We start from the raw sequence: 72,089 nt of genomic DNA on the forward strand, positions 1-72,089 counted from the left end.
AGTGTAGGGCCACTGATGGAACACTAGCCTTCTATACTAAGCATGTAGAATTGCAGGTAAGGTATCAACAGTTGTAGCAACAATGACAGGCTATGCGTCAGAATAGGATTAATGGAAAGCAGTAACATGCTACACTACTCTAATGCAATAAGTAGAGAGAAGAGTAGGCGATATCTGGTGATCAAAGGGGGGGCTTGCCTGGTTGCTCAGACAAGAAGGAGGGGTCGTCAACACCGTAGTGGAACTGGGTAGCAGGCTAGCAGCGGCGTCGGTCTCGGTGTATAGTGAGAGAAAAGGGGGAAGTAACAATAAATATAATGCAAAAAAATGCATGACAATGCATGACATGACAAGTAGCAGTGCTAGGGGTGCCCTAACGTGGTAAGAGGTGGTACCAGTGAAGTGGGGAAACATCCGGGAAATTATCCCCGGTTATTCGCGTTTTCGGACAGATGAACCGGAGGGGGAAAGTTGCGTGTTTGCTATGCTAAGGATGCATGGCGGACAAACGGGCTGCGTATCCGGATTCGTCTCATCATTCTGAGCAACTTTCATGTACAAAGTTTTTTCATCCGAGCTACGGTTTATTTTATATTAATTTTAAAAGGAATAAATCATTTTTATGATTTATTTAATTATTTTAATGCAACATTATCCAGAATAGTGTTTGCTGACGTCATCATGATGTTAGCAGTTGACCTGGTCAACCTGACATGTGGGTCCCGTTCGTCATTGACTGTTTAGTCTAATTAGGGTTTAACTAATCTAATTACTGTTTAATTAAACTAACTAGTTAATTAGATTAGTTAATTAGGATTAATTAACTTAATTAATTATTTATTTATTTTAATTATTAACTATTTATTTTTAAGTATTTATTTTTTATATCTTTTTTTAACGTTTCAGAGGGGGCGGACCCACATATCATTGGCCCTAGGGGCCATAGTGGGTCAGGCGTCGGGCACACCCGAATGGGCGCTGCATGCGTCTGGTGGGAGCCGCGGCAGAAGGATAGGGGCAGCGCCGGCGCGGCTGAGCCAAAGCTTGAGGCTGGGGCGCGGGGCTGCGGTCGGGTGGCTCGCCGGAGCACAACCACGACGAGCCAGCTGTGGACGGCGAGCAGCGGGGCTGCGCAAGGCCGCGACGGAGCAAGCAGCAGAAGGTCGCAGCAGGCAGGGCCGGCGAGGCTACGCGCGGGTTAGGCACGGCGTCGGCGAGCGCAGTGGTTGGCCGAGATGGCAGGGGGCGCGAGCGGGGTGCCGGTCCAGTCGCGGCGCAGGGAGGAGGAAGCGGCCGTGTGCGGATAGCGGGTCGTTGCCATGGCGAAGCAGCACGGGGCCGATGGCCATCAGGGATGGCAGCAGGACCATGGCGCGAACGACAGGTGCGGTTGGATCTGGTGACGGGAGCAGAGGGGGAGACGGAGGAGGTCCTCACCCCATGTTGCAGGGGAACGGGCGGCGAGGCTCGATGGAGCATTTGGGGAGGAGGACGGGGACGAGCAACGGTGCCGGGGCGACTCCAAGGCGTGGTGGCGCGATGACGGCAAGGTGCGGCTATGATGAGGCGGCCGGGATGGGTGACGGCCAACGAGTGCCAAGTCGGTGGGCCTAGCCCCGGCGCGGCAGGCGCGCGGGCAAGAAGGAGGCCTGGGTGCTCGAGGCGATGGCGTGCTGCGAGGAGACGACCGGTCTCTGGCAAGGGCGTCCGACGCGGGGTGCGAGGGAGGAGGTTGGCGATGCGGGAGGGTCGGAGCATGGCAAGGAGCCGCGAGAAGGTGGCCGTGGCGTGGGGTGGCCTTCTACGCCGGCGAGGTGGGGCGACGGGCAGCGGGATTGGCGATGGGGACGGGGCGCCAGCGTCATGGGGGGGCACGGGGCGTCGGCCCGATCCCGATCCAGAACTGGATCGGGGGGAGGGGGAGGGAGCGAGTGGGGGTGTGGGTGGTTAGGGTTTGCGGGGGGGTGAGGGGATAAGGGGTGCGGGTGGGCCGGCCCATGCGGGCGGTGGTGGCCAACTGGGCCGAGTGGCCCAGTGGGGGCGTTGTTTTATTCCTCTTTTTTTTCTTTTCATGTTTTTCTTTTCTGTTTTATTTTAGTTACACATTAATTTTAATTTAGTAAAATATATCTATAGCCCCTAAAATAATGTTTCAGAACAATCCACTACTATAAAAAGTTTTACCCTGATATAAATTAGTTTAGTATTTTATAAAATACCAAAGTCGTTCAAATAGTTGTTTCGCTACTGTTTAAATCATTTTAGTGCTTTTAATCCTTTTAATAAAATGTGGTTCCTCCACCATTATGACTTTGGATTTATTTGCCCCATTTTGAACATTTTAGTTTTAACATTTGAAAATTTTACCGTTTGACTTGATTTTGAATTTGAATCGGTTTCGAACTAACACGAGATTAGCAACAGTAACCATCGTGACGTGGCATCATTAACAGAGGTTTACTGTAGCTTAACTACATGGGCGTCACATTGTACCAACAAAATTTGATACAGCTTGTTGGAGATGTCCTAATACGCCAAAAGCTACAAAACTGCTTCTTAGCATTTGGACCACAAAGCAATGCTCCGGCACATGATGTATCTCCAAATATTGATGCATTTTTAGCGCAACCCAAAATTTTGGCCCCAAGTGCCGCAAATATATAACAATCGCGTGATTGCCGCAAATCCCCAACCATGCGGCACGCAGATGCAACCGTTGACTGAAGTTTTACCACGTGGCGGCTTTCCCTGCCACGTCGGCGCCGCTGCTGGTTCTGGACACCCTACCACCGCCACCCTATTTTGCACCGTTGTGAACCACCGATGCCACCACCACCTCATCGGATCCAACTGTTCTGTCCGCCTCCTTGAGCCGCATCCCTGCATGTCCACTCGCACAAGCGGGCACCCTGTCGCTGTCCAATCCCGGCAGCCCCATCCCTACAGGTGTCGGATCGAGGACCACCATGCCCGGATCTATCATTTTGGTCATTCAACACCACATTCCCCCGTCACCTCGTCGTGAATCTATCGCAGTTGTCTCCCTATCATGCGCGATCGAAATACCGCCACACCGCCTTTCGCTAAGTAGGCGTATTTCTCGCTCTCGAGAGGGCGATCAACAAGGAGGACGAGGTAGGCCCCTCAAGGATGATTAAGGCTGATTCAACATTTAGTATGATGACATTGACTAGAACATGCTCTTGCATGATACTGATGATGATGAGTAGTGTGTCTGTAGGAGTCTATCGTAGTACTCGCTATTTGTATGCTTAAGTATTGGGAAACGTAGTAGAAAACCAAAAAAAAGTGCGCCTACGCACACCCAAGATCAATATGAAGATGCATAACAGGTTGTGATCACGATCGTTACCATCATCGAGTTGCACGGAAGAAGACCATGTCGGTGTAGATCGTACTTGAAGCCCCTTGAACTGTAGATGAGCGATCCCTTGAACTGCTTTATGAACCATCCCCTAAAGGGAAGACCGAAAGCACGACCTCTCTACAGATTACAAGCGTACATGCTTCACACGATTTGGCAGCGCTTCGCCGTCCAGAGCTAATCGTCGCCGAAGAATTAGAGGGATAAGAAAAGAACCGCACATGGCTTCTCTATTATGAGGATTAGAGAGAACTAGAACTAGAACTAGATCAACTAGAAGAGGCACCCAAAACTTGTGTTGTTCAAAAGGTGGAAATCCTCTAGTATATATAGGTTGGAGGGGAAGAGGAGGACTGCCACCAAGGAGGGAAAGCCTCCTCCCCTAGTAGGATTCGCCCCCCTTCCTTAGGGAAGGGAGATGCCTACTCCACTTGGGCCCTTGTGGCCCAAGTTTCCTTCCACATCTTGGCCTTTTTAGACCCGTTGATATTAAATTAAATATATATTTGTTCTAAGCATTTTTAGAGCATTATATAATTTAACATCCCCGGAAATGTTTTCCACCTATATATATATATTAATCAGTAATACCCGATATTCACCAAAACCCTTTCGGTGACCCTGAAACGCTTTCGGAACCTCTCGGAACTATTCCGGATATTAATGAAACAATTACACAAATATATTCTCATCACTCACATCCTACTAACACTCAGAAGATCATGATTACCTTATGCTTGCGACCCCGTAGGTTCGGGAACCATAGACATGAACGAAACCCCTTCGTTCAATGACCGATAGTGGAACCGCAGACAACCATATCGGTCCCTATGATTACACAAAGGATATTCGAGTGAACCTTTGGTTATCATGTGATGTTCCCTTTGCTTCGCGATACTTTACAAAACCCGGTGTGCATCGGTATCCTCTAGAGTCATCACCATGCTCACTATGTTGTTGCTCCCGTTACCGGTTTTGTTCTTCTTTCTCGTTGACGTGTTCCGGCATCCTCGTGATGTAGTCACTAGTGTCCAGCCATACGATGAAGGATGCAGTCACACCAAGAGGGACCTAAGAATATCTCTCCATCGTCGGAGGAGCAAATCCCACTCTTGAGCTGTTTGGCCACTTGTCAAACTTTCCGGTGAGCCTGAAAGTTGTCGTTATGATCACCTTGTTACAGATGACGTTTGAGCAACCCCAAAGCCCACCGTCCAGTAGGAAGTGACCGAGACACTCTCGTGGTCTGAGGAACTAAAACACATGCTAACACTCCGTGTTATAACAGATGATTTCAGACGATATGATCACATAGTATAACAGACAAGTATTGGGTCGATTCAATATGATCGTTCTTCTAACGTCATACCCTCAATGTTGTATTACGATTATCGTTACAGTTAACGATATCCTAAGATGCAGAAAATGATCACCAAAAACACTTAAGCCGGTCTTAGAGGCGTCACCGGGAACCTATTGTTTTACCGTTTATCATTTCACACGTGCATATGAGTTTTCCACTGAATCGCATATTCCAGCATCATACCAATTATAGCATGAAATATCATTACAAGAAATATGTCAACTTGTGACCCTCACTATTGGCCGCTGAAAGGTCATAGTTTTTCATTTGCGACCTTTTTGTGACCAAAAACAGAAGGTCAAAAGCTGGCTGTCATAAACTGAAATTAGTGACCTTCTTTGTGATATGTAAAAGGTCGTTGGTTCCACGACCAATTTTTTGGTCACTAGTAACCTCCTCAGGCCACGTAGGCATCCAGTGTGGCAAGCTGATGTGGCACAAGAATCAGCCCGGTCCGATTCGGCGTTTTACATGGGCCGAGCCCAACAATTTAGCCTTTTTACTGTATATTTTTCTGTTAATTTTCTCTAGATACATGGGCCTGGCCCAACAATTTGGCCTTTTTATTTTCTAGGGCATGGACTTTCTTGCTCCAAAGTTTTTGATTTTATTTTTTTCAGAAGATAGGCCCACTAGTGAGATGGGACTCGGTTGTCAGGTTCTAATAAGTGGGTCCTAGTTGTCACTGTTATATTCTTCAGATCTCAATTTTCTAGTAAATAAATAACAATATTTAAATCAGAACAGAGTGTCAGAGTAATGGGCCACGGGTAGGCTAAGCCTAGCCCCAGAACCTTTCAAGACATCGGGGCAGGCTGCGCCCCTCAAGACCCCTGGACGAAGAGCCGCCTTCTGGAAGTCGGCGGCAAGGCGACCGACTGCCCACTCGCGGCCGAGTCCCGGGGACGACTTCAGGATAAGCCGAATCCTGACTGGCGACTTCCAGAGAAGCCGGCCTTGAGGAGTCGGCCCACGACTCCAACAAAAACCCCATGTCCTCATTAAGAGAGACGGGACGGGGAGTGGCTACAGTCAAGCCCACTCCCACCCCTTTCCAAAGGCAGGCATGGCCACAGTACGCCGTACCCGCGGAGATCTCTGTGCGGCGTGGCACTGTAGCCATGCTGGCCCTGACATCAGCACCGGTGGACCGAATCTTGCGCCCATGACAGCTTATCTATACGACCTTTGGGCGGCGGGTCCCACCGGCCAGCGGGATCCCAGAAGACGGCCAGTGCGCCACAAGTCGGACCCGTCGGGAGTCGACCCCCGAGAGTCGGCCGGCTCCTCCCCTGGGACCCACGCGCCATTAAGCAGATGTGATGGAGAGTGGCAATAGTAATCTCCCGCCAAGCGGCGGGCTGTTGCCACGACTCCATGACGAAGCTCACGTCATTAGAAGCACGGCTACAGTAATCAGCAGCCGGCAAGACCCGCCCGCGGCGGACGCGGCCTGTCGGCTCCGTACCTAGCCAGTCGGCAAGGCCCACTAGTCGGCGGGCCCCAGCAGTCGGCGGAGAAGACGGAGGCCAGAGGCACTGACGGCTGGGCCCGCGTCCAGCCGGATTACCATTGTACCCCTGGGGGTAGGCCTATATAAACCCCCAGGGCACCCATGCAAAGGGTTGGAACCCATTAGCTCTAGACCAAATCATATAGGAGGGAGAGAGCTACCCTTGCCCTCTCCTACTTCCAAGGAACAGCTCAAGGAGCAATCGTGTAAACACTTTGCCATAGTGATCATGCGGAAACCCCGCAGAGCAGCAGTAGGGGTGTTATCTCCCCGAAGAGCCCTGAAGCTGGGTAAGATTCGCCGGTGTGCATGTCTACGCCTCATCCCGTTTCCAGGCACCGGCAATGTTCTACTCGCCCCCACCATGATAAGCCATCCTTTGGCATATGTCGCACCCAACCCCCGACATTTGGCGCCCACCGTGGGGCCTGGTGCACCATCGTCCGGAGACCTGTTCTGGGCGGGAACCCTTTTCCTCCCTGGCGAGCGCAGCCAGCCAGGCACGCTAGACGGAGTTTGCACCGACGCACTGCACGGCGTCGAGATTGCCTGCGCCGCTAGCCGCCTCGCCGAACTTGTCGGTGAGGTTCGCATCTCCGACGAACCTGCATCCGACGCAGGCACGGGCGGCTCCGAGAGCCTCCTCGCGGGCCTCCTCGATCAACTCCACGTCGCTGGCGGGCCTGCCGTAGACTTGGAGTCTGTAGGTTCCACCGACCCGATGCTGGTCGACTCCGACACCGCGTCGCTCGACACGTTCCCCACTAATGTGGTGGTCTACGACGAGCCTCTCCCTCGTGCGGAGAGCGACGGAAGCACCATCACCGAGGTACTCGTCATCAGTCATGACGAGCTCCCCGACGGAGGAGCGCATGATCCGCTTGGCGCGGCACTACAAGACCTGACTGCGCCCATTCCTGAAGACGCTGATGCGGAGACGTTGGAGGCGCGCCGCCTTCAGCTCGTCGAAGGCGCGAGGAAGCTGGCTAGCATGAGACGCTTGTCAGAAGCCTACCAGCGAGAGATGGATCGCGCTGTTGGTGGCTCGCCAGCCCCAGCTGGGCCCAGCCGCCTTGGCACGGTCCAGCAGCGCGGCGTAGCCATCGCCAACCTGTTCGGGGCAAGTCGCCCTGTGTACGCTACACCTGCGGAGAACATTTTAGCCGCCCAGGCGGCGGCGGATGAGCTGGACAATTTTGAGGGCGAAGAGCGCCGCCTGATGATGGAGCGAGTCCAGCGGCTCCTCGACGCGGCTGCCGCGCAGAATGAGGCCGGCTGCCGCACAGAGGCGCCACAGCAGCAAAACGACGACCTTCGTCGAGACCAAGGCGCGACGTCTCGGACGCCGACTGGCGGCGCCCGAGGAAGAAAGGACAAGGATCCAACTGTCAGCCACAGTCGGACTCACATTACCATAGAGCGCGACCGAGACGGCCGCCCGAGAGCAGTGGAACGACGGGACGACTATCCGCCCCCTCCTCCTCGCAAGGAAAGGCGAGTCTCCCTGCTTCCTGTTGATCATCCGACTCTTGGCGACCGCCTTGGCCTCCGAGAGGGAGTCGGGGAGAAATACGATCGCCACCGGATCGACCGGCTTCACCGATCCCTGGCGCTGGAAGAAGAAGACGAGTTGGGTCCGCCTTGTTTCGGGCCCCGCATTCGAGACGAGCCCTTTCCCAGAGGGTTCACGCTCCCACGAGACACGCCCAAGTACACCGGCTCCGTGAAGCCGGAAGACTGGCTAGTCGACTACTCCACGGCTATCAGCATAGCGAATGGCAACAAGCGTGTCGCTGTAAAATACGTTCCGCTCATGCTCCAGGGCACGGCCCGGACATGGCTGAACAGCCTGAACCCCCGCAGCATCAACATCTGGGTCGACTTCACCGAAGCATTCGTCCGCAACTTCACTAGCACAAGCTGTCGGCACCTTGGGAAGGCCCTTTCATCATCAGCAAAGTGCTGGGCAACGACTCCTACCACCTGATTGACGCTCAGAAGCCCCGAGCACGAAAGAGGGACGACTCCGGCAAAGAGACAGAGTGGCCATGGAATGCAAATCTCCTCCGAATATTTTACAGTTGATGTCGTATGTACCACGCTACCTTTTGTATTAAAGTACCAAGACTTCGGGCCCCCCGAGACGAGCTCGGGGACTGCCCTCTTTTGTCTATATGATAAAAGTTATGCCTACGAGTATGTTACTCTTTGTTATGCCGCTTGGCACCGGGCTCGACAGGTCAGCCCGGGGACTTGCTGCCTTGCACTATGAAATGCTTCATGCAGCCGGACAAGTAGTGTGTGGCGCCTAAGCCATCTCCTGTCAGAAGCCACAGCTTGCAGAGCGACTGTACGGTGGGCAGGAGTAAGGTAGAATGGGCGCTCGCATGAAAAATGGCTAAGGACTCAAAGCATAAAACATAGCTTAAGCCGGCTTCCAGCCTTCCTTTTTTCTTTTCACAAACCGACTATTAAGCAGTCGGCTCACCGCCTTCTAATCAACTTGCTAAAAAGCTCTAAAATGGCTAAGTACTTGCCTTCTCAAAGTAGCCAAGCATTTGATCCAGTCCGCAGAGCGGCTATCCGACTGGCAAGACAGGCAACTAAGGGAAAGCGGCAAAGGAAAAAAGCCAAAAGAGCAATGAGCAAGAAAAGATAGAATTTGAATAAATATTTACATAGCATAGGCCCTTGGCAGAATCTTCGAGCAGAAGTTCAAAATACACCCCGCGGGTGGAATTGTGCAAATTAACAAGTTCTTCAAGACTACTAAAGCAGATAAAATAAAGATAAAGCGGCAGCCTAAGATGCGGCAGACGGATTCGGAGGGTTGGAGGAGGCGGCAGCGTCAGGCATTGGGGCGGCCGGCCGGGCAGTCTCGGCTTGAACGCCTCCGGCGGCAGTCGGCTCGGTCGCACGCGGCTCGTTGTTGAAGGCGCGGTCGAGCTGAGGCTGGTCGTCTGCCCCGACTTCTGGTGCCTCCGTTTCGCCTCCGTCCTCCACCTCGCCTTCCTCCTCGACGCTGGAGCTGATCACCTCCGCCGAGTCCTCGCCGTAGTCTGGGTTCATTCCAAACCACTCCGGCGGTACCTCCTCGCTGTCTTCAGACCGCTCAGGGACGAAGACGCTGGTGTCGGTGTACTCAGCGATCACCGCGGCAAGCTTGACGAGGGCATCTTCCGCGGCTGCCAGCTCCGGTTGGGCCTCTAACCGGAGTATCGCCAGCCGGTCTAGATCCAGCCCCGGATACCACGCCTTGACGAACTCCAAGGCCCGGCGCGCTTGTAGGATCGAAAGTATGTCTAGAAGGGGGGTGATTAGACTACTTGACCAAATAAAAACTTAACCTTTTCCCAATTTTAGTTCTTGGCAGGATTTTAGCTATTTTAGGACAAGTCAAGCAATCATCACAAATTCAAGCAAGCATGCAAAGAGTATAGGCAGCGGAAAGTAAAGCATGCAACTTGCGAGAATGTAAAGGGAAGGGTTTGGAGAATTCAAACGCTATTGGAGACACGGATGTTTTTCCCGTGGTTCGGATAGGTGGTGCTATCCTACATCCACGTTGATGGAGACTTCAACCCACGAAGGGTAACGGTTGCGCGAGTCCACACAGGGCTCCACCCAAGGGCAACGGTTGCGCGAGTCCACACAGGGCTCCACCCACGAAGGGTCCACGAAGAAGCAACCACCCACAAAGGGTCCACGAAGAGAGCAACCTTGTCTATCCCACCATGGCCATCGCCCACGAAGGACTTGCCTCACTAGCGGTAGATCTTCACGAAGTAGGCGACTCTCCTTGCCCTTACAAACTCCTTGGTTCAACTCCACAATCTTGTCGGAGGCTCCCAAGTGACACCTAGCCAATCTAGGAGACACCACTCTCCAAGAAGTAACAAATGGTGTGTAGGTAATGAACTCCTTGCTCTTGTGCTTCAAATGATAGTCTCCCCAACACTCAACTCTCTCTCATAGGATTTGGATTTGGTGGAAAGAAGATTTGAGTGGAAAGCAACTTGGGAAGGCTAGAGATCAAGATTCTTATGGTAGGAATGGAATGTCTTGGTCTCAACACATGAGTAGGTGGTTCTCTCTCAGAACATATGAGTTGGAATGGTGTGTGTGTTCTGATGGCTCTCTCTCGAATGAGAAGGAGGTGGAGGGGTATATATAGCCTCCACACAAAATCCAACCGTTACACACAGTTTTCCAATCTCGGTGGGACCGAATCAATGACTCGGTCGGACCGAAAATGTAAACCTAGTGACCGTTAGAGATTTTCGGTGGGACTGACATGCAACTCGGTAGGACCGATTCGGTTAGGGTTTGGGCATAACGTAATCTCGGTGAGACCGATTACACAAACTCGGTGAGACCGAATTTGGTAATTAGCTAACCAGAGAGTTGGTCAGGCAAACTCGGTGGGACCGATTTGCTCTTTCGGTGAGACCGAGTGGAACTCGGTGAGACCGAAAAGTTACAAAGGGGAAACACTGAGTTTACATTGCAATCTCGGTGGGACCGATTCGCTCTTTCGGTGGGACCGAAAAGTTACGAAAGGGAAACAGAGAGTTTGCAACCCATCTCCGGTGAGACCGAGATCCTTATCGGTAGAACCGAATTGCTAGGGTTTGGCAGTGGCTAATGACAAGTGAAACTCGGTGGCGCCGGATAGGAAGAATCGGTAGGACCGAGTTTGGCTTAGGTTTAGGTCATATGTGGTATGGGAAAGTAGTTGAGGGTTTTGGAGCATATCACTAAGCACATGAAGCAAGAGGCTCATTAAGCAACACCTCATCCCTCCTTGATAGTATTGGCTTTTCCTAAAGACTCAATGTGATCTTGGATCACTAAAATATAAAATGAAGAGTCTTGAGCTTTTGAGCTTGAGCCAATCCTTTGTCCTTAGCATTTTGAGGGTTCCACTTTCACATCCATGCCATGCCAATCATTGAGCTTTCCTGAAATAATCATCTTGGAATAGCATTAGCTCAATGAGCTATATGTTGTTATGAATTACCAAAACCACCTAGGGATAGTTGCACTTTCATCTCCCCCTTTTTGGTAATTGATGACAACATATAGATCAAAGCTTCGACAAATGATAATAAGCATGAAATATATCGTCGCTTTGAGAGGTATGTGATAAGTAAGAGCTCCCCCTAAATTTGTGCATATTTAAAATTTGCTTTGGACTGCAAATGCACAAAGAATTAGAGTTATGGGTTACTCTTCCATGTCACATACATCTTGGTGGAGCGCTCAAAAAATGATAAGAATGAAATACATGCACTCATCACCAAGAATAATGAATGATCACAAATGATAGATAGAATGATAATATTTAAGCAAGCATTAAGCAAACATTAAGTGTAGCTTATGATCAAACACATGATCATCGATGTCTCACAAATAATGACGTAGTATCTCACACAAAGCAAACAAAGTTCGAAAAAACCACCAAATAAAGCAAGAGAGAAAAGCAACACTCTCTCTCTCGAAGCCTATGATCTATACATCTTCTCCCCCTTTGGCAACAAGTTACCAAAAAGTTCCTAGAAAATGCATAGCACTAGATCGACGCTCAGGCTTGATCTTCAGGTGGTGGTGGAGTCCGGAGCACTCCAAGGACGAAGCCTTCGGTAGACGTGGTCGGAGTCGAGGCTGAAGTGGATGCTGGAGCTGGTGGAACTGAGGCTGTGGCTGGTGCAGACGTTGTAGCTCTGGTGTCAGCAACTGGCAGTGCAGACGACCTCGGACCTCGTGGCACCCTCGCAAAAGCATCAGTCGTGGTCCTGCCTCTCCTCTCATTCATGTCCTCCTGGAGCTGCTCCACGGCAGTCTGTATCTCTGTCACCTTGATGTCCAAGTCATAGAACCTCTGTTCCATGATCCTCTCTAAACTCGCCTGGTTCTGAGTCAGGGTGGCTATACTCTGCTCAATCCGCAGGGTGGACGCAATCAAGTAACTGAGCTGCTCTTGTTTGGTTTTCAGGAAGTAATCAGATGCCTCCGCTTGAGTAGGCATCCTGGCAGCTTTCTCCTTCTTCGCCTTCTCCTTCTGAGCTTGTGCATGGCAGATGATGGTTCATTCTCAGTCATAACAACTTCATTTCTCGAAATCTGGACGGATGGGCAGGTGTTCCTTATCCAACAAATATACGCCCGTGCCCATCTTGGAGTTGATGAGCTCCTGAATCTGAGGGGCATATCCACAGCTCCTCTTCTGATCTGCCGCAGTCCTTTTGATCATTTCCACTATAAGGCTCATGACTTTGAATTTTTGAGGCACGTCAAAAACATGAAGCAAATTGATCGCGTGACCTCTGATCATCTTGTGATCTCTAGACTTGGGCAGAAGGGTGTGCCTAAGGATCCAGTTGATCGTAGGCAATCCTGATAGCAGATAATGCACTGAGCCAAACTTGAACGTGTCAAGTGCTTCATTCGGAATCTCCTTGTACATGTTGGACATGGAGTTGTGGTCCATCTTTTTCTTGGCATAAATGTCCAAGTCATCTGCTTGCTCCTCTGGGGCATTGATCAGCTTCGCCCATTCCTCAACAGTAGAGTGGTACCTCGTACCCTCAGACATCCATGTAATCCTCCCATCTGGATAAAAGTGAGCTGTGGAGTAGAACTGCATGATGAGTTCCTCGTTCCACTTTGTGAGCTTCTGCCCAACAAAGTCTCTACTCCAACAGCCCTTGAAGCTGTCCTGACTCCTGGGTAGTACTCTTCATTATCCTTTGATATAGGTCCAGTTCGACCATCCATGTTCACATACAATTGCTTCTTGTCAAGTTAGCACTGTCTTATAGAAAATCCTGTTGCTCTTGGTATGAAACCTGTAGTCCACTGCAGTCCTACCTAGAAGCATATGGATCTGCTTCTCTCCATTTCCTGAGGCTGAGTCTCTCCTGAGCTTTCATATCCTCAGCCACAGGATGAGCATCGTTGTGGTCTGGGATCTTGAGCTTGAGCTTCCGAAGGACACTCTCTTCCTCTTCCTCTGCGATAGTCTCAAGCACTGGGGCCTTGTTCTTCTCAGTGGCTGGGATGCTTCTTGTGTTTCTCTTTGGTGCACTTTTAGGCTTAGATGCAGCCTTAGGTGCTTCCTTGGGCTTGGATGCAGCTCCCCCTGACCTTATGGCATCTCCCATAAGTTTGGCTGCCTTGGGCGCTGGTGCAGCTGCCTCTTCTTCCTCCTCCTCTTCTACCATGATGGAGGCCTTCCCAAGCACTCTACCCACAGTCTTCTTCACTCTCTCTTTCCTCTTCTTGCCCTCATCTGCAACGGGCTCAATGGGAGCAGGCTTCTCAGTTGAGGCTCTAGCCTTTGACATGGGCTGCCTGCCTGCTGGCCTTTTGATTTTCAGGCCTGGCTTTGAGCGTTGAGCTGGCTCAACTCTCTTGGAAGTAGCCTCTTCCTCTGCCACATAGTCCTCATCTTCAGAATCTGAGGTTTTCTTCTTCCTTTGTCTCGTGGCAGCTTTAGGCAGGTTGCTGGGTGTGCTCCTGCTGCCATCATCTGAGGAACTTGAGGGGCTAGTGCCCTCACTCAACTGCACTTGCTCCTCTGACAAGTTTTGGCTGTCACTCTGGTCTGACATGATGCAAACTGACTGCTGACCCTGTGAATAGATTATAGAGGAGATAGAGTGGATGAGCATCACAAAATGCAGAGATTTTTGCAAAAAGAATGATCCAAAAACTTAGTTTTAGTTTCCCAATGAAATCATCTTGGATCTACCGATTTTCAAACTCGATGATACCGAAGCAGTTTTGGAACCTAAACTAGTGAACTCGGTAGGACCGAGTCACAGTTCGGTAGCACCGAGACTGCTAGGGTTTCACTGAGTTCAAAAATCGGTCACACCGATAAGTAATTCTCGGTCAGACCGAGTTCTACTTGTGCAATGGCATAAGGCCAAATCGGTGGGACCGAGTTTTTCAACTCGGTGGGTCCGAGGATGTTTCGCGGAACCTAAACCTAGAATTTTCGATCAAACCTAATCTATGAGCGTTTTGGACTGGGATAGAAGTTTCAATCGTGGCAAGAATTCAAATATCATCACAATTGTGCTAGGAATCAGATTGAGGAATAGCACAAAGATCAAGTCATAACCCTATTCGGCGGGGACTTGCTACGGGGCAAACGCGGGGCAGAAATTCCCGTTGACGGCGATGGAACCAGCGACTGGGCTGCTGGCGGCGAGACGATCCGGAGACCTCGAGGGCAGAGCAGGCTATCGCGCGGGTGAAGGGGTTCGGAGAAATTTCCAAATTTTGCCCGTGACTATATATAGCCCGACCCTGTCGGTGTGACCGAGTGGAACAACTCGGTGGCACCGAGATTCATAACTGCGTGCAGTTACTGAAACTCGGTGTGACCGAAAGGTTCAAATCGGTTGCACCGAGATCGAAAACCTAGATCAACTTAATGATCTCGGTAGGACCGAAAGTGGAGTATCGGTCAGACCGAGAATCATAAAGAGGTTTTGGAAGTTTAAGTCTATGACGAATCGGGGACTCCGAGCGCTCCTCACACAGAGTGGTTCGAATCTGACTTGATCAAATTTTGTGATGCAGCATGAATAGAGTTTGAGACGAGAAAAGCATAGATAGCTAGAGGAGGTTCTTAGGCATTCTTGTCCATCCACTTGCAAAAGAAATAAAGCCAAACAATCAAAACAACAAGTGGATGTCCTCGAATGAGTAAAATATGCAACCAGCATGCTCACACAATAAGATGGCAAATGAAATATGTGGCAAGGCAATGCACAACCAATCTAGCATCTATCAAGCATTTGCGATGACTAGGTCATCTATTATATGAGTATATTGACTTAGGAGTTCAAGTGAACACTGATCGTAGGTCATACTCATCGTTTTAAGCTCAGTGGGGTTACCCACTTTTACATAAAGCATTGTTTTGTTCACATCTTTAGAGTTGCTTTAGCTCAAGTCTTAGAGTAGAGCTCCCCCTAGATGTGATATCCCCCCTAAGAGGGATGAACTAACCTTGGGTTTTGTCGATGATGACTTCATGTAGATGTTGAAGATGTGGATGATAAATGTTGATGTAGATCACTTGGAGCTATCCATTTGAGTGAATTGAAGTTTCAATACCTACATGGGTTAGTCCACAAGGAACAAACAAGGATATCCATAGACATAGGAGTGATGCACACACAAGATGATGCCATGAAAACTCTTAGGTTACCTTGTCCCTTGTCTTACCAACACGAGGGTTTGTGACTCCTTGAACTAGTGCAATGTGGAAGTTGATTGCACTTGTTCTTGCCAAATGATAAGAGTGAAAGTATGTTGGCGGAGTCACCAATAACTCTCTAGTTCTTCTTCTTTTGGGTCCACATCATCTTGATGGGAATCCTTGGAGTTGTAGTCATACTTGATGAAGTGGAACTGAAGAGAGTCTTGGGAATCCACTTGAATAAAGTCTTAGGAGCTTCTTCAAATGCGTCAATTTCCTCTTGAAGCTGGTCCTTGCCTTTTTGCTTGTAGTCTTGTGGTGGAAGATCATCTTGAGCTTGTGTCCCCTTGAAAGAAGTATCATACTTCTCTTGTTGAGGAACAAACTTTGTCTTGGGGTATTGATCTTCTTCCCACTCAACTCCATTGGCATTGAACTTTCGTTCAAAACCAACACCTTGATTCTTCCGGTGCATTCCTTGCTTGCGCACAATTTCCTCGAATTGCTTACTCCCGGCAAGGCTTTTGTACACTCCTTTCTCTATAATTCCCTTCAATAAGCTATTTTCTTGCTCAAGTGTAACTTGGCTAAGAGAATCATTAGTGGAATCAAGAGAACTACTAGAAGCAACAATATTGGATTTAGCATGATCATTGTTACTACTAGAGGAAGAATCTTTCTTGTTAGACTTGACTTGAGGCATGTAAGTGGATAAGAGTAAACGCTTGGCAATAAGAAGAACTTTTTTTGCGGAGATCATTCATTGATTCTTTAAGAACTCATGCTCTTGCTCAAGATTGAGGCTTTTCAAGCGTTTCTCATGAGCCTTAAAAGTCTCGAATGATCTTCGAAGATAGTGTCATGAGCTTAACTTAAGAGTTTTTAGTTCTTTAGGTAGAAGCCTCAATCTTCTCCTTATCATTGTCATTCGTTTTATCTTGAGCATGATTAATTGATCTTTCATCATAGTATTCATTCACTAGAGTTGTTCAACAAGAAAATCATCACCTAACAAGTCATCTTCATCACTATTGAAATCAACATACTCGGGGTGTGTTACCTTAGGACTTTGGCCATGAAAGCATCTTCCAATTCCTTCATTTGGTGGGTCAAATATGTCGTAGGAGTTGGATGACACAAGTGCTAGACCGGCAACACCTTCATCTTGAGTATCTTCGGAGTCGGAGTGATAACTTCTTTCGGAGTGGCTGTCAGAGTCGGAGTCGGATACCCATTCACCAACATGAGCTTGATGTCTTCGCCTTGTATAGCTCCTTAATGATTTTTCCTTCCTTTCCGAATCCTTTCTTCTCCGTGAGTATCTTCGTTCATAACGATCATCTCTACTCCTTCTCTCTCTTGGTGGTGATTCTTTGCTTCTTCTTTTTGGAGAATCTTCTCTTCTCTTGTAGGGAGCCGTACACTCATTGGAATAGTGTCCGGGTCTTCCACAATTGTAGCAGTTTCGCTCTCGACTAGAAGATCTTTTGTCATTGTAGGACCTTGACTTGGAAGCTTCTATCTTTGCTTCTACTCTTGTAGAACTTGTTGAAGTTCTTCACCATTAAGCTCAATTCTTCATTGAAGTCTTGTTTCTCACTTGATGATGTAGGGGCTTCACATGAGGCTTTATAGGCACCACTTGATTTGTTGTGAAGTTCCTCTTTATCCTTAAGTGACATCTCATGAGCAACAATTCTTCCAATCACCTCCGTTGGCTTGAGATCTTTGTAATTGGGCATCATTTGGATCAATGTGCACACGGTATCATATTTTCCATCCAAGGCTCTTAGGATCTTCTTGATGATGAATCTTATCGGTCATCTCTTCACTTCCTAAGCCGGCAATCTCATTTGTGATGAGAGCAAGCCTAGAGTACATTTCAGCGACACCTTCACCATCCTTCATCTTGAACTTGTCAAGTTGGCTTTGAAGCACATCCAACTTGGATTCCTTGACGGAGTCGGTACCTTCGTGCATATCAATCAAAGTGTCCCAAATTTCCTTTGCATTCTCAAGGCGGCTGATTTTGTTGAATTCTTCGGGGCACAATCCGTTGAAGAGAATATCACAAGCTTGAGCATTGTATTGCAACATCTTCAACTCATCCGCGGTAGCTTCACGGTTTGGTTCTCTCCCATCAAAGAAGTCACCTTGCAAACCAACACACACAATAGCCCAAACGGCGGGGTTATGTCCAAGAATATGCATTTTCATTTTATGCTTCCAACTAGCAAAATTAGTACCATCAAAGTAAGGACCTCTACGGTGATAATTTCCCTCGCTAGACGCCATACTCTCCTAGGTTGTGAAACCAAGGCTATGACCACCAAAAGCTATGGAGATCAAGCAAATGGAGACCAAAGCTCTGATACCACTTGTAGGATCGAAAGTATGTCTAGAGGGGGGGTGATTAGACTACTTGACCAAATAAAAGCTTAACCTTTTCCCAATTTTAGTTCTTGGCAGTTTTTAGCTATCTTAGGACAAGTCAAGCAATCATAACATAATTCAAGCAAGCATGCAAAGAGTTTATAGGCAGCGGAAAGTAAAGCATGCAATTTGCGAGAATGTAAAGGGAAGGGTTTGGAGAATTCAAACGCTGTTGGAGACACGGATGTTTTTCCCGTGGTTCGGATAGGTGGTGCTATCCTACATCCATGTTGATGGAGACTTCAACCCACGAAGGGTAACGGTTGCGCGAGTCCACACAGGGCTCCACCCAAGGGCAACGGTTGCGCGAGTCCACACAGGGCTCCACCCACGAAGGGTCCACGAAGAAGCAACCACCCACAAAGGGTCCACGAAGAAGCAACCTTGTCTATCCCACCATGGCCATCGCCCACACAGGACTTGCCTCACTAGCGGTAGATCTTCACGAAGTACGCGATCTCCTTGCCCTTACAAACTCCTTGGTTCAACTCCACAATCTTGTCGGAGGCTCCCAAGTGACACCTAGCCAATCTAGGAGACACCACTCTCCAAGAAGTAACAAATGGTGTGTAGGTAATGAACTCCTTGCTCTTGTGCTTCAAATGATAGTCTCCCCAACACTCAACTCTCTCTCATAGGATTTGGATTTGGTGGAAAGAAGATTTGAGTGGAAAGCAACTTGGGAAGGCTAGAGATCAAGATTCATATGGTAGGAATGGAATATCTTGGTCTCAACACATGAGTAGGTGGTTCTCTCTCAGAACATATGAGTTGGAATGGTGTGTGTGTTCTGATGGCCTCTCTTCGAATGAGAAGGAGGTGGAGGGGTATATATAGCCTCCACACAAAATCCAACCGTTACACAGTTTTCCAATCTCGGTGGGACCGAATCAATACTCGGTCGGACCGAAATAGTAAACCTAGTGACCGTTAGGAATTTTCGGTGGGACTGACATGCAACTCGGTAGGACCGATATGGTTAGGGTTTGGGCATAACGTAATCTCGGTGAGACCGATTACACAAACTCGGTGAGACCGAATTTGGTAATTAGCTAACCAGAGAGTTGGTCAGGCAAACTCGGTGGGACCAATTTGCTCTTTCGGTGAGACCGAGTGGAACTCGGTGAGACCGAAAAGTTACAAAGGGGAAACACTGAGTTTACATTGCAATCTCGGTGGGACCGATTCGCTCTTTCGTGGGACCGAAAAGTTACGAAAGGGAAACAGAGAGTTTGCAACCCCATCTCGGTGAGACCGAGATCCCTATCGGTAGGACCGAATTGCTAGGGTTTGGCAGTGGCTAATGACAAGTGAAACTCGGTGGCGCCGGATAGGAAGAATCGGTAGGACCGAGTTTGCTTAGGGTTTAGGTCATATGTGGATATGGGAAAGTAGTTGAGGGTTTTGGAGCATATCACTAAGCACATGAAGCAAGAGGCTCATTAAGCAACACCTCATCCCTCCTTGATAGTATTGGCTTTTCCTATGGACTCAATGTGATCTTGGATCACTAAAATATAAAATGAAGAGTCTTGAGCTTTTGAGCTTGAGCCAATCCTTTGTCCTTAGCATTTTGAGGGTTCCACTTTCACATCCATGCCATGCCAATCATTGAGCTTTCCTGAAATAATCATCTTGGAATAGCATTAGCTCAATGAGCTATATGTTGTTATGAATTACCAAAACCACCTAGGGATAGTTGCACTTTCAGCGCTCCAGCTCGGGCCGAGGAACCTTTCCAGGCCTCAAGACGACCAGCCGCGACCTCTAGCCAGTCGGCAGTCAGGCTGGGGGTACGCGGAGCCTGCATGTCCGGCCACAGGGCGGCAATCACCTGGGCACCGACACGTTGGAGCCGGCGCAACATCCGGTGAGTCGGCCGAAGGCGAGCCTCGATGCTCAGGATATGCTCATCAAGGGTTCGGGGAGCGTCGGCGGCGATCTCTGCACTTTCCGCCCTCCGACCTTCACGGTCAGCCTCAATGGCTTGGGTGGCGGCCTGCGAGTGCCCAGGGAAGAAGTCTGCCAAGACGGATGAAATGAAGAAACAAGTCAAAAACCAGGAGTCAACAAGACTTATAATCGGCAGCTCGAAAAAAGAAAGTAAAAGAAACTCACCATCAACAATGTCTTCAATCTCATGGAAGCCGGAGGCCAGCATTGCCTCTTTGTCAGTCCAGGAGGAGCGCTCGCTCGCGAACTCGGCCAGGAGGGCGGTTTCTGCCTCTTCCGCCTCCTTCTGCATCTTCGCAAGAAGCTCCCTCTGCTCTGCCAATTGAGTGGCCAGCAGATCGCGCTCTGTGGCGAGCTTGCTGCACTCCTCCCCCTTGGCGCGCAACGCGGAGTTGGCTTCGCTCAGCTACTATTGAAGAACAGCGTTGGCTTTTGAAGAGAAGGAAGAAAGAAGGCGTTAAGTCATCAATAAAGAAAGTCGCCGGGGAGATCCGGCCTGACTGGTCAGCAGTCGGCCCGAATCTTGGGGACTACAGCCCGCGGGTGCGCCAGCGTGCCCCCACAAAGAAGAAAAAAGACTTACTCCGGCTCTCCGACAGGTCGGCGGTCCGCTTGCCCAGCTCTTCAACGTTGCAGTTGAAGGTGGTGACTCGGAGGTTGTGGTAGTCCTGCGACAAGCATTTCAGACAAAAATTAGTACCCAGAGCTCACCAATTGGAGTTCCGGGCCGCCTGCTCAGCAGCCGGCCCGAAACTCGGGGACTACACCCAGTGGGTGCGCTAGCGCGCCCCCACAGAGAGGAACAAGAAAACAAGGACCGAAGAGAAAACATACCCGGACAGCTGCCCGCGATGCCAGGTACGCCTTGGTGCAGTTCTGGATGGCGTCGCCCTCAGCTCGAAGCTTTGTTTGGACGTCCAGAAGCACCTGGTCCAGCGGCCCTGTGCCGCCTCCTCACACCCACCCAATGGGCGCGGCACTCGTCGCTTCGGCGTCTGGGATCGCCGAGCTGGCGGTGCCGGTCTCCAGGGGGTGTGGCGCCGAAGTCGCCTTCTCAAGACGGCGGCGCGTTGGCGAGCCGACTTGAAGGAGTAGCCTAGCCATGGCCTCGTCTTCAGTCGGCGGCACCAGCGGATCCGCCGGCTGTTCGCCTTGCGTGCTCCCAGACGGCGGCGGAGGTGGCGGCGGGCGATCACATCCGGCGTGGAGGAGCCACCGCCTTCCTTCTCCATGACGGGGTTCTCGCGGACGACTTCCCCAGTCTGCCCCGTGAACTCTGGAGGCAGCGGCGCAGAGTTCAGAGGGGTGACGAACACCGCCGATTGGCGGTGCGCGGCCTCCTCAGCCTGCCGCTTCGTCGCGGCGATGGCTTCGGCCTCCGCCAGTTTCTTCTTGGCAGAGGCCTCCGCCTTATCAGAACCCACCTTCTCCAGGCGGTCGGCCTCTTCCTCATTGTGCTTCTCCTGCGCATTCCGCTCCCTCACCTCCCGGAGGTCAGCAGCGGGGTCAATCCGCCGAGTGGTGGCGGACGTCTCCGCTGACGCCATGACGGAGGCGGCGGCAACCCTCTCAAGAGTGAGGGGAGCCCTGAAGCGAGGGAAGCAAGTAAAAGACTTAGACAAAGCTACAGAGAAAGAATAAAGCGTCAAGATGGAATACTCATGCGGAGACCAGTGGCGGCTTCTTCACTTCCTTACGGAAGCGGATGGCCTTCACAGCCGCCTCGTTCCGCCGGGTCGCTGCAGCCGAACTCTTGGGCTTCTTCGGCCGACTGCCGAACAAAGTCGGCATGGCCCTGCGCTTCTTCCTGCCGCCTGGAGCACCCGGCGCGGCAGAAGAGCCCGCGCCGGGATGGCTGGCTCCTGGCCGGGGGCAAGAGGCGACCTCCTCATCATCGTCAAGCCAGTCCTCTAGACTGGCCCCGAGCCGCGGGCCGCCTCCTCCCTCGGTGTCGTCTTCCAAAGCCGCCGCCCCCAGATTGGGGTCGTCAACGTCGCTCTCCGCTCGGTCGGCAAGGAACTCGCGGGCCAGCCCCGAGGTGCCGGCTGGTGGATGGAGGAGGGGATTCTGACCAAAGCCGACTGGTCAGGTCGCACAAAACAGACTCGGTAAGAAAGAAGACAACTCGAAGGAAAGAAAGAAAGGGCAACTCACTGTAGGTGGGGGGTTGGCGCGGGAGTATGGCTCCTTGCCGAATCTCCAGTCCTCCAGCAGCTTGTTGTCCGAGAGGTAGTTCACCATGTAGGCCACCTCCTCGTGAGGCATGTCCTTGGTGCACATCCGACTCGGGTCACGGCGCCCGCTCATTTGGCATATCATGTGGGCGCGGCTTTGGAGCGGGAGAACTCGACGCGCCACGAAGGCGGCCAGCAGATCCGGACTAGTTAGGCCCTCCGACTATGTTAGAACTCGGAGTCGCTGACGGCCCCGGCACCCGCAAGCGTCAGCGACTTGGCCCGATACGACCAGTTGGGCAGTCTCCCAGCCGGCGGGCTGGCTTCGAAAGCCGGCAGGTTGACCCAATCGCCCCCCGCGAGGATGCTTTTTACGTAGAAGTATGATCGCTGCCACATCTTCACCGACTTTATCAACTTGATGGTGGGGAAGGGGTTGTCGGCTCCCGATCTCCGCCCGGCGATGAATGCGCCACATTGAGCCGGCACGCCTGCAGCCTGGGTGCCGAGCTTGCAGTAGAAGAACTCCCCCCAGAGCTCGAGAGTGGGGAGGACTCCGAGGAAGCCTTCGCACAAGGCCACGAAGACGGACAGCAGCACCACCGTGTTGGGCGTGAGGTGGTGCGGCTAGAGGCCGTAGAACTCCAGGAAAGAGCGGAAGAAGCTGCTCGCCGACAGCCCCAATCCGCGTAGGCAGTGCGAGTGGAAGATGACCCGCTCGCCATCCTCCGGCGCTGGGGAAATATCCTCCCTCAGTGCAAGACGCACCCGCACGTAGTCTTCACCGGGGAGCCGACGAGTCTTGCGAAGGAACTCGATGTGGTCGTCGTGAACTTCTGAGCCGTCCCAGGTGCCGGAACGCACCAAGGGAGGCGCGGTGGCAGAAGAAGAACTCATCGCGAGCTGATCGCCGCGGCGTTCGTCAGAGCTTGGGCGCACAGCGGGGCGAGGAAGAAGAAGAAGAAGAAGAAGAAGAAGAAGAAGAAGAAGAAGAAGAAGAAGAAGAAGAGCAAGGAGTAGCGGGAAGGAGGGGCGCGCGTGCTCTGCCGCGCCCCCCTCCTCCCCCTACTTATAGCCTCATGGGCTACGAAGCCGAGGGGGGCGGTCGTGGGATTTACTGCGCCCACGGCCCCACGACCCCCACGTTTCCACGACAAAGTTACTGCACGCAGTAACTCCACGGGAATCCCAACTGTCCGCCTGGGCCACAGTGGATCCGCTCGGGCGCCGAGGCACGGTAGTGGCGGGCCCCGCCTATGGGCGTGTCCCATCACGCGCGTAGGCTGGCAGACAGGCCCGGCCGCGTGTTATCACGTGACAGGCCCGGAACGGGCGGCAGCCTAGAGGCTTAGCCAGCACGCTACTTGGATCCCGCCATGACGTTCGAAATACTGTGCAAGTCAGAGTTGGGCGAGTCCGACTCCTTCTAGTCGGCCCGGCGGAAATCAAGCAACAACCATGTGTTGAGCACCCGGAAAGAGAAACTACTGAGGCTTCTCGGCCGATCGTCCGCGGCGCCTCACCAGCTTCGGGGACTACTGTCGGAGTAATGGGCCACGGGTAGGCTAACCTGAGCCCCAGAACCTTTCAAGACATCGGGGCAGGCTGCGCCCCTCAAGACCCCAGGACGAAGAGCCGCCTTCTGAGAAGTCGGCGGCAAGGCGACCGACTGCCCACTCGCGGCCGAGTCCCGGGGACGACTTCAGGATAAGCCGACTCCTGACTGGCGACTTCCAGAGAAGCCGGCCTTGAGGAGTCGACCCATGACTCCAGCAAAACCCCATGTCCTCATTAAGAGGGACGGGACGGGGAGTGGCTACTGTCAAGCCCACTCCCACCCCTTTCCAAAGGCAGGCATGGCCACAGTACGCCATACCCGCGGAGATCTCCGTGCGACGTGGCACTGTAGCCATGCTGGCCCTGACATCAGCACCGGTGGACCGAATCCTGCGCCCACGACGGCTTGTCTATACGACCTTTGGGCGGCGGGTCCCACCGGCTAGCGGGATCCCAGAAGACGGCCAGTGCGCCACAAGTCGGACCCGTCGGGAGTCGGCCCCTGAGAGTCGGCCGGCTCCTCCCCGGGGCCCACGCGCCATTAACCAGATGTGATGGAGAGTGGCAATAGTGATCGCCCGCCAAGCGGCGGGCTGTTGCCACGACTCCATGACGAAGCTCGCGTCATTAGAAGCACGGTTACAGTAATCAGAAGCCGGCAAGACCCGCCCGCAGCAGACGCGGCCTGTGGGCTCCGTACCTAGCCAGTCGGCGGGGCCCACCAATCGGCGGGGCCCACCAGTCGGCGGGGCCCAGCAGTCGGCGGGGCCCAGCAGTCGGCGGAGAAGACGGAGGCCGGAGGCACTGACGGCTGGGCCCGCGTCCAGCCGGATTACCATCGTACCCCTGGGGGGTAGGCCTATATAAACCCCCCAGGGCACCCATGCAAAGGGTTGGAACCCATTAGCTCTAGACCAGATCATATAGGAGGGAGAGAGCTTGCCTTGCCCTCTCCTACTTCCAGGGAACAGCTCAAGGAGCAATCGTGTAAACACTTTGCCATAGTGATCATGCGGAGACCCCGCAGAGCAGCAGTAGGGGTGTTATCTCCCCGGAGAGCCCTGAAGCTGGGTAAGATTCGCCGGCGTGCATGTCTATGCCTCATCCCGTTTCCAGGCACCGACGACGTTCTACTCGCCCCCACCATGATAATCCATCCTTTGGCATATGTCGCACCTAACCCCCGACACAGAGAGAAAACAAAATGCTTCGAACAGAGCACGACTAATCCGGAAAAATATGGTTCACATCATGAATACAATCAAAAAGAGCCAAACTTGGCACATTATTACAACCAAACATGGTTCACATTAGTTTTACAATAAAAAAATGTTCACATCAGGTAACACCGCTATCACCGCTTCTCCCTACTTGTTCATCCTGGACCTCATGACAAAACATGAATGAAGGCTAGCATCTGCAAGTTATCAAGCAAAATGCGAAATTTTTATCATTTAAGCATAGAAAGACAGGGTCAACAACATTTTAATGTTTGAAAAATGAACCAGGATTTCAATGTTTGAACAGCAAGAAATTGATACAGTAGATCATATGCGGTTTAATCAACCCCTAAGGAGAGACACGTTGACACGTTCATTTGGCAACACCTGTAGAAATTGAACCTCCTAAACATGCAATGTCGAATTTGTATCTCAAAGAAGTATACATACTTACCAGGTTTAATTAGCACAGAGAAGCCAAATGCTAGTAACTCATGATTAGTACACAAGACATGGTTCAGCAAAGTAACGCCAACGTGAAAAGTTTCAGCATTATTGACATATGTTTCCTCGGAATCATACTACACAGAGAAGGGTTCAGCCTCAAGTCTGAACTAGCCTTACATGGTGAAGTACATATTTTAGTGGCTACATAAACAAGAAGCATCGGCTTAAGTTGCAACCCGCAACAGAAACACTTACAAAAATCGAGCACTTGGGGGTTTGGCAGGAGTACTACCTTGTGGATGTCGCCCATGAAGTGTGAGAGGAACAAGAGCGCTTCCGTCAGGTTATCTGCAGTATTCCACGCAGAAAAACATGGCATCTTCAGTACGAATTCAGTCAACCAAAAGAGATGTCACTACAAGAAATATGTCAACTTATGACCTTCTGTCAGTGACCCTCGAAGAATTGGTCATAAATTTATGACCATTTTAGACCAATTGGTCAAAAGCTGTTCGGGGGGCTCCAAACCCTAAACCATTGCGACCATTTTGGTCAGAAAGGTCGTAATTTCCTTACACGAAATGGTCAGAAAGCAAACAGTGCTAGTCCGCTGCCTTATTTCTAGTTTTTAATGACCAATATAGATGGTCATAGCCTTGTAGATTATGGTGCGTTGTGATGACTAGGCGCCATCTCATCAGTTTTGCCTATGTGTCATGTCCATGTGGCAGTTTTGCCCTAGGTTGTGAAGCAACCTATATTTATATCATTCCCAAAATTCCCAAAAAATCTCATAAATTCTTTGGGGCATATCTTCATCAAATATGTAAAAATCCTTCCTTGCCTAGTTCAAAACTAATTCAAGAATATTAATTTTCCTATTTTGTTCACAACAACACTTTATGAAGGAAGTGCTATTTATATATTCTTGATTGCCCTCGGAATTTTTGGGCACTCTTTCCTATCCAAATCATTACCGCATGACAAAATTCAGCTCCATTTGCCTAGCAAATCTTCCTCGGGAAATTTCCAAAGTTTTTGTCCACCTAGAAGCATTGTGAAGGAAGTACCTTTTTTATATATCTAAATGACATGAAATTTATACAGTTCCTTCATATGCCCAAATTATCACCCTCCTCCAAATTGCAGCTCAGTCAATTCATCTATGTGAGCCCAGGTTTAATTTATATTTTATGACCAAATCGGCACGTTGCAAAGCAAGTGTTATATAGGCCCCTCCTATTACCCTCAAACTTTTCGGGCACTCTTCCATACCCAAATCATTGCCACATGATAATATTCAGCTCAATTTTCCTAGTAAATCTTTCTCGGGAAATTTCCAAAGTTTCTACCTCGAGAGAAGCTTTGTGAAGTAAGTACTAGCTAGGCTTACCCAAATGATCTGAAAATTTACCAGCGCATGACCATACTTAAGGAACTTACCTACACCAATTTTGATCTCATTTCATTCATCCAATCTCTCACACTAGTTTTCCCAAGTTTGTATCCATAGAAGAGCATTGTGAAGGAAGTACTACTTTGGCATGTACAAATGGTATCAATTTTCTGCAATGCTTTCCTATGCCCAAATAACCATCCTCCACAAAATTTCAGCTCACTCCATTCATTATTTTGAGCCCAGCTTCAACATTCATATTTTTGTCCAGCGTGGTACTTTGCAAAGCAAGTACCACCTAGGATCCTCCTTTTGAGCTAAAAATTTGTGAAGACATTCTCCTTAGTAGATGATCATCCTCAGCCAAAACTCATGCCCATTGGCCATGTGCATTTCCCGTACCGCTAATCAAACACTTGGTTGCTAATTCATGTTTGAGCATCGATCGGTCTCCTCGTGAGAATCTTATGTTCTAATTTTCTTCCTAGCACCAACCTGGGAAGTGCCCAACCCACTAGACATGCCTAGGCCACCCAGAACACATGGCAACATTACGGTCACGCGGTGACCACGCGACGGGCATGCGAGTTTACGCGCTCTAGAGTTGGGGCCCTCGGCCACTGCCCAAACCTCGACGTATCGCCACCAAACCATGTATTTATGATTAAATAGGTCCTTATGTAACTAGAAATGATTTTTGGAAAAAATAAATAGCAAACTATGAGGCAGCTGCAGTTCAAATTTGACCCGCTTCCAACTGAATCGGCGGAAATTTGTCATTTTCACGAGAGGTGAATCAAAAAATTTTACTCCCAACCATTTTGTCAATTGTTCATTAAATATGTCCTAGTATTTTATAAAAATGATTTGATCCAATTTTGCAACAATTATTTGGTAGTTCCTTCACAAAAAAACCTCCTTTCGGGCACTCGAAAAATGGAAAATGGTTTTTTCGTCCAACGAAAGTGAAAACTTCCTTGGGCAACATTGTTTGCCATTCCAATATGAACCCTTGTGCACAATATGAGATCATTTGAACAAACTATGCCATGAATGTGGCCATAAGATTGATCATTTGACTTGAAAGCCATTGATCTCCACACGTGATAGCTCGTTTCTGAGAACACTTTTTTAAAATAATTGCCGTATTACAATTTTGTTATTTTTCCTGGGAACTTGGTCACATATAATGACACAATGCGAAGGTTTCCCAATTTTTTGGTTTTTTTTGAATTTTTTATGCCCGTTTCAAAATGTGGTCAAAACGGCGGGAATGACAGTTCCTAGCTAGTGGTTAAATCTTGGAATTTTTTTGGTGTTTCTATGATTAAGTAGATACCTATTTACCTAGCAATGATTTTTGGAAAAAAATAAAGAGCAAACTATGAGGCAGCTGCAGTTCAAATTTGACCCGCTTCCAGCTGAATCGACGGGAATTTGTCTTTTTCACCAGAGGTGGATCAAAAATTTTGACACCAAACCATTTTGTCAATTGTGCATTAAATATGGCCTAGTATTTTAGAAAATTGATTAGGTCCAATTTTGCAACAAATATATGGTAGGTCCTTCACAAAAAACTCATTTCAGGCACTCAGAAAATGGAAAATGGTTTTTTCGTCCAAAGAAAATGAAAACTTCCTTAGGAAACATTGTTCCAATATGCACCCTTGTGCATAATATGAGATCATTTGAACAAACTATGCCATGAATGTGGCCATAAGATTGATCATTTGGCTTGAAATCCATGAATCTTCACACTTGATAGCTCATTTCTGAGAACACTTTTTTAAAATAATTACCGTATTACAAGTTTATTATTTTTCCTGGAAACTTGGTCACATATAATGACACAATGCGAAGGTTTTCCAATTTTTTGGTTTTTTGAATTTTTTATGCCCGTTTGAAAATGCGGTCAAAACGGCGGGCTTGACCGTTCCTAGCTAGTGGTTGAATCTTGGAAAACTTTTGGTGTTTCTCTGATTAAATAGATACTTACGTACCTAGAAATGATTTTTGGAAAAAATAAATAGCAAACTATGAGGCAGCTGCACTTCAAATTTGACCCGCTTCCAGCTGAATCGGCGGGAATTTGTCTTTTTCACCAGAGGTGGATCAAAACTTTTGACACCCAACCATTTTGTCAATTGTGCATTAAATATGTCCTAATATTTTATAAAAATGATTTGGTACAATTTTGCAACAAATATATGGTAGGTCCTTCACAAAAAAACCTCATTTCGAGCACTCGAAAAATGGAAAATGAATTTTCCGTGCAACGAAAATGAAAACTTTCTTAGGCAACATTGTTTGCCATTCCAATATGCACCCTTGTGCACAATATGAGATCATTTGAACAAACTATGCCATGAATGTGGCCATAAGATTGATCATTTGGCTTGAAAGCCATTGATCTCCACACGTGATAGCTCGTTTCTGAGAACACTTTTAAAATAATTGTCGTATTAAAAGTTTATTATTTTTCCTGGAAACTTGGTCACATATGATGACACAATGCGAAGGTTTTCCATATTTTTGATTTTTTTTGAATTTTTATGCCCGTTTCAAAATGCGGTCAAAACGGCGGGAATGACCGTTCCTAGCTAGTGGTTGAATCTTGGAATTTTTTTGGTGTTTCTCTGATAAAATAGATACTTATGTACCTAGAAATGATTTTTGGAAAAAATAAAGAGCAAACTAGAAGGCAGCTACAGTTCAAATTTTACCCGCTTCTAGCTGAACCGGCGAAAATTTGTCTTTTCACGAGAGGTGGATCAAAACTTTTTACACCCAACCATTTGGTCAATTGTGCATGAAATATGGCCTAGTATTTTAGAAAAATGATTCGGTCCAATTTTGCAACAAATATATTATAGGTTCTTCACAAAAAAACCTCCTTTTGGGCACTCGAAAAATGGAAAATGGTTTTTTCGTCCAAAGAAAATGAAAACTCCCTTTGTCAATATTGTTTGCCATTCCAAGATGCAAACTTGTGCGAAATATGGAATCATTTAAACAAATATTTGATAGGACTTTCACAAAAATACTCATTTTGAGCACTGAAAAATGGAATGAATTTTTTTATCTTGAATCGATCACGACCAATTTATATTGGTCATAAGGTGATCAAATGGTTTGCTGCGTTTTGATTGGACCATGAGCATATCACGCGGATCACGCGTCAACCACCGTCGGATGCTTCCGGATCCAACGGCCCAAACCCACCCGAGCCGAAACCCTAGGTCTGTCCTCATGGACATTTTCCATCCACCCCCCCCCCCCCCCCCCCCCCCCCCCCGCCTCCATTCTTTCTTTCTTTCTCTCCCTCCCCCTCAGATCCTCTCCCCTCTCCCCCGTGCAGCGAACCCTAGCCCCTCTCTCCCCCGCACACCACTCCTCCTCCCTTCCATATCACAGCCGCCACCTCCTCCTTTTTGATCGCCACTGCCACCGTCCTTCCCTCTCCGCCTCGCCTCTGTCTCCCACCGTCTCCCCTCTCCCTCCCTCAGATCCGCCGCCGTCCGCCTCCGCGTGGCCTCCACCTCCACCTCCAGCCCCACCGCACACCACTCCTCTCTCTCCCCGTGTGACGAACCCTAACGCTCAGATCCAGATCCCTCCCATCGCCGCCACCCACCTCCCCCATCTCCCTCACCTCGCCGCCGGCCACGACCTCGGCTCTCCCCTCCCCTCCCTCATCAGAAGAGATCCGATCTCCCGTCGACGTCCTCCTCCCTCCTGCTCCGGGTAACCAGTTCCCCTTCCAACCTCCAACCAACATCCCACCACCGCGCTGCCATGCCCCTCCCTCGAACCAAGATCTCGGTGGCGATGAGCCCAGCGTGTGGCATGCGGTGGCAGGGGGTCGGGATCGACAGGAGGAGTGGGAGGATCCGGGCCATCGGGAGGTGCTTGGCGGTGGCGGTGGAGGAGGCCGGCGCGCAGGAGGACGGCGTGATGCAGCCCAAGGAGGGGAGCGAGGCGGCCAAGAGGTACCCGTTGTACCTGTCCAAGGAGGTGCCCGAGGACGCGGCGCTCCCGATCACCGTGTTCGACCGCTTTCTCGTGCTCTTTATCCCCTCCATGTCGGTTTCTTTCTCCATGGATCAGTAGCGGTTCAGATGAAGAGCGTGATTTGATTTGTTTGGGTTTGAATTGATCGTGTGCATGTGTGTGTGTGTGTGCGTGTTTACAGGGGAGAAGAAGGCCAAGGAGGAGCATGCCAAGAAGCTGTAGGCCAAGAAGTCCAAGATGAAGGTATGCGCTGCCGCTTCCTCGTTCCTCCCCTGCTTTGGCGCTGTTACTCGACTCGGATGTGTTGCTAGACTACTTGTTAGTGGAATCAGCTTCTTGATTGGTGCTGTGTTGCTACTGTTGCTGTGTTAGATAAGCATATCATGTAGTCTTTTGGTACATGGAGTTCTGATTAGTGGTGTTTTATAGCTCAAAATTAGCGCTCAGTTGTGACATATAAGTATTACGATACAGCATCAGAGAATTGCTTATATCAGTTTAGTTTATTGCTTGAATTTGCTGCTCACTTTTCTTAAGTGCATATCGTTTGTCATTCACTGTTATTTACTTATGTGATCAGCATCATTTCTATGTAGATATGCAACTCTTGAGTATATTGTCCTTATATGCCCCTTTCATACCATTCCCACTCAAACCAAAGCTTCTGTATGCACTTGATATTTGCAATGAGACTTGAGAGAACTTCTGTATGCATTGAAGTTTTCTCTAATATAGATTTCTCAAATTTCTCTCTAAACTTCTCTAATAAAAAATGGTGCTAACTGTTAAAGCTCTTCGTGGTGACATGTTTCTTTTACCAATATAATACTATATTAGCACTCAAGGACTATTTGAGTGATAGGCTGTTCATAATATTAGATAAGTGAACTGATTAAGCTATTGCTTTCCCCAACAACAAAAAATAAACACGGCAGTTGAACAACGTGTATCCCTTCACTTGAAAGCCTATGAAACTTTCTGTAGCAGCAGTGCAGCACACTTTATATACATGTATGAGGCTGGGTAGTTCATCTCTACTTTACTTCCTAACTCATTCATATATATGATGGAAATTGTGCAAGTTCCATGGTGCCAAGTGGCCTCTGGCCATCTTGAACTGGGACTCCAGTAACAAGTAGATGTTGCTGCCACACTCAATATTTTAAGTTGTTTTTTTCTTTTTTGGGATGTTAATCACCCAGTTTCCTTGTTAATAACCTAAGAACACTTGCCTCCTCCCCAACCCTCGCCCCAGCCTGCCGCTGCCGGCTTGCCGCGTGGCTGTCGCCACAGCAGCTAATTAGATTTTTGGGACTCTGTTTCTATGCTTTGCTCGATAACATTTTAGATATTGATTCGACACGCTTTATATAAAATGATTTATCTTGTACATTGCTCTGCCTAACTTGTATACATGAAACCATACTTGTCAAATATCGAGTATCACTGCTGAATAATAACGTCTTGTTTTCTGTTTACTGAATCACAATTCTTCTCTCTTTTTACCATTAATCCATCTTACAGCCATCAATAAGAAAAACACTTATCTTCATATTAGGCTTATTATTTTGTTGTCTGCAGTATTATAATGTACATATGCTTTTCTGTTCACTGAATCACAATTCTTCACTCTTTTTACCATCAATCCATCTTCTTACAGTTGCATGTTTTTTTTGGCTGTCCAGATGACCAAGCCAAAGGAGGAAGCAGCTGCTCATCACTGAGGACAAGTAACTCCAGCAGGTTGACGCTGTAGATTCACAATGTACCTTCCATATGCCCATCCAGTTCTGTGATTTTTTTCTTGAAACCCAAAAAACCCCATGCCCATGTGGGAGCTGAACCATAGTTTTTTGCTTGTGGGAAATAATATCCTTGGCTAAATCGACTTGAGGCAGTTTCTTCGAAATTCTTGGAAATGCTTTGGTAGTTCCTTTCGGCGAGAAACTGTTTCGTACTGAAGTTTACTTGTACATGTGTGGTTTGCTACTGTTGCTTTGTTTGGGTTGGGTTGGTTCCAGCAGGGAGATGTGCACGCACACTGGCAGCATGAGCTAGCAGCCATGATTGCTAGCCAGCCACCACCATGTCAATGTAATAAATGTGTGGCCTATCTAGTGTGCTGCTGATAGAAATATAGATGTGTGGCCTATCTAGTGTGCTGTTGATAATCTGTTTTTACCTCACTTGGCAGGCACCATAATCTGTTTTTACCTCACTGTACTGTAGGAATAAATGTGTGGCCTATCTAGTGTGCTGCTGATAGAAATATAGATGGAAGATTAGTTGACCAGTTATGCAATCTATAATCCTTCATATATATTGTTGTTGTCTATGTGTGCTGCTGCTTCATACATGTTTAATAAAATCTATCAAGCAGCTGTTGTCATGTCATGCTTGCTGTATTAATAGCCAATTTAGTTGTGTATTGCCATTTCTATTTTGCTAATGAACACCTTCCAACTTAAATGTTGAATTGCCTTGTACACATAATTGTTTGTAATCTATGGGAAAGCCGTTAATAGTCAGCTGACCTTGTGAACTGTATAAATATATCAAAATCTTTTTTTGTTAAATTGAGCTTATTGTCAATTCTTGCTTATAAGCTATGTTTGATGCTGCCTACAGGTTCTTATTCTTCTTTTTTTTCATAGGTGAAGTATGAAGTGCGAAGTCGTGAAGCCTATCAGCAAGAGTAGCATATTATGTATTGTAATATCAGGCAGAGTGTAATATTAGTCAGAGTAGCATATAATGTATTGTAATATTTAGTGTTGTTTTGGATGAATTTCATTCGCTCTAGTCTGTTTGAAATATTGATTGTGTATATAACTTCAATACTATGAAATGGAAACCTGACCAGGGGGACATATTTATGAGAATTGTTTGACAAATTTTCAAATTTCTGACGTGTGGGTGCAATTGTGATATCAGCATGACAAGTGGGACCAATCTGACCAGTGGGACCAGCACAAAAATAATATGGCTGAAAATAGAAAATTAATAGTAATGGCCCAGAAAATAAAAATGTTGAATTGTTGGGCCAGGCCCATGTATCTGACCAGAATTAAAAAGAAAAATAACATTAAATGGGCTGAATTGTTGGGCTCGGCCCATATAGACACCGAATTGGACCGGGCTGAATCTTATCAACGACCTTTTCAATTGGTCACAATTTTGCCACGTCAGATTGCCACGTCGGATCCGACATGGCCTGGGGAGAGAGCTAGCGACCAAAACAGAAGGTCATAGGATCAACGACCTTTTGTTAAAGGTCGCTATAGTCAGTTTACGACGCCCAGCTTTTGACCTTATGTTTTTGGTCACAAAAAGGTCATAAATGGAAATTTGTGACCATTCAGTGACCAATAGTGGTGGTCATAAGTTGACATATTTCTTGTAGTGTGTGCTGAAGCTCGTATGATCTAACTGAACATTACATTGGCGGGAAGATTTACAAGATGGAGATTGTGATGATGACCCCTAGGTGAGGAGCTGGGAGGTGTAGTTGTTGACGGCTCCGGCGACGCGGTAGCCCTTGACGCCCTCCTCGTCCTTGCTGCGAAGGATGGCCGGGACTCGGATGCTGAGCTCCCTGGGCGTCACCTGCTCCTTCTCATTGTAAGTTGTAATCAGGTGCGGGCTCCCTGGGCGATTCATGAAAGGGAAGTTCTCAAGCTTGACAATCTCGTTATCCGACAAGTCAATCGTGTCAAACTGGTCCTGTTATCAAAAAAAAGGAACAAAGACAGTTATAAACACAGCTAGAGAAGGACCTGGAGCAACTACAAACAATTCAAAATGAGATTAAAAAACCCTATGATTTCAATTTCAAATCAAGCTAAACGGTTTAAATATTAAGCCATCGGTAATACAAAAATCATAAGAGGTGTGTCACTGATTGTAGAGTCAGTACAAGAAAGTAGGCTGGTAACACAATAACAAGCCACACATTAAACTGTCATGCCCTGGACAACTACATAGAAGAAAGCAAAAGTAACCAGAATAGTAGAGGTGCGCTGATCAAGTATAAAAACACTATTCTGAACCGTAACAACAAAATCACCGCTCTTAGGTGGACACTACACAAAATATGCTCAAACAGTACCCACGTCTCGCCAGGATGAATTGTCACAATGTCAAGATCAGTATTTCCCACAAAAGTTAATGATAGTTCTGGTTCCATATTTTTCTACCATTATGAAACAAGGTTGAAAAAAAGAAGACAAGTGCAGAACTAGCCAACTGACAGTACAGATCAAAAGGAAAATAAAACAAAGGAACACAAACCCATAAAGCGTAAGCTTGAATTTACCACTCTACGGAACCAAACTGCAGGGTTATTCCAGTTCTATACACAAAAGATTTAACATGTTTTCCTACTAGTATTTACAATGTTTTTATTTTGGTAAATTAGAAAGAGGGGAGATGGGGCACAGAACTTTGAGGCACTGTTATGAGGTAATGTCTGATGAAGGTTGCCCTTTGGGGCAGCAGTGGTAGCTCCGCCAAATGTAGCAGCGGCACCTCTGACTGGCACAACGGCAAATACCGAGAAGAATTTCATGAAAAAAGCAACACATAAGGCTTTTGTGATGGCATACCTGAAAATAGCAGTAGTGGGTTAGTGTGGTTTATGTATATTTGCACAGCACACAACATAACAGATAAACAAAGGCCAAGAACCCATAGGCGCCAGAAAACAAAAATCTTTTTAGACTAATGCCTATTCCATGCCATCTGATCTACAGCAGCAAAATTCACTAAACAATAGTTATTTCATAGAAGAATGTTACTCCAGGAGTACAATTCACTACACAATAGTTATTTTATAGAAAAATGTTCCTCCATGTGCACCAAAAGCAACCAATGCATCTTTTCACTGAGCTTGCTGGGGAAAAGCAATGATGCTACAGAAGAAGTTCTTGAACTTAATCCGTACTACATGTGCAAAGTAACTGGAGAGAGATTGTCTGCATAATCCCATCCGAGCTTCTGAACCATACAACAGCAGACTAAATGCCACTGAAAGAACAACACAATGACTTGAAAAGCAATACATCGGACGGAGTTAACATATGCTATTTGCAAATTGGAAAGAGATTGATTGTAGAACAATGTGTATTTGTGGACAAAGGCACGACGATAATTGGAACGGATTGAGCTATTATGGCTGAATAAGTAGACTAAGTTGTTGTCGGAATATTGATTGATTCCACAGTGCACTGGACCAACAGAATTGTTCCCAGCAATGCTTTTTTCTACCCCATGGAGCCTTCCTACACTGATCTACTAGTTGTAGCACTTACTGCAACCAACATGTTATAGTCCAAGTTGAGGTACAAAAGAAACCCTGAAATTAAATCGGCTAGATGTCACTGAAACCTGCTGAGACTAACAAGATGCAGCCAAACTGACAAAGTGGTCTCGCTATTGTGTTACTCATGATGCAGATGTTGAGAATTTAATGTCCGACAGCCCCTAACTGAACCCGAACCTGAATGGTCTTCACACTTCCTGACTGAACCTGAACGCAGTGTGGGGATTAGGAGAGGAGGCGTACGTACATAGCAGGTCCACGACAGCTCTTTCTACCCTCATGGGCCTCGCTGCGGCCGGTGAGAAGGAAGGTCTTGAAGCCGAGGTCGTGGACCTCCCTGTAGAGGCGGAGGCTAGAGGGGATCACCGGCGCCTCCCCCGTCTCCACCCACCGTTCGAACTCCCAGTGGTCGAACAGCTCCAGCCTGCAATCGAACAACAAATTAATCGTGTGTGTTAATAGCAGGCCCGCGATCTCAGAATGTGACAAGCGTGGGTCGCCCACCCGTATCCGTGTTGCGCGTAGTAGGGGAGCTTGGAGAGCAGCGTCTCGTCGACACCGAAGACCCAGGCGCCGGTGGCAGCGCGGGCGTAGGCGGAGGCCTCCCCATGACAAGGTCGAGGTTGGAGCGGTAGGCGGGGCTAGTGAGGTATGCGTGCACGTGCGGCACGCAGTCCTGCGGCACGGCGGCCCACGGCGCCAGGTTGTTGGCCTCCCCCGCCGTCCTCCAGCTCGCGCACCACAGGTTCAAGGCAGTCTCTGTGGACGCGGTGGGTGGCGCGCTCAGGTGGCGGGAGGACCAGGGGTGGGCCGGCGGCGAGGTTGGTGTAGTGACGGGAGGAAGGGGGCGGTGGACGAGGGGGGCTTGGATTGGATCTGGAGAGAATGGGGGCGGCGGTTGGAGTGGGAGGGGCTGGCGGGGAGGGTGCGATGTCACGATAGCGGGGAGGAAGGGGAGGGGATCAAGAGGAGCTCTGCTAGATCTGGAAGGGGAGAGGAGAGAGCTAGGGAAAGAAAGGAGGCGGGGCGTGGATGGAAAATGACCACAGGACAGAGCTAGGGTTTCGGGGATGGTGTGGAAGGGCCGAGGACTGTCGTTGGATCCCCGATCATCAGACGGTGTTTGATGCACGATTCGCGTGACACGTCCATGAACCAATCAGATTACAGTACGATGTTATGACCATCTAAATTGGTCGTGGTTGACTAAAATTAACGTGTTAAAATCATGTCAGCTATTTTATGACATGAAAAATTCAAAAAAATGGAAAACCTTCTCATTGTATCACCAAATGTGAACAAGTTTTCAGGAAAAATAACAAACAAGAAATAAGATAAATATCTTTTAAAATGTGTCTTCAGAAATGAGTTTTTTGGCAAAAAAAAACATTTTCCATTTTCTCAGTGCCCGAAAATGAGTTTTTTTTGTGAAGGACCTACCATATATTTGTTGCAAAATTGGACCAAATCAATTTTCTAAAATATTAGGCCATATTTAATGCACAATTGACCAAATGGTTGGGTGTCAAAAGTTTTGATCCACCTTTGGTGAAAAAGAGAAATTTCTGATGATTCAGCAGGAAGCGGGTCAAATTTGAACTACAGCTGCCTCATAGTTTGCTATTTATTTTTTCCAAAAATCATTTATAGGTACATAAGTATCTATTTAATCAGATAAATATCAAAAGTTTTCCAAGATTCAACCACTAGCTAGAAACGATTATGCCCACTGTTTTGACCCTATTTTGAAACGGGCATAAAAATTTCAAAAAAATCAAAAAATTGGAAAACTTTCGCATTTGTGTCATCATATGTGACCAAGTTATCAGGAAAAATAACAAACTTGTAATAAGACAATTATTTTAAAAAAAGTATTCTCAGAAATTAGCTATCATGCGTGAAGATTCGTGGCTTTCAATCCAAATGATCAATCTTATGGCCACATTCATTACATAGTTTGTTCAAATGATCTCATATTGTGCACAAGGGTGCATCTTGGAATTCCAAACAATGTTGCCTAAGGGAGTTTTCATTTTCTTTGCACGGAAAATTCATTTTCCATTTTTCAAGTGCCCGAAATGAGTTTTTTGTGAAGGACCTACCATATATTTGTTGCAAAATTGGACCAAATAAATTTTCTAAAATACTAGGCCATATTTAATGCAAAATTGACCAAATGGTTGGGTGTCAAAAGTTTTGATCCACCTCTGGTGAAAAAGGCAAATTTCTGATGATTTAGTATGAAGCGGGTCAAATTTGAACTGCAGCTGCCTCATAGTTTGCTATTTATTTTTTCCAAAAATCATTTATAGGTACATAAGTATCTATTTAATCAGATAAATATCAAAAGTTTTCCAAGATTCAACCACTAGCTAGAAACGATTATGCCCACTGTTTTGACCCTATTTTGAAACGGGCATAAAAATTTCAAAAAAATCAAAAAATTGGAAAACTTTCGCATTTGTGTCATCATATGTGACCAAGTTATCAGGAAAAATAACAAACTTGTAATAAGACAATTATTTTAAAAAAAGTATTCTCAGAAATTAGCTATCATGCGTGAAGATTCGTGGCTTTCAATCCAAATGATCAATCTTATGGCCACATTCATTACATAGTTTGTTCAAATGATCTCATATTGTGCACAAGGGTGCATCTTGGAATTCCAAACAATGTTGCCTAAGGGAGTTTTCATTTTCTTTGCACGGAAAATTCATTTTCCATTTTTCAAGTGCCCGAAATGAGTTTTTTGTGAAGGACCTACCATATATTTGTTGCAAAATTGGACCAAATAAATTTTCTAAAATACTAGGCCATATTTAATGCAAAATTGACCAAATGGTTGGGTGTCAAAAGTTTTGATCCACCTCTGGTGAAAAAGAGAAATTTCCGATGATTTAGTAGGAAGCGGGTCATATTTGAACTGCAGCTGCCTCATAGTTTGCTCTTTATTTTTTCTAAAAATCATTTCTAGGTACATAAGTATCTATTTAATCAGAGAAACATCAAAAGTTTTCCAAGATTCAACCACTAGCTAGGAATGGTCAAGCCCGCCGTTTTGACCGCATTTTGAAACGGGCATAAAAAATCAAAAAAAATCAAAAAATTGGAAAACCTTCGCATTGTGTCATTATATGTGACAAAGTTTCTAGGAAAAATAATAAAATTGTAATACAACAATTAATTTAAAAAAGTGTTCTCAAAAATGAGCTATCATGCGTGAAGATTCATGGCTTTCAAGCCAAATGATCAATCTTATGGCCACATTCATGGCATAGTTTGTTCAAATGATCTCATATTGTGCACAAGGGTGCATATTGGAATTCCAAACAATGTTGCCTAAGGGAGTTTTCATTTTCTTTGCACGGAAAATTTATTTTCCATTTTTCGAGTGCCCAAAATGAGTTTTTTTGTGAAGGACATACCATATATTTGTTGCAAAATTGGACCAAATCAATTTTATAAAATACTAGGACATATTTAATTCACAATTGACAAAATGGTTGTGTGTCAAAAGTTTGGATCCACCTATGGTGAAAAAGAGAAATTTTTGCCGATTTAGTAGGAAGCGGGTCAAATTTGAACTGCAACTGCCTTATAGTTTACTCCTTATTTTTTCCAAAAATCATTTCTAGATACATAAGTATATATTTAATCAGAGAAACACCAAAAAATTCCAAGAGTCAACCACTAGCTAGGAACGGTCATTCCCGACGTTTTGACCGCATTTTGAAACGAGCATAAAAAATTCAAAAAAATTAAAAATTGGAAAACCTTCGCATTGTGTCATTATATGTGACCAAGTTACCAGGAAAAATAATAAACTTGTAATATGACAATTATTTTAAAAAAGTGTTCTCAGAAATGAGCTATCATCTCTGAAGATTCATGGCTTTCAAGCCAAATGATCAATCTTATGGCCACATTCATGGCATTGTTTGTTCAAATGATCTTATATTGTTTACAAGGGTGCATATTGGAATGGCAAACAATGTTTCCTAAGGGAGTTTTTATTTTCTTTGGACGAAAAATCAATTTTCTATTTTTCGACTGCCCAAAATGAGTTTTATTGAGAAGGACCTACCATATATTTGTTGCAAAATGGGACCAGGTCATTTTTATAATATATTAGGCCATATTTAATGTACAATTGACAAAATGGTTGGTCATTAAAAGTACATATACACCTCTGGTGAAAAAGACAAATTTCCGATGATTGAGTAGAAAGCGGGTCAAATTTGAACTACAACTACCTCATAGTTTGCTCTTTATTTTTTCCAAAAAATATTTATAGGTACATAAGTATCTATTTAATCAGAAATGCATGGTTTGGTGGCGATATGTTGAGGTTTGGATGGTGGCCCAGGGTCCCAACTCCAAAGCGCGTAGACTCGCATGCCTGCCGTGTGGTCACCGCGTGACCGTGGTGTTGCCACCCATTCCGGGCAGCCTAGGCATGTCTAGTGGTTTGGGCACTCCCCTGTTAGGTGCCAGGAAGAAGAAGGCAATAGAAGATTCTCACGAGGAGACTGAACTGAGCTCAAACATGAATTAACACCCAAGTGTTTGATTAGTGGTACGGGAAATGCGCATGGCCAATGGGCTTAAGTTTTGGCTGAGGATGATCATCTACTAAGGACACTATCTTGGAAAATTTGTAGCTCAAATGGAGGAGCCTAGGTGTCACTTGCTTTGCAACGTACCACACTGGACAGAAATATGAATGTTGAAGCCACACTCACATGTATTGTTAGATGGGGCTCAAATTTTGTGGAGAGCTATTATTTGGGAATATAGAAGATGTGGCAAAAATTCAGCTCATTAAGATATGCCTAGCTAGTACTTCCTTCACAACAGTTCGAGTTGAACAAAAACTTTGGAAATTTGCCGAGAAAGATTTACTAGGCAAATGGAGTTGAATATTGTCATGAGGCAATGATTTGGATAGTAAAGAATGCCCAATTTTTTTGGGGGGGGGGATTTTACAGAAATATAGGTTGCTTCACAACCTAGTGCAAAAATTGACACATGGACATGACACATAGGGAAAACTGATGAGATGGCGCCTAGTCATAGCAATAAGTACCAATGCATCCACGTTCACAACCTCATGACCATTTATATTAGTCGTAATCAGGTAGGAATAAGGTCATTGACGCCTTTTGTCTGCTTTATGATCATTTGGTGTAAGCAATTTCAGGGTTTGAGCCCTTCCAAACGAAATGGCCGTAAATTTACGACCAATTCAGCTGGGGTCACTAAGAGAAGGTCATAAGTTAGACATATTTCTTGTAGCGTATAAACTCTTAATTATGAATAATGGAAATATAGCAATACAATATTATTGCCTCTAGGGCATATTTCCAACAGTCTCCCACTTGCACTAGAGTCAATAATCTAGTTAGCACTTTTAACCTTTACACCAATGGCAATCCGGCGTCAGTCCATGCTTTGCTTGTGGTATAGACTTCGTACTATCGAATCTGACAACTTCAAATCCGTGTGTATCATTTGCATTTTGATCAATCGGCAAACCCTAATCCCCAAATCGAAACACCCCAAGCCATGGCGAAGCGCCGCCTCCTCGGCTCCAGCTCCGTTGGCCGTCCGGGCCACGTCCTCCTTTGCACACGTGGGTGGCGCGCTAGCAAGCTGGACGTTGTCCGCTGTATCACCGCGCGCACCACAACGGAAGCAATGGGATCCATGAAGGTGACAGTCTTCATCAAAGATCTGCCATCGCTCTCCTACTTCCATGTTAGCAGCTGCCCCGACCTCGAAGAGGACCACTTCACCAAAAGCCCGGAGATCCTATGGTCGTCGGAGTACTGCATCCTCTTCCGTATGTTTCCCCGTTCCGGCCGACCACAGTTGTTCATTGTAGGGACGAACAGCCCGGGTGCAAGCCGTCGCTTGATCCGCTCCCTCAAGTCGACTCGCATTTGGCTAGTGAGAGAATTAGTCCTTACCTCGTCGGCGTCGTTCCCGACTTCGACAGCCAGAACTATGTCTTGGCCGCTTTCCGAATGGATTGTGTTTCACGGATATACACACTCCACGTCTTCAGGTCCAAAGGGTCTGTCTGGAGCAAACATATTCTTGCCGTCGATCTTCCTTCCTGGATATATACGATTCATCCAGGGCTTTTTCCGGATAAGGTGATTGCCTTAGGTGAAGAGGTGGGCTATGTCGATCTCTGGAAGGGGATTCTCTTGTGCAATGTGCTCGAAGAACCAGGTAACGGCATGTTTCGTTCCATTGCCTGACCCACTACCAAACAACCTAGAATACTACGACGAATTTTCATCAATTGAAATACGCGATGTCACATGCACTGAATCCCCTGATGGCTTCATAATCAGATGTGTTGAGATGGAAGATTTATTCAGTTCCACAACCACCATCCCTGAAGCCAATGTAATATTTGATTCTGATGTCGATCCAACCAAGAAGGTGGTAGAACCCGAATGTGTTGGTTGGAGGCTTGTGACATGGTATAGGGAGACCTCTTGGAAGTTGGAACTATTGGTCCAAGGAGCATATAGTTAATGTTGATGACCTTGGAGCTGACTGGTTGCTTCCTTCTAATCCATCGTGCGTGCAATCTTCTTTTCCCATCCTGTGTGGTGATGATGCAGTTTGCCTCCTCTCCATGAGTGATGATTCGGATGGTGATGGTTGGATTGTCACTATTGACATAGAGAGGAAAAAAGTGAGAGGGATAATAGAATCTTCTTGTGACCGATACATGCTTTTCAGCTCAGCCATTTCCTGTGCGCCAAAGAAATATCCAGGTAACTATAGCCATACTTGTTGTCGTTTATGCCTCAATTAGCTGTGGTTTGGGTCATTTTGGTATGCAAGGTTCTTATTTCGTGTAGCAGATGTTATTATTCAGTCTGTACAGTTATAGTTAAGCCTTAAATCATGGTGGTTATCATTATTCAAATCTGAACAGTAGAACCATGACAAGAATTATGAAACGGAGGGAGTAATAATCAAGACCTTAATTATGGTGGTTATTATTCAGCCTTTGCAGTAATAGCTCAGACTTAAACCATGTTGGCATTATTTCTGTATGGTAAAAGTCTTTCTAAATTGCTGGAGATAAAGGATGTGTTACTTTAGGTCATCGGCATGATCAATCAGTTATTATTTGCACGATCTGGCCTGTTTGGGTTTATGGTTAGTTATGACGTCAATGTTTTTCTCCATAATTGGTGAATAAGTGATGATGAATGTAACCGTTTTCTGCTCGCTATGCCTTTTAGATGGCGGTCCTCGCCTGTTGAGCAAGACCTTGTCTGTTGATGCTGATGGAAACAAGAGACCGAAATATGTGTTTCAGCCGCCAGACAAGTAACATTCATGAGCTTGTGATTTATAGTATTACTTGAAACACCAGCCATATAAACCATATTAGGCGTAGTTGATCTAAAATCTTGATGTTAATGTCTTCAAATAGAAAGTATATCTGCATTATTGTTCATCAAGGTTGTCAGCCGTTGCACCTGCCAATGTGTGTATATTTCATGTCCTGCTATTATTCCCTATGGAGAAATTATAGGCTGATATTTTTTTTGGAGGTGGTGATGCCTTTAAGCTCTGGACAAGGATCTGCGGGATGATTCAAGTTGTGCAGATATGCCATGTTCGTGTTTAAGACTATCTTTCTTGTCCTATTGTGTAGTAGATTCCGTGGGTTGCTCCTTCTAAGTTGTCTGATGGTTTATGAGTTTAAGCGCATTACTGTTCAGTACTATCATACACATGCCGCCGCCTTTCTTTTGATTAGGAGAAATTGGTCTTAGTGCACAAAAATCCTGGCTATGTCACTATTCAGGAATAAGAGATGAATATGTAGTGATTTCTGCAATGCGTTCTTATTGCATAGTTTTTTTCTTCTTCATATGTTGTCCTCGTTCTGGTCCGCATGGTTCCTCTGCTTCCTCTCCTGTCATCCTCTTTCTTATCTGTATGCAGAAAACCAGCATTGACATTGCAAAACTGAATTGGGGGCACAACTTCTCATGTATAGTGAGAACATAATCTAAGGAGTTGTTTGGTTGCAAGAATGATATCTTTATCGTAATCAAATCGCGGAGTTTTAGGAGGTGTAACGATTTGTTTGAAGTTTGTTTGGTTCGTCCAAGTAAAGGAATGGCCATTACGCTGCTCTTCTTTCACTTAGACTCTTGCCCCGTTTGCCGACCACCCTCCTCCCTGTTAGGCTACTCATAGTGGGGAGTATCATATACTAGTGTCATGCATACGATACTAGTGCATGATACTACTTCATAGTGCATAGTACTCCTTTCCGGTTTATTGGGCTCATCTCATTTTCTTGGTTTTTCCATATTATATGTCTTATTTTCACTTCTTTCCGCCATATGTTCACATTTCAGGGCGGTGACGGGGAGGCTGCGGTTGCGTCGTCCTTCGTAAGAAGACCGAAGAGCTCGATCGAAATCGGAGTGTAAATCCATTGCAGAATTGCAAAGTCGTCTTTCACGCAGATGGGATCGACAAGTGGTGGTGCTAAATGTGAGAGAAGGCAGAGTGCCTTTACCGGCGGCAGGCAGAGCGTCGTCCCTGGCGGCAGGGGCAAGTGCTGAGCCATGAGGGCCCAGCGCTCCTTGCCTCAGGCGGTTCACCTGGAGGCGGACGTCGAGGTCGCCGTTGAGCTGCCTTGCATGACGAGTTCCGCAGTGGACTCTGGACTCCTCCCTTTCTTTGGTCCCATGCTAGTGCAGACCATATAGGCCGAAGAGATCCGACAATTTTAACAACGGATCATTTGTAGTTGTAGGCTTGTAGCTGCTATAGGCTTTCTTCTCTGATTTTTAGAACAGATTTGAGGAAGCAATCAACTCAAAAAATCATGTATTGTTGTGAATTATTATAACCATACTATTCTTGAAGTTTCCTTATACTGGTAAATTGGTTTATTTTCTTCTTACAAGGAGTGGTTATCTGCTTGTGGATGCAAATTTTGGAATCCAGTGAATACTAGTTCAGTGGTGTAGGGATTATCTGAATTTTGACAAGTGCAGCGGCCTTGGTGCTGTGTTTTCTGAATTTTTAGATGTGCAGCGATTCTAGTTGTTCAGTGCAATACTAATGCAGGCTTGGGAAGATCAGTATAGTTCAGTGTAGGCTTTGGAAGATCAGTATAAATCAGTGTAGTACGGGTGAGTAACAGAGAATGGTACGCATGAATTTGACAGACAAAATTTTTACTCAGCTATATTGAAGTAAACATGGTACTAAAGCATCACTAATATTTCCTCGGACAGTGACCATAAAAGAACATTAACATTTCCTTGGCCTAGTGCCACACAAAACTATGAAGTCAAACATAGAGGTTTGTTCTTTGACAATTTTATCTAAGCTCAATAAAAATACAACTGAAGGAATGTCTCAAAATCTTTTTTAGATGACCTGCCTAACATTTGACGTTAATGGCATCTCCAATGAACCCTCAAATCTCCCGCAAGCGTGCGGACCGACGAACCAAGTCTCCATCCTCCCCTCTTTCTTTGCATCCGCTTTCTCTCTTAGCGACGCCACCGCTCTAGCACCCGGGCTGCCCGTCGAGCCCCTGTCGGACCTCCGCGACCTCCACCACTACACAAGGCCTCCACGCTGCTTGTCCTCCACCGCTGGTCCACACCTCTCGCCCGCCCGCCGTCGCACAGGTACCATCCGCCCCTACTGTGGTCACCACTCCGACAAGTGTTTCGTGAAATGCCCATGTTAATTTTTTTGTCCCTTCTTTGTAGCAATGGATTTGGACATGGAGTACATATACAAGCACTACGTTGAGTCGTCCAACTACTCGTCCGATGAGGAGAACTACATGGATGAAACAAGTATGATGTAGGTGGTTCTCGCATACGTGGGGCAAACAAAAGAGCATGTTCTCAATTTCAAGGGATCGATCAAGGGTCATCGGTGCTCAATTGGGCACAACGCATGAGGCCATTTGACGTTGATGGACGACTACTTTGCCCTGCTACTTCTTGAGCTTACATTGGTTTTCCCTTGAAAATAAAAGGGTGATGCAGCAAAGTAGAGTAAGTATTTCCCTCAGTTTTGAGAACCAAGATATCAATCGAGTGGGAGACAACGAATAAGTCACTGAATACCTGCACAAACAATCAAACAAATTTGCACCCAACGCGATAAAGGGGTTGTCAATCCCTTCACGGTTACTTGCAAAAGTGAGATCTGATAGAGATAAATAAACGGTAAAGCAAATATTTTTGGTTTATAGATCGGAAAGTAAAAGATTGCAAAGGAAGTAAATACGAAACTATATTGTAGATCGGAAACTTATATGATGGAAAATAGACCCGGGGGCCATAGGTTTCATTAGAGTCTTCTCTCAAGATAGAAAATATTACCATGGGTAAACAAATTACTGCGGAGCAATTGATAGAAAAGTGCAAAGTTATGATGATATCTAAGGCAATGATCATGAATATAGACATCACGTCCGTGTCAGGTAGACCGACTCCTGCCTGCATCTACTACTATTACTCCACACATCGACCGACTCCTGCCTGCATCTAGAGTATTAAGTTCATGAAGAACAGAGTAACACATTAAGTAAGATGACATGATGTAGCAGGATAAACTCAAACAATATAATGAAAACCCCATCTTGTTATCCTCGATGGCAACAATACAATACGTGCCTTGCTGCCCCTACTGTCACTGGGAAATGACACCGCAAGATTGAACCCAAAGCTAAGCACTTCTCCCATTGCAAGGGAAACCAATCTAGTTGGCCAAACCAAATCGATAGTTCAAAGAGACTTGCAAAGATATCAAATCATGCATATAAGAATTCAGAGGAGATTCAAATAATATTCATAGATAAGCTGATCATAAATCCACAATTCATCGGATCTCGGCAAACACACCGCAAAAAAGTATTACATTGAATAGATCTCCAAGAACATCGAGGAGAATATGGTATTGAGAATCAAAGAGAGAGAAGAAGCCATCTAGCTACTAGCTATGGACTCATAGGTCCGTGGTAAACTACTCACGCTTCATCGAAAGGGCAATGGTGTTGATGTAGAAGCCCTCTATGATCGAATCCCCCTCCGACAGGATGCCGGATGTCGGTGTAATGAGAACCAGGGTCCCACTAACCTCTGAAGATGGGCCATGACAGTGCTCAGCAACACTGTAAGTGCATCTAGTGCCACCCCTAGTTGGTTTTGGAGTATTGACGACAAACCTGGTTGAGGGACTAATGTGTTTGTGAGAATTGCAGGATAACATAGGTAGAAGTCCCTCATTGATTCGGTTTTCCTACCGAAGATGACCCCTAAAAATGTATGAAGACATTGAAGTCAAAGGTGGTATGTGAAGACATTCACATTGAAGACTATGACAAGAGAAGACATCGCGTGAAGATTATGGAGCGCGAAGACTTAGTTGTTTCGTCGTTCTTTTTCTTCTTTGTTGAGTCATAGGAACCACCGTACTGTTAAGTGGGGTCCAAGTGAACCAGTCAGAATGACTGAAGTGATGCTTAACCAAAATCCTATGTCTTCGAGCGAAGACAATGAGAGCAAATCTTATCCAGAGCTGGATAAGTCAGCTTTGCTTGTAGCTCAAGTAAAGTTGCCGTGTGTGTTTGAAATCTGACCGTTGGAACACGTGTCATGTAACACCCTCGATGCGACTATATCTCCCACGTGTCGAGGCACGACTTAGAGGCATAATCGCATTGAAGGCATATGTCGCAAGTGAGGTAATCTTCACACAACCCATGTAATACATAAAGGAAAGAGGTACATAGTTGGCTTACAATTGCCACTTCACACAGTTACATGAATAAACATTACATCAACCAAATACAATCAAGGTCTGACTACGGAACCAAAATAAAAGAAGAACCCCAAATGCGACAAAGGTCCCCGATCGACCCCAACTGGGCTCCACTACTGATCAACTAGAACGAAACAACATAAAGAACACAATCTGCATCGAGCTCCTCCTGAGCTTGGTTGTGTCATCTGCACGGTCTCAACGGCACCTGCAAACTGGTTTTGGAAGTATCTGTGAGCCACAGGGACTCAGCAATCTCGCACCCTCGCGATCAAGACTATTTAAGCTCATGGGTAAGGTCAAGGTATGAGGTGGAGCTGCAGCAAGCGACTAGCATATATGGTGGCTAACATACGCAAATGAGAGCGAGAAGAGAAGGCAAAGCACGGTCGATAAAAGTAAGATCAAGAAGTGATCCTAGACTACCTACGTCAAGCATAACTCCAACAACCGTGTTCACTTCCCGGACTCCGCCGGAAAGAGACCATCACGGTTACACACGCTGTTGATTCATTTTAATTAAGGTCAAGTTCAGGTTTTCTACAACCGGACGTTAACAAATTCCCATCTGCCCATAACCGCGGGCACGGCTTTCGAAAGTTCAAATCCCTGCAGGGTGTCCCAACTTAGCCCATGACAAGCTCTCACGGTCAACGAAGGAATAGACCTCCACCCGAGACGTTCCGATCAGACTCGGTATCCCGGTACAACAAGACATTTCAACAGGGTAAAACTAAACCAGCAACACCGCCCGAATGTGCCGACAAATCCCGATAGGAGCTGCACATATCTCTTTCTCAGGGCACACTCAGATGAGCGCTCCGTACAACTAAAACCAAACCTCGAGTTGCCCCGAGGGGGCGCTGTACAGGACTCTAGTTCGGACCAACACTCAGAGGAGCACTGGCCCGGGGGGGTTAAAATAAGATGACCCTTGAGTCCGCGAAACGGGGGGTAAAATAATGATGACCCTTGGGAATGGCTCCTGTTGGGCATTGCTGGAAAAGCTTTACTTAAGGCGAACTGTCAAGGGGTTCCCATATATACCCAACCGCGTAAGGGAGACAAAATCCGGGAACATAACACCGATATGACGGAAACTAGGGCGGCAAGAGTGGAACAAAACACCAGGCATAAGGCCGAGCCTTCCACCCTTTACCAAGTATATAGATGCATTAATTAAATAAGATACATCGTGATATCCCAACAAGTAAATAAAACCCCCCAGCAAGGAACGGCCTCCAATCTTCACCTGCAGCTAGCAACGCTATAAGAGGGGCTGAGCAAAGCGGTAACATAGCCATTCAATGGTTTGCTAGGACATGGTGGGTTAGAGGTTTGACATGGCAATTTGGGAGGCTGACAAGCAAATGGTAGGCATCGTAGCATTGGCATAGCAAAAGAGCGAGCAAACTAGCATAGCAAAGATAGTAGTGATTTCGAGGGTATGATCATCTTGCCTGAGATCCCGCAAGGAAGAAGAACGAGTCCATGAAGAAGACAAACGAACGCAGACGAACGGGTCCTCACAAACACGACGATACCGGAACCAACCCGAAGAAGCAACACCGGAAAAGAAACACACAACATAGTAAACAACCACGACAACAACATGGCACGATGCGCAAACAAGTATGATGCATGTCCGGTTTAATGAGGCATGGCATGGCAAAATGCACAAGCAATCCTACAAATTAAGTGGAGCTCAATATGCATCGGGATGCATATTGAAAAAACACCACATCAATTATTTAGTTCTCTCTCGTCTATGTACCCCAACAATATTAAATGTTGATTAACATGGCAAGAGGGGGAAGCACAACAAAACTACCTATCTAGGCAATTTTAAATGAGGCCGGAAACAACGAACAACAATTCCGGAAACTCCTCATGAGCATAAATTAGGTTTGGTACTGTTCTGCCCTAAACACAATTTTAGAGTTGTTTAACATGCAAATAAAGGTCACCATGTTGAACTAGGCATTTTCCTACCCCATTTACATATAAAGTTTATTTAAATCGGAGCTACGGTTATTTAGTTATGAATTAAATCATTTTAACATGGCATAGGAGCAAATTAATGCAAACAGCATTTTTAACATTTTAAACATGGATGAAAGTTGGATATTATTAATCTACACAAAATTCTGAGCAAGTTTTTTATATAACTTATTTTAATCCGATGCACGGTTTGTGAGTTATTAAATGCATGAACTAGGGGGACTATACTGCAAAACTGCCAATGCACTGGATAATGAACAAATTCGCAGGACCCGAAGAAAAATACATATCGGGCTGAAACTGGAACAGGGCAGGCGCTGGGGCGGCTCACCCATGGGCCTGGCCCGGTCGGAGGGAGAGGCAGGCCAGCTGGGCTGGCGCGGTGCGGAGGAGGTGGCCCGGCTGGGCCTGGCGCTGCGGCCCACGCGGCTGGCGAAGGGAGCTGGGGAGGAGGTCGAGCGAGGCCGACGCTGGAGATGGGCCCGGGAGCGCGGCCCAAAATGAAGAGGAAGGAGGCCGGCGAGCTGGGCCAGACTCGGGCGTGGCCCACGTGGAGGCGCGACGCGGTCAACGCAGATGGATCGGGCTCCTCCCGATCTGGCGCAGGGAGCGATGACTCCGGTGAAGCCGTGGACGGCGGCGCGGTTCCGGCGGAGATGTGCTCCGGCGAGGGGAGGCCGGCCGTGAGCAGGAAGGGGCGGATCCCGGCGCGTGATGACCGGATCTGGCGACAGCGGCGCCGGACGGGGCTCCAAGTCGCAGGGCGGCGCGCTCCGGCGAAGGTTGCAGGCGAGGTCGCCGGCGGAGAGACGCTAGGCGGCGGAGGCGGAGATCGAGGGGCTCCTCCCCTCGACCGGCTATGGGAGCGAGGAGGCGCGGGGTGCCTGCGGGCGGCGGCGGAGATCCGGGCTCGCGCGGGCCCCGGATGGGCTCCGCGGGCCAGCGGCGAAGTGGGGCGACGCGGAAGCCGGCTGGGACAGGTGGCGGCCGCGGGTTGGAGGAGAGCGGCGGCGGGGCTGAGGTGGCGCGCTCCGATTGGCTGGAGTGAGGTGGCGCGCGGGGGCGGACATGTCTGGTGCAGCGCGGACGCGTCCGGTGGCGCGGGGAGGAGTGGATCTAGGGTTTAGACTGCGAAATGATCCGAAATTTTGGGGAGGGGTGCTCTTTTATAGGTAGAGGGAGCTAGGAAGCTCCAAATGAGGTGCGGTTTTCGGCCACGCGATCGTGATCGAACGACCGAGATGATGGAGCAGAGTTAGGTGGGTTTTGGATCAAAATGGAAGGGTGTTGGGCTGCAACACACACGAGGCCTTCTCGGTCCCTCGGTTAACCGTTGGAGTATCAAACGAAGTCCAAATGGTACGAAACTTGACAGGCGGTCTACCGGTAGTAAACCAAGGCCACTTGGCAAGACTCGGTCCAATCCGGAAATGTTTAATCCCCACACACGAAAGAAAGGTAGAAATGACCACCGGAGGAGAACGGAACGCCGGATTGGAAAACGGACAACGGGGAAAATGCTCGGATGCATGAGATGAACATGTATGCAAATGAAATGCGCATAATGACATGATATGCAATGCATGACACGCAAGCAAAGACAACGCAACAACAGCGAATAACAGAACGACACCTGGCACATCGGTCTTGGGGCGTTACATGTTAGTTCCTTAGTGACCCAGGGTAATTTCAGACAAATCAGGTCGGGTTGTCTAGTGGCTATAAATAGCCCACCCCTACACCATAAATTGTGGCTGCTCAAAGTTAGTGCACGGCTTTTGTCATTTGAGAGAAACCCACCTCGAAGCCTTTGAGAGAGAAATCCTTGCGAGGACAAAGCCCTGAACACCCAGAGCCAAAGAGTGTTAGGCATCACTTAAGTCTTCTTGTCTGTGTGATCTGAAGACTTATTACACTTGAGGACTGTGAATCCTCCAGCCGGTTAGGCGTCGTGTTCTGAGCATCCAAGAGTCATTGTGGATCGCCGGTGAACGAAGTCTGTGAAGGTTTGGAAGTCTACCTTGAAGAATTACCAGAGTGATTGGGAGAGGACTGGGTGTCCTTAGCTCAAGGGGAATAAGGTGAAGACGCGGTCTTCTGAGTTGAATCTCAGCCTCCCTAACCAGACATACGGTTGTCACAGCAACTGGAACTGGTCCAACAAATCATTGTCTTCAACGAGCCACTGGTTCTATCCTTTCCATCTCTTTATTTACTGTTAGTCCTTGTGAAGTCATTGCCTGTTTGCATTATCTTCTGTCTTCACTGAGTGACTGCTTGATCTGATTGGTTTCATACTATCTTCCATCTTGATCTATACTGCCTAGCTGCTATTAGTCTTTGTGCCTTCATTTCATTGAATACTTGACTATGGCTTGCTTAGTGTAGTCTACCTTCCGCTGCATGGTAATAGGTTTATTTCTATCGTTTGTCTTCGAAACTTCCATGTTTTGAAGACTTTCATAAAAAATCGCCTATTCACCCCCTCTAGTCGATCACTAGCATTTTCAATTGGTATCAGAGCAAGGTACTCCCTTGTTCTGTGTGATTTGGTTTAACCACCTGGAGTTTTAGCTATGTCGACTGCAGGGATAATCAAAGTCTCCGCTGCGTGCCCCGTCTTTGATGGAACTGAATATCCCTACTGGAAGAATAAGATGCGCATGCATCTTGAAGCCATTGATGTCGGCCTTTGGTATGTCGTCAAGAATGGCGTCCCCAAGGCTGGTGAAGGTGTCACCGCTACTGATGTCAAGAAGTTCGTTCAACTGGACTCCGCTGCCAAGAACATCATCTGTGGTCATCTGACCAAAGGGCAGTATGGCCGTGTGAGTGCGCTGTAAACATCTAAGCTAGTATGGGACTGGCTCTCCAAGGTCAACGAAGGCGTCTCAACCCAGAGAGATTAAAGAATCAGTGTCCTTCTCAACCTCTTCAACCACTTCAAGAGAAATGACAATGAGAATGTTCAGCTCACGTTTGATCGACTCACTGACATCACAAATGAGCTTCAAGCTCTCGGCGCTACTGAGATCACCAAGCATGAAATCGTCAAGACACTCCTGAGATCACTTGACAGCTCGTTTGACACCCTAGCCCTGATGATTCAAGAACGCCCTGACTTCAAGACACTCGATCCGTCTGACATACTTGAAAGGCTCAACACACATGAGTTTCAGCTTTCTGAGAAAAGAGACATCTACGGTCCCAACTATGGGCGAACTCGTGCTTTGAAGGCAAAAGTTGTTTCCTCATCTAAAGAAGAATCTGACTACAGCTCTGATGATCCTGAAGACATTGGAAAGGAGCTTGCTATGCTTGTGAAGAAGTTCTAGAAATTCACCAAGAAGAAAGGCTTCAGAAAGTCCTCACGATCCAGCTCAAGGAATGATGAAGCTTCTGCTCATGACTACAAGAAGAGAACATGCCACAAGTGCAAGAAACCTGGTCACTACATCTCTGAGTGTCCGCAGTGGGACAATGAGAACAACAACAAGAAGAAGAGCAAGGAATATGATTCCGACGATAAGAAGAAGAAGAAATACTCAGAGTCTTCTTCCAAGTCTTCCTCAAAGTCTTCATCACACAAGAAGAGCTCATCTGGCAAGGCTCGTGCGTTTGTTGGCAAGGAAATGGATTCAGAGGAGGAGTCCGCTTCTGAGGAGGCGGAGGTGGAGTCTGAGGAGGAGTCCGGTTCTGGCATTGCAAGTCTGGCTACAGCCTACGTTGCCAAGTCCATCTTCAACACTGAAGACAATGACTTCATCACCGACGTTGATGCTAATGACAAGGACAACTCCGCTCCCACCTACTGCTTCATGGCACGCGGTGCCAAGGTAAACTCACGCACTACTCACTATCAAACATCCAGTGAAGATGACTCTGATTGTGGTTCCAAACCCAGCTACAAAACACTTGCTAAAATTGCAACTGAACAATAGAAAGCTATGGAACATATTCAAAAACTGTTAGACAAAAGTGATGACCTGTTAGACGCTGAAATGACTCAATATCAGTCCTTAATTGAAGACATAAAAAATCTTCATGTTAAGTATGAGGAACTTGAAAGTCATCATGAAACGCTCTCAACAACTCATGAAAAGCTTTCCTATGATTGTCTTCAAAGGAAGCAAGATCTTGAGAAATTGAGAGCGGCTCATGAATATCTTCAAAAGGAAAACGAGTCACTTCGCGCCAAACAGATCAGTTCCGCTCAGGAAGGATTTGAACCACCATGTCTTAAATGCATTGAGCGTGACAATGCTACTTCTGTTGCTGTATATTCTACTGCTGCTACTATTGCAATATCTTCAACTATTGATGTGGTAACTAACCCCTCTGCTGAGGATGCCACTGCTATTGCTGATGAAAATGCTAGGTTGAAGACATTGCTTGAAACAGGGATGTACAAAAGTCTCAAAGGGCATCAGACACTATGTGATGTCCTCAAAAGGCAGATCCTGAACCGAAACCCTAGGAAAGAGGGTGTTGGGTTTGAAAGGAAAATGAATGCTGATGGCTCTTACTGGAAACCTGAGCAGTACCCCAAAACCACATGGGTTGCTGCAAAGGAACCTTCAGTGGATCCATCCACCCTATCTGGCTTCACTTGTGCTAATCCCGTTGTTATTGATGAATCCTTTGATGCAAACTATAAACAATTTAAGAATCAGAATGGTGAAGTGTTTGCCAGGTATATTGGTACTAACTGCAGGAATGGGCCACCTATGAAGAAAGTCTAGGTGCCGAAAAAGTGTCTGGAGAATCTTCCTGTGAATGTCGTCATGACACCACAAGTGAAGAAGACAAACCCCAGACCACAGGCTTCATATGGTCCACAGGCTTCATACAGACAGAGGACTCACCTGAATCACACTAACGCAAATGTTTTGCAGGGAAACCATACTCAGGCCTATGATTATGAGCATGTTTCTCAAACCGCCATGTTCATAAGACCCAGAACTACTCTGCTTATTCTTATGAGTACTATTGTCCACCTGCAAGACTATTTGCTAGGTCTCCAAAGCTGAAGTTCTCAGATGCTGCACTTAGACTCATTGCTTCGAAGCCACCCTTGAAGATGTGGGTGGCTAAGAAAGTTTAACTCTCTTTTGCAGGGAAGGGTCTCTAGCCGAAAATCAAATGCGTCTGAAGCTATTGCTGGGGACCTTAAACATGTTGTAGGGCGCAAGATCAAATGCCCAAATGGTCTTATTATGTATTTTGTTCCTGAGTCACTTGCAACTTGTCCTATCAGTCCTAACCTCGATCTAAGTTTTCATAATCCGCTTGCTCATTAAATTTTTATGCTTCACAATTCTCTTCGTGAAGCCTATCCCCCTAACTGCGCTGTAGGTTATGACACCAGCTGCTTCAGAATGGATTATTGATAGTGGATGTACTAATCACATGACTGGCAAGCGAAGTCTTCTCATGGACTCAACCTTACGTCCATCTGACAAGAGTCACATCACATTTGCTGATACTGGTAAAAGCAAGGTATTGGGTCTAGGTAGAGTTGCAATCTCAAGGGATCAACACATGGATAAAGTGATGCTTGTTGAATCCCTTGGTTTCAACTTGATGTCTGTCTCAATGCTTTGCGATGTAAACATGATTGTGATGTTTGGAAAATATCGTTGCCTTGTTCTAATGGAATCTGACAAGTCTCTAGTCTTTGAAGGGTATCGGAAAGATGATTTGTACATGGTAGATTTCTCAGCAGGACCACAGCTAGCTGTATGTCTTCTTGCAAAAGCTTCAGAACGCTGGCTTTGGCATCGGAGGCTAGGGCATGCTGGCATGAGGAACTTGCATACTCTTGCAAAGAATAAGCACATCATAGGCATCGAGGGCGTCAAGTTCAAGAAGGATCACTTATGCGGTGCCTGTGAAGCAGGAAAGATGATGAGGGCCAAGCATCCCTCGAAGACAATCATGACAACGAATCAACCCTTCGAACTGCTACACATGGACCTCTTCGGTCCCACTCACTACTCAACTCTTACTACTACTACTTGTCTCTACGGCTTTGTCATTGTTGATGACTATTCAAGATATACATGGATGCATATAATCCTCTATAAGATTGAAGTGCAGGATGTCTTGAGACGCTTCGCCAATCGAGCCATGAACAACTATGGCGTCAAGATCAAGCACATCAGAAGTGACAATGGCACTGAATTCAAGAACACCGGCCTCGACACTTATCTTGATACTTTGGGCATCACTCATGAGTTCTCAGATCCGTACACGCCGCAGCAGAATGGCATCGTGGAACGCAAGAATAGAACACTCATTGAGATGGCCCGGACAATGCTCGATGAATACAAGACTCCAAGAAAGTTCTAGCCTGAAGCCATTGATACTGCATGCCATGTCATCAACCATGTTTATCTCCACAAGCTTCTGAACAAAACATCCTATGAGCTCCTCACTGGTAAGAAGCCAAATGTCAGTTACTTCAGAGTATTTGGTGCCAGGTGCTGGATCAAGGATCCACATCACACTTCAAAATTTGCACCGAAAGCACATGAAGGTTTTATGCTTGGTTACGGAAAGGATTCACACTCCTACAGAGTCTTCAACCTCTTTCACTATAAAGTGGTTGAAACTGTGGTTGTGCGGTTCGATGAGACTAACGGCTCGAAAAGAGAGCACCTGCCAAATGTGCTAGATGAAGTTCCATCCAGTGAATCCATCAAGCCTATGGGTACTGGAGAAATCATACCGTCTAAAGCACAGCCCAAAGAGGAACTCATCATCTCTGCACCTGATCAACCTGAAGACAATACTCAGCCTGAAGACAATCCTTCTAACAATGACAATGATCAGCAAGAGCAAAATCTTCGTCCCGTTCATCCTCGTGTTGCAAATGAAGTACAGATTGAGAAAATAATTGATAGCATCAATGCACCTGGTCCACTCACTCGTTCAAGGGAAACACAACTAGCAAATTTCTATGGGCACTTCACATTCGTCTCAATATCTGAACCCAAGAAAGTTGATGAAGCCTTCATGGAACCTAAATGGATTCAAGCTATGCAAGAAGAGCTTCAATAGTTTGAGCTGAATAATGTATGGGAACTGGTCAAGCGTCCTGATCCTCGTAAGCACAATATCATAGGCACTAAATGGATATATCGGAACAAGCAAGATGAGCATGGTCAAGTTGTCAGAAACAAGGCTCGTCTTGTTGCTCAAGGATACACTCAAGTTGAAGGAATTGACTTTGATGAAACATTTGCTCCTATGGCTAGGCTTGAAGCTATACGCATACTGCTGGCCTATGCAAATCATCATAACATTCTTCTGTATCAAATGGATGTGAAGAGTGCCTTTCTCAATGGCAAGATTGAAGAAGAAGTGTATGTTGTACAACCGCCTGGCTTTGAAGATCCAAAACATCCTGACATGGTTTACAAGCTCAACAAGGCACTGTATGGCCTCAAACAAGCCCCTCGTGCTTGGTATGACACACTGAAGGACTTCCTGAAGAGCAAAGGCTTCAAACCTGGTTCCCTGGATCCCACTCTCTTCACGAAGACATATGATGGTTGTAACGCCCTCGATGCGGCTATATCTCCTACATGTCGAGGCACGACTTAGAGGCATAACCGCATTGAAAGCAATGTCGCAAGTTAGGTAATCTTCACAACATCCCATGTAATATATAGATAATAAGAAGGGGATATACATAGTTGACTTACACTCGCCATGTCAATCAAAGTACATAAATAGCATTACATCATCCAATCACTCATGGCCCGACTACGGCGCCAAAATAAAAGATCACCCAACATGCGACATGGCCCCGATCGCCCCAACTGGGCACCACTACTGATCATCAGGGAAAGACACATAGTAACGGCGTGAGTCCTCGTCGAACTCCCACTTGAGCTCAAGCGCGTCATCTGGAACGGAGTCATCAGGCCCTGCATCTGGTTTGGAAGTAATCTGTGAGCCAAGGGACTCAGCAATCTCTCACCCTCGCGATCAAGACTATTTAAGCTTATAGGTAAGGCAAGGTAAATATGTGGAGCTGCAGCAAGCGACTAGCATATATGGTGGCTAACCTATTCGCAAAAGAGAGCGAGAAGAGAAGGCAAAGCGCGAATGAAATAACTAGAGAACAACCTGCGGCAAGCATGACTCCAACACCGTGTTCACTTCCCGGACTCCGCCGGAAAGAGACCATCACGGTTACACACACAGTTGATTCATTTTAATTAAGTTAAGGTTCAAGTTATCTACAACCGGACATTAACAAATTCCCATCTGCCCATAACCGCGGGCACGACTTTCGAAAGTTCAAATCCCTGCAGGGGAGTCCCAACTTAGCCCATGACAAGCTCTCATGGTCAATGAAGGAATAGACCTTCTCCCGAGACATTCCGATCAGACTCGGTATCCCGGTTCTACAAGACACTTCGACAAGTTAAAACAAATCCAGCAACACCGCCCGAATGTGCCGACAAATCCCGATAGGAGCTGCACATATCTCGTTCTCAGGGCACACTCAGATAGGTCAAGCTACGAGTAAAACCAACCCTCGAGTTTCCCCGAGGTGGCCCCGTAGGCTGCCCTGTTCGGACCAACACTCAGAGGAGCACTGGCCCGAGGGGGGGGGTTAAATAAGATGACCGTCGGGCTCCGGAAACCCAAGGGAAAAGAGGATAGGAGGCAAATGGTAAAACCAAGGTTGGGCATTGCTGGAGAAGCTTTATTCAAGGCGAACTATCAAGGGGTTCCCATTATCACCCAACCGCGTAAGGAACGCAAAATCCGGGAACATAATACCGATATGACGAAAACTAGGGCGGCAAGAGTGGAACAAAACACTAGGCAAAAAGCCGAGCCTTCCACCCTTTACCAAGTATATAGATGCATTAATATAACAAGATAATATAATGATATCCCAACAAATAAATAATGTTCCAACAAAGAACGGTCTCCAATCTTCACCTACAACTAGCAACGCTATAAGAGGGGCTGAGCAAAGCGGTAACATATCCAATCAACGGTTGGCTAGGACATGGTGGGTTAGAGGTTTGACATGGCAATTTGGGAGGCATGATAAGCAAGTGGTAGGCATCGTAGCATAGGCATAGCAAAAGAGCGAGCATCTAGCAAAGCAAAGATAGTAGTGATTTCGAGGGTATGATCATCTTGCCTGCAAAGTTGTCAGAGTTGACTGGATCCTCGAAAGCAAACTCAATAGGCTCCTCGTTAGCGAACTCGTCTCCCGGCTCTACCCAAACAAGACAAACAAGCAAACGGAACACAATCAACCACGAGCAAACTCAAACAACATGATGCAAACATGGTATGCTATGCGGGATGCGATATGTGATGCATATGCAAGATTTGACAAGGAATGAATGAACCTGGCCTCAAATTGGAAAACCAAGTGTGCCACTGGAAAGGTGAGATGATTTCGCTTGAAAACGATATAAAGAACGCCGGAATCGGAGTCACGGTTTGGAAATGGCAAGCAATTCAAATATGGCACCGGTCTGCGATATACAGCAAGTAGCCATGTAAATGCAACAAGATGAACATGCTACAACACTCAAACATGGCAACAAAATACATTGAAGGGATCCATTCATGATGCTTAACAAAAGATGAACACTGGGTTACGGCCAATTCATCCCTTAACCGGTTCAAACAAGCATGGCAAGAATGCATTTGGTAAACAGATTTCAGACTTAGTGAAATTAACACTTGTCTGGAATTTCAGATCAGGTAGCACATTTTGGAGCATGAAAACTATATGCTACAAGGCCTGAACATGGAAAAGTAAAGCATGACATGGAGCTACTCAAAGAGCTTAACAAAAGTACCTTAGTGACCTTGAGCCAAAAGGGATCAGAAAATACATTTGCAAGCATGTGAACATGGCAAAAACATAATCAGTTCTCAGACTTAGTGAAAACTGGAGAATGCAAAAACAGATATCAAGTAGGCATGTTTACGAGCTCGATGCACTCACTACAGAGCATGCCATGACAATCTAAGCATACACCCATCAAGAATACACAAAATACAAGCTAGACATGGCAAGAACAGTAGCATAGCATGCACGGATCAACTACAACATCCTCGGCAAAATTGCTAACAAGTAGAAAATCTGCCCAGATTCACGAAATAGCAAAAGTAGAGTTAGATTGACTCAAGCTAGGGTGCTCCATAATTTCAAACAAAGACATGGATGGATAGAGCACTACAAGATTAACAAAACATCCTCACTGATCATCCTCAAAAGAGGCACAGATCACTAGGAAACAACATGAACATATGGCATATTGAGATAAACAAATCAAGGACTTAGTGGAATTGCTAAGTCCCTGAAATCAGCATTAACGAATGCACCACTTTGCAAGCTTGTGCTAGTCACCACACACATCACAAAAATACATGGGTTGCACCTATGGAAAGATGGCAAAGCATATAACAAAACATATGTAGAGCTCAGGGGCATATCATGCACACATTAATCATGGCAAAAATGACAAATATCTAATTGGAGCAGCAGATCTGACAATTATCTCAAATGGCATTCTTCCAACAGCATTTCGGGCATCAAGATGAACTCAAATGAAAATGATGCAATGAGATGAAATGATGTGCTCTCTGAGACGAACATTTTGATATGCTATATGCCCAAAACAGATCTACGGATGCAGAGATATCACAGCTCAAAGTATGCAAAAAAATAAAGGGGAGAGGGGGAGAAGTCAACGGAATCACAGATCTAGGGTTTGCTGGGCGGCGCGCAAACCGAGGACCGTCGGCGGGCACCGTAGCTCCGGCGAGGTGGTTTTGGCGCGGGGACGGCCGGAGTGCCGCGGGGGCGTGCCGGAGCTAAGGATCTGGGGCGGCGGCCTTGAGGAGGACGGCGGGGTCGGCGGTCGCCGCCCAGGGCGCCGGGCGGTGATGTCGGCGCGTCGGCCGGCGCGGTGGCGCGGCGAGGTGGTGGCCGACGCGGGTGAGGAGGCACGGGCAGCGGCGCAATCGGGCGCGGCGGCGGGGAAGTGGCCCGCGGAAGGCGGCGGCTCGGGCCGGGGGGGGGGCGCCTGGGCCCGGGCGGGCCGGCGGCGAAGTGGGCGCGGCTGCCCACGTGGCCGTCTGCGATTCGTTGGGCGGCGGCGGCGCGTTTTGTCCGGCCGGACCGGACGTGTCCGGTGTGGCGCGAGGTGGTGGATCTAGGGTTTCGGGGAGAGGAGAACGAGAATTTTCGAAGGGGGTCTTTAAATAGGCATAGAGGGAGCTAGGAGAGTCCAAATGAGGTGCGGTTTTCAGCCACGCGATCGTGATCGAACGCTCTAGATGATGGAGAGGGTTTTGGTGGGTTTTGGGCCACTTTGGAGGGGTGTTGGGCTGCAACACACACGAGGCCTTCTCGGTCCCTCGGTTAACCGTTGGAGCATCAAACGAAGTCCAAATAGTACGAAACTATACAGGCGGTCTACCGGTAGTAAACCAAGGCCGCCTGGCAAGTCTCGGTCCAATCCGGAAATGTTTAATCCCCACACACGAAAGAAAGGTAGAAATGACCACCGGAGAAGAACGGAGCGCCGGAATGCAAAACGGACAACGGGGAAAATGCTCGGATGCATGAGACAAACACGTATGCAAATGCAATGCACATGATGACATGATATGAGATGCATGACAACAACAACAACACACGGAGACAAAAACCCGAACCCGAGAAAATAAAATAACTTAACGCCGGAAACGACAAGAGTTGGATTACATATTAGGTAAATCATATCCGGGGTGTTACAATGGTGAACTGTTTGTGTGCCAAATATATGTGGATGACATTATCTTCGGCTGCACTAATCAGAAATACAGTGATGAGTTTGGATACATGATGCAACAGCAATATCAGATGTCCATGATGGGTGAGCTGAAGTTCTTCCTTGGTCTTCAAATACGACAGCAACGCAACGACATCTTCATATCTCAAGAGAAATACCTCAAGGATTGCCTGAAGAAGTTTGGAATGCAAGACTACAAAGGTTACACGACGCCAATGCCTACCAAGAGTCATCTAGATTCTGACGCCAATGGTAAAGAGTTCGATCAAAAGGTATACCGCTCCATGATTGGTTCCTTGCTTTACTTATGTGCATCTAGGCTAGATATCATGCTTAGTGTTTGCATGTGTGCCCGATTCCAAGCGGCCCCAAAGGAATCGCATTACTTAGCTGTGAAGCGAATTCTTCGATATTTGGCTCACACCCCAGCACTAGGATTATGGTATCCAAAGGGCTCAGAGTTTGATCTAGTTGGATTCTAGGATGATGATTATGCTGGTGACAAGGTGGATCACAAGTCTAGATCAGGCACATGTCACTTTCTGGGACGATCACTTGTGTGTTGGTCTTCAAAGAAGCAGAACTATGTATCTCTCTCCACTGTTGAATCTGAATACATTGCTGCTGGATCTTGCTGTGCTCAGCTTCTATGGATGAAGCAAACACTCAAAGACTATGACATTTATCTGAAGCAAGTGCCACTCTACTGCGACAATGAAAGCGCCATCAAGATCGCCAACAACCTAGTTCAGCACTCGAAGACAAAGCACATTCAGATCCGTCATCACTTTCTCAGAGATCATGTCATGAAGGAAGATATTGATATCATTCACGTCAGCACTGAAGAGCAACTGGCAGATATCTTCACAAAGCCATTGGATGAGAAAAGGTTTTGCAAGTTGCGGTGTGAGCTAAATATCTTGGAATCCTCAAATGTCCTGTGATCATGCACACATCCTAACACTTATGCATGTTGATGACTTAGATGTGCAAACACACGAAGTAACGTATATCTTCAACAAATGAAGACTTACACTCTAAGTGTGAATACATTAACGCAGAATTTGACTTCGGAGCGCCACGATAATTGTGCGCCGTGTCTGGGTCTAATACTTCCTATACAGTGGGTAACGCCACCACCAAACTTTTGTTTGGAATAATTTCTGTTGGCGTTGCATCTGCAAAGTCTTCGCATTTGGTTTGTCTTCATTTTTAACATGGCTTCATGTTTATCTTCAATATACTGATTTGGTTTCTGTCCTCTACAACATTCACTTATAGCTATGTCTTCTAGGCGAATCTTTTGAACTAAGTGAATGTGATCGGACCCTAACCTTTCTATGCTCCCATCTTAAGTCTATCTATCCAAATCATATGCATTCTATTGAAACTGTCGAATGTCTTCGCTGCGTCCTTGTCAGCAGAAGATACAGAGACATACATTAATCTGTTTTCAATGCTCAATCCTTTTTACCTGAAACCCGAAGAAGTGGGAACGACCACCCGACAATCCAGGCGTGCGTGGGAACGTGGAACAACCTCCAATGTGTTGCATGATCTCCATGTGTCCTTCAGATGTGAACCGCCAGGGGCACCTATGTAATAACACCGTGCCATCCTGAAAGTGCTAGTGATCGACTAGAGGGGGGGTGAATAGGCGATTTTTAGGAAAGTCTTCAAAACATGGAAGTTTCGAAGACAAACGATAGAAATAAACCTATTACCATGCAGCGGAAGGTAGACTACACTAAGCAAGCCATAGTCAAGTATTCAATGAAATGAAAGCACAAAGACTAATAGCAGCTAGGCAGTATAGATCAGGACGGAACATAGTATGAAGCCAATCAGGACAAGCAGTCACACAGTGACGACAAATAGATAATGCAAACATGCAATGACTTCACAATGACCAATCTGCAAATAAAGAGATGGGAAGGATAGAACAAGTGGCTCGTTGAAGACAATGATTTGTTGGACCAGTTCCAGTTGCTGTGACAACTGTACGTCTGGTTAGGGAGGCTGAGATTCAACTCAGAAGACCGCGTCTTCACCTTATTCCCCTTGAGCTAAGGACACCCAGTCCTCGCTCAATCACGCTGGTAAGTCTTCAAGGTAGACTTCCAAACCTTCACAGACTTTGTTCATCGGCGATCCACAATGACTCTTGGATGCTCAGAACGCGACGCCTGACCGGCTGGAGGATTCACAGTCCTCAAGTGTAATAAGTCTTCAGATCACACAGACAGGAAGACTTCAGTGATGCCTAACACTCTTTGGCTCTGGGTGTTTAGGGCTTTGTCCTCACAAGGAATTCTCTCTCAAAGGCTTCGAGGTGGGTTGCTCTCAAACGACAAAAGTCGTACACTAACTCTGAGCAGCCACAATTTATGGTGTAGGGGGTGGGCTATTTATGGCCACTAGGCAACCCAACCTGATTTGTCCGAAATGACCCTGGGTCACTAAGGAACTGACACGTGTTCCAACGGTCAGATTTCAAACACACACGACAACTTTACTTGAGCTACAAGCAAAGCTGACTTATCCATCTCTGGATAAGATTTGCTCTCATTGTCTTTGCTCGAAGACATAGGATTTTGGTTAAGCATCACTTCAGTCATTCTGACCGGTTCACTTGGACCCCACTTAACAGTACGGTGGTTCCTATGACTCAACAAAGAAGAAAAAGAACGACGAAACAACTAAGTCTTCGCGCTCCATAGTCTTCACGCGATGTCTTCTCTTGTCATAGTCTTCAATGTGAATGTCTCCACATACCACCTTTGTCTTCAATGTCTTCATACATTTTTAGGGGTCATCTCCGGTAGGTAAAACGAATCAATGAGGGACTTCTACCTGTGTTATCCTGCAATTCTCACAAACACATTAGTCCCTCAACCAGGTTTGTCGTCAATACTCCAAAACCAACTAGGGGTGGCACTAGATGCACTTACAATCTCCCCCTTTTTTGTGATTGATGACAAACTGGTTGAAGTTTCAACAGGGAATAAAATATGTTAAATTGTAAAGGATGGGGTATTGTCTTCATAAGTGGCAAATGGCTCCCTCTGAAGATGTGCATATAAGTAATTTACTTTTGGAATGCAAACGCACATGGCAGGTTGTACTTGTGGAGATCCTTTTCAACTTATGATGACAATTCATCATGCATGATTTGATATTACGAAGATAATGACATGCATAATGAAAAATGGACGTCTGCAAAATGACCTAAGTGCGGAAGTTATCATCGCACATGCGGAATTTATCATCGCATCACAGAATAGCAAATAAGTAGCAAATGACCATCGAGTTTAAGTGTTACAACTCAAAAATGAACCAAATGAATTAAAAGCGAGAGTTGTAAGCAGTTGGCAAATGTAGCAAAAAGTAAAGCAACCACCCATATGGACCCGCTTGAAGACTATCAACTCATATGCTTCTCCCCCTTTTGTCAGTAATGACCAAAAAGGTTTGAAGACATAGAGCTTCTACTCGTTCCCATGAGGTGCAGGCGAGGCAGCAGGGTCGTCGTTGAGATCAGAAGAACTCGCTGCAGTGTCAACACGCGCTGAAGTTGGAGGAGGTGAAGTGGCATCATCTTGGTCATCGATGACTCTGGCATTCACCATTGCAGCTGAGGACGAATAGTCAGAGTCTTCAAGTGAGGGAGTCCGACGCAAGTGAGCATTCCTTGGAGGAGTTGAGTCAAACTTGAATCTTTCTGTGAAGCCATCGTCTTGCAGATCAGCTTCAGCACTAAGCAATGTCAAACTCTTCCAAGACCTCCGATAAGTTTCATGTGTAACAAAGGCATTCTTGGTGGCAAGATTGCGAATGCGATTGACGTCCACCAAGAGGCTTTGCATCTGACGCTTAAACCAGTTATGATGCTTATCCTGTTTCTGATGTAGCGCGACAAGAAGCTCTCGGTCATTGAGAACACGAGATCGCTTCCGAGGCCTTTGGGCAATGGTGCTTCCAGTGGCGTCAGTTTGAGCGCGAGGGGCACGTGTGTTAGCGGCCAATGGATAAAAACGAGAGACTTCCTGAACTCCTTCAATGGGCTGGGTGAAGCTTTGACGATCAGCATTGTGAAGATAAATCGGATCCTTAGCAGGCTCTGGGTAAATAGCTTCAATAGACAGATCAATCTCTGGCAAGAATACAAGATGATTGTGCGCAGATGGCTGATAGTTGAAGGCAGAGTGCAGCTTGATAAGACGCATTACCCATGGAGCATAGAACTTCAAACCAAAAATGTCGGAGCCAGATGCAGCCAATTGTCTAATGAAGAAGTCTTGAGCATTGAATCTGATGCCATTGAAGATATAGAAAACCAAAGTCTTCATTGCTCCTTTAAGCTTCGCTGCAGATGAATGTCCTTTGACAGGCCATAGAGTTTTTCTGATAATATGGTAAATGGTGCGAGGCAGATACTCTAGGTCTTCAATAAAGAATTCAGATGGTTAGTCAGCGTCGTGAGGCAAAGACTTCATCATGCTCAACATTTGGCTCATGTTGGGTTCTGGCTTCTGAAAAATGCTCTCCAAAGCATTCTGGTGTTGTTGACAACCTGGTTCATAGTATTCACCAGGAGTGGGCACGGTTGTGAGCTCAATGATATCAAGAGCTTTGGCTTCATGATGGATATTGCCTGTCATCCACTCAAGGACCCAAGTCTTTGGATCCCTGTTGTAGCCTCGAATGTGAAGAGTTGCATAAAACTGTAATAGAAGCTCTTCATTCCAGTGTTCCTTGTCTGTGACAAATTGCAGGAGTCCAACGTCTCTGAAGCAATCCAACGCTTCTTCTAGACAGGGCAGGCCAGCTATAGCTTCAGTGTCGAGACGCATATGTGGAAATATGCGCCCTTGATTGTATAAGACGCATGAATAGTAGATGCGCTGCTGATAGCTCCAGAACCGATCCGATGAAATGCGAAGTTTGGAGTAAGGGTTCTTGGCGCTGTTGAAGAAGGTGTTATGTGCCACGAAGCCATTCACATTGAAGACCCCGGGTGAGGTTGCAGTGCCTGGGAATCTTGGAAGTCTTGGCTTGGGCTTCTGGACTTGAGGCCTGTGCTTGACATGATAGTCAAATTGTGGACCTGCAGCAATGGAGGAACCAGAATGGGCCATCGGACCATAACAGGCTGACCACGATCAAATGCCAGCTCAACAGTATGAGGTCTTGGAGGGGGTACATGAGCATTGGCATTGTCGTTGACATGGGCTGCAAGTGGCACAATAGCTTCAGAGGAATGATTACGTCTGGTGCAGCATTGGCTTCAGGGGCCACATTGGCTTCAGGTATGATGACATCAGTGTCGTCAGCAGTGTTGTTGGTGGTGGTGACGTTAGCTTCAGGCGCCACATTAGCTTCAGCCATCACAATGTCATTGGCTTCAGTGTTGATGTTGGTGGCCATCTCAGTATTGGTAACCTCCACTTCAGGAGTTGGAGGGTCGGACACGTTCTCCTTGAGAACAACTTCAGGAATGGTTGGTGGTGTAGCAATTCTTTCTTCATCACGTGGTGCTTCTTCTTCATCGGCTGATGCAGCCGGAATATCTTCAGCCGTTTTGGCTTCAGACTTAGAGGCGTTCATAGTTGGAGTGGCTTCTGGAAACACTTGACGTGCAACATATTGGTGATGCACTTCTCCTTCTGGAACACTCGGAAGAGTGACTTGGGGCCTTGGTCCTTTGCGAAGCCTGCGTAATGCCAGCAACGCCTGTGGAGATGGAGTTGGTTGGGCCTCAAAGTCATTGTCATCTTGCACTGGTGAGGTGACTTGTGGTTGGGGAGAACTTGGGGTGTCTTGTTGTGGGTGATCAGCCCACGATGCATCCTGAGCAGTGGCGTCAGAGGACGACCAATGTTGGTGAGCTCGCTGTGCGTGAGCACAGGCGATGATACCAAATTGTGCTCGATCTGAGGAAGGACTTCATCATCTTCAACATTGTCGTGAGGACCAATGTCTTCAGCTGCGGTGGGGTCAACAACTGGATTGTCTTCAGCTTCAGGAGCCTCTGTGGAAGCAGGCTCATGAACTATCAACTAGCGCTCTCGATGTTCAGACGCAGGACAAGCAACAGAAATTGGCTCGACAAGAAGGGGCTCTGTGGGAGCAGCCCGATCTCTCTTCTTTGTTTTCCTTTTCTTGGTTGGAGGAGCATCATCAGTGGTCGCTTTGGTCTTGCGCTTTCTGGCTTCGGCTTCAGCTACTCTAGTTTTCTTGAATTCTGAAGCCATTGTGGGGACCTTAGGCTTCGAGCCTGTCATACTGGCTGGGAAGACAATGCGAGGTTCTTCCTGCCTTGATGCTTCTGGTTCTGCCACATCTGGCTTCTTCTTCTTCTTGGCAGCCATTCTGGGGTCGATGCCTGGTCGCCCCAAGGCCTTGTGCTTTTCAGCTTCATTGTAGCCTTGAACACATTTGGCAGCAAGATTCTTCATGCGCTCACGAGAACCTTTTTCTTCTTCTCGTTTCTTGTGGAATGCCTCCTTGAGCTCATGCATCATGACCTTGAAGTTTTGAATGTCTTCAACATTGAGCTTGGCCATGTGCTTCTTGAACTGAGCCTTTTCATAATCGATCTTATGCTTCAGCTCAACAATTTTCTGAGCTAGAGCCAGCTCAGGAGCAATGGCTCCGTGGAAGGCAATGCTGAGGCCAATAGGAAGGTGAAGATCATCAAAACTGACATCTGGGCTGTCAAACCACTCATCAATAAACTTGTTTAAGATTTCCACATCAAAGAGAGGAAGATCATTGAAGATTTCCGCCTCTTTCTTGCTCTTGATCAACTGCTCAAGAGCGTCATCACCAAGATCGTCGTCGCTGGACAGATCAATGGCGTCATACTCGTTTCTCAAAACAGCAGAAGAGGTCAGTGCTTGACTAGTGGGTTGCTTGGGCTTTTTCAACTTGGCAGACTTGGAGATGCGTGAGAGATCTTCAGACTGCACACTGGCTTCAGGAGGTGCAGTGGCCAGAGGCTTTGCCCGTGATACCTTTGGTGCAGATGAGGGCTTTGAAGCCTTTGGTACTGAAGAGGGCTTTGAAGCCTTGGGTTTCATTTTCTTCACATGCTTCAGTGGTGCAGGCGCTTCGTCAGAATCAGCGTCGTCTGCAGGTTGATCCACGTCTGCTCCTTGAACCCTTATGTGAGTGATGAGACCTTCTAAGTTGTAGAAGGGCCCAACAAGATTGGGTTCAGCTTCTCGTGTGCCATCGGCACGTGGTGCAGAGGGGCCTGGGTTAAAGTCTAATCCCAAGGACTTCTTGTTTTCCTTGGCTGAGTTCTTTGCAAACTGAAAGTTGCGCTTCCACGAATCGTGCAGGGGTAGAAGCCTTGAGCAATAGCTTTGGACTTCGACTTGGGCTGAAGACCTTTGTATATTATATCTCCCTAGGGGACCTTGATTGCACTCTTCTCAGCATATTCGTCGGTGACGAATCTGTACTTGAACCATTCCTCTGCCCAATGTCTTCGAATCCATTGGATTCAGTTCTTGCGTTCTCCATAGGTCTCTTCTGGATCTGACTTGTATAGTTCATAGAGATCTGGTGGCAGGTCCTTAGCAGTGTTTCCATGGTGCTGTCTGCCGCCCTTCCTAACTGATTTTTCTGTTGCCATGAAGTTTAGACTGAAAGGCTTCAACTCTATCAAAGTCTTCCGTCTACTGGTCAGACAAGAACTGGCTTCAGGAGAATTTATATGATGCCGTAAGAACTCTGCAAATGAATGCAGACTATGAGAACCAGGGGATTCTCCCACGGACATGTACCTGTGACAGCATTAAAGGTGCGAGGGAAGGGGAAGATGTCATATGCATTCTCAGAAGATTTTGAAGATAAATCAGTTTAGAAGACATTGACCTCATAGTTCGAAGACATTCACTCAGATGTAGAGAGTTGGTTCCAGATTTGTACGAATCCACGAATAAGCACAAGTGAGGAATCTAACTACTTTGTGAAGCATAAGTGAACATACTAGGCATGCTATGAGATGCAGAATGAGATAGATCCAACTTGTGGGAACAGAAACCACTTGTGGTTGAAAAGGATGAATCTATCGGATCAAAACGACTGTAAAAGGAGGTTTTATTTACCACACGAGGAACTGCTGGACGGAGTGGGAGAGGAGGCCGAGCAGTTCGATCTTCCGTGCCCTAACTTGACGACGGAGGACACCTACGGCGACGGGGGAGAAGATGATGTCCGCGGCTGGCGTGAGGACGGCGTCGGTGAGGTCGCGGCAGCTAAGCGCTTCGTCGCCGGCATCGTCGAGGGCTAGCGGTGGCGCTAGGGTTTTGTGCGAGAGTGGAAGAAGAGATAATGACAGGGGTGAGGCGTGTATTTATAGAGACAGGGACGACACAACGTTATTATGCAGGTGCCCCTGGAGGTTCACATCTGAAGGACACGTGGCGATCATGCAACATATTGGAGGTTGTTCCACGTTCCCACACACGCCTGGATTGTCGGGTGGTCGTTCACGCTTCTCCGGGTTTCAGGCAAAAGGATTGAGCATTTAAAAATGGATTTAATGTTTGTCTCTGTATCTCCTGCTGACAAGGACACAGCGAAGACATTTGATAGTTTCAATGGAATGCATATGATTTGGATAGATAGACTTGAGACAGGAGCATAGAAAGGTTAGGGTCCGATGACATTCACTTAGTTCAAAAGATTCAACGTGAAGACATAGCTATAAGTGAATGCTGTAGAGGACATAAACCAAATCAGTACATTGAAGATAAACATGAGGCCATGTTAACATTAAAGACAAACAAAATGCGAAGACTTTGCAAATGTAACGTCATGAGAAAAACACTTCTAAGGGAAGAATTTGGTGGTGGCGTTACCCACTGTATAGGAAGTATTAGACCCAGACACGGCGCACAATTATCGTGGCGCTCCGAAGTAAAATTCCACGTTAATGTATTCACACTCAGAATGTAAGTCTTCATTGTTTGAAGATATACTTTACTTCGTGTGTTGCACATCTAAGTCATCAACATGCATAAGTGTTAGGATGTGTGCCTGATCACAGGACATTTGAGGATTCCAAGATATTTAGCTCACACTGATGATAACCCACAAGTATAGGGGATCGCAACAGTTTTCGATAAGTAAGAGTGTCGAACCCAACAAGGAGCTAAAGGTAGAACAAAAATTCCCTCAAGTTCTATCGACCACCAATACAACTCTACGCACGCTTGACGTTCACTTTACCTAGAACAAGTATGAAACTAGAAGTACTTTGTAGGTGTTGTTGGATAGGTTTGCAAGATAATAAAGAGTACGTAAATAAAAAGTAGGGGCTGTTTAGATAAAGAAACAATAAAGTAAATATAGCGAGTGTGGAAAAGTGGTGGTAGGAGTTGCGAAATTGCCCCTAAGCAATTGACTACTTTACTAGACCGATAGCAAGTATTATGTGGGAGAGGCCACTGCTAGCATGTCATCCCTGACTTGGAATTCTATGCACTTATGATTGGAACTATTAGCAAGCATCCGCAAATACTAATGTTCATTAGGTAAATCCCAACCATAGCATTAAGATATATTGGTCCCCCTTCAATCTCGTATGCATTAATTTCTATGCTAGGTTGAAGCTTCTGTCACTCTTGCCCTCCAATGCATAGTCCTATCAACATACAACTAACCCTAGGGTGTGATCCACGCGCGCAATCATATGATGGGCACCAAAGGACAGCAACATAACCAAAAGCAAATTAAATCAATCATAGCAATTCATCAACCACCGATAGGACAACAAAAATCTACTCAGACATCATAGGATGGCAACACATCATTGGATAAAGCATAAAGCACCATGTTCAAGTAGAGGGTACATCGGGTTGTGGGAGAGTGGACCACTTTAGATAGAGGGGGGAAGGTGATGGAGATGTTGGTGAAGATGGCGGAGGTGTTGGTATAGATCGCGGTGATGATGATGGCCCCCGGCGGCGTTCCGGCGCCACCGGAAGCGAGGGGGAGAGAGCCCCCCTCCTCCTTCTTCTTCCTTGAGCTTCTCCCTAGATGGGAGAAGGGTTTCCCCTCTGGTCCATGGCCTTCATGGCACGGGAGGGGCGAGAGCCCCTCCGAGATTGGATCTGTCTCTCTCTGTTTCCGCGTTCTGTTCTGGCTCTGTTTCACCGTTTCGTATATATATGGAGATCCGTAACTCCGATTGGCCTGAAACCTTCGCCGTGATTTTTTTTCTTCTGAATATTAGCTTTCTTGCGGCAAAAGAAGAGCGTCAACCGCCTTACGGTGGGCTCACGAGGGTAGGGGCGCGCCCTAAGGGGGGGGCGCCCCCTGCCTCGTGACCACCTCGGGCACTGGTTCGCGTTGATTTTCTTTCCGAATTTTCCATATTTTCCAAAAATAAGCTCCGTCCGTTTTTATCC

The 72,089-nt window shown here is 46.8% G+C and overlaps 1 long non-coding RNA gene and 1 pseudogene across 1 annotated transcript; both read right to left on the reverse strand.

Moving 5' to 3' along the window:
* Positions 1–25,354: 25,354 nt before the first annotated feature.
* Positions 25,355–35,227, reverse strand: LOC125512127. Its single transcript, XR_007285216.1, has 3 exons — positions 35,112–35,227; positions 34,110–34,392; positions 25,355–25,610 (listed from the first exon to the last, which is right to left on the reverse strand). It is a non-coding gene; the product is annotated as an uncharacterized LOC125512127 (long non-coding RNA).
* Positions 35,228–36,019: 792 nt separating this feature from the next.
* On the reverse strand, positions 36,020–40,429 carry LOC125516813 (annotated as a pseudogene).
* Positions 40,430–72,089: the final 31,660 nt, after the last annotated feature.

Source organism: Triticum urartu, chromosome 6 (genome assembly GCF_003073215.2).
Source record: "Triticum urartu cultivar G1812 chromosome 6, Tu2.1, whole genome shotgun sequence".
NCBI classification, from domain to species: Eukaryota; Viridiplantae; Streptophyta; class Magnoliopsida; order Poales; family Poaceae; genus Triticum; species Triticum urartu.